The sequence below is a fragment of the Dasypus novemcinctus genome, chromosome 29 (assembly GCF_030445035.2).
Source record: "Dasypus novemcinctus isolate mDasNov1 chromosome 29, mDasNov1.1.hap2, whole genome shotgun sequence".
In the NCBI taxonomy this organism is placed as follows: domain Eukaryota; kingdom Metazoa; phylum Chordata; class Mammalia; order Cingulata; family Dasypodidae; genus Dasypus; species Dasypus novemcinctus.
This window is the reverse complement of record NC_080701.1, coordinates 24,292,534-24,364,622: the sequence shown is the minus strand read 5'-3', so window position 1 is coordinate 24,364,622 and position 72,089 is coordinate 24,292,534. Positions and strand designations below refer to the sequence as shown.

General features: G+C 39.1%; 1 protein-coding gene and 1 long non-coding RNA gene across 2 annotated transcripts; one reads left to right on the top strand and one right to left on the bottom strand.

Annotated features, from left to right (window-relative positions):
* Nucleotides 1-28,968: 28,968 nt before the first annotated feature.
* Nucleotides 28,969-30,796, bottom strand: TCIM (transcriptional and immune response regulator). Its single transcript, XM_004468692.5, has one exon. The coding sequence runs from the start codon at nucleotides 30,722-30,724 to the stop codon at nucleotides 30,404-30,406; it is 321 nt and encodes a 106-aa protein (XP_004468749.1). The 5' UTR covers nucleotides 30,725-30,796; the 3' UTR covers nucleotides 28,969-30,403.
* A 9,366-nt stretch (nucleotides 30,797-40,162) lies between these two features.
* Nucleotides 40,163-44,980, top strand: LOC131276519 (uncharacterized). The gene is made up of 3 exons (XR_009183987.1): nucleotides 40,163-40,409; nucleotides 43,731-43,780; nucleotides 44,762-44,980. It is a non-coding gene; the product is annotated as an uncharacterized lncRNA (long non-coding RNA).
* Nucleotides 44,981-72,089: the final 27,109 nt, after the last annotated feature.

The window sequence follows — 72,089 nt, the reverse complement described above, 5'->3', positions numbered from 1 at the left end:
TTTTAACCTGATTTGTATTCTTATAAAATCTTGTAATATCGTTATCTTGAGTAATATTTCATAATGATACAACTTAGTCTTTTTGTTTAACTCATTGTAATTGGTAATTGGTGAGAATTTAAATTTGGAGACTCCATGTTTTTCAGTTCTAGGAAATTTTCTTGAATGATTTCTTTGATAGATTTTCTCCACTTTCTTTATGGAACTCCTATTGATTAGATAATGGACATCCTGGGACAATTTTCTAATTTTTTCCATTTTTCTGTCCTATTTTTTTTTTCCTATGTGTTTACTGGTTTTCTGAGAAATTTCCTCAACATTTTTCTCTAATCCTTCCATCCGATTCTCTCATTTTCACTATCAGATATTTTATTTTCAAAAACTCTTACCTATTCTTTTATAGTTCACTTTCACTTAGCATCCTGTTTTATTTCATGGCCTTAGGTGTAGACAGAAAGGATTCACTGCAGTGTTGATCTAGCTGAGGTGTCCACCATGCTTCATATGGTGGCAATCACAGTTCTCTGACCCATTCTCAGCAGTAAAACGTCAAAGGTAGTAAGGGTAGAAGAGATAAAGTCCCAGGAGCAAAATTCATTAAAAGATCAATTTATAGAGACAGATCTGCCAGGATGACAAGAGAATTGAGGTATGTTGGCTAGGGAAGTCTTTCCCAGTATTGTTATTCTTAGAACTGTTATCACTACATTTGATAAGCATGGAATTTTTGAGCAAATAGTTGCATAGCATGAAATAACAATACTTCTATTTACCCATGAAAATGTTAAAATATGCCCTTACTTTCTATTCCTTTATTTTCTCTAGTAACGTAGACTTCTTTCTTGCTCTACCTTCTGGCTTGAATGCAGCCAACCTGAAAACATATACATCAGGGTGACACCTCAGCTCTGTTAGATCAGATTCCTTAGGCATGTTTCCCCAGCAGCTCTTTGTCTCTTTCAGGCATGTCTCTGTGATACATACCATACATAAAATAAAAAATCTCTGAAATAAATGCTAAGACTTGTCTCCATCTAAAGCCTTTGTCAGACACAAGAGTTTTTAACTGAAAGCCATGGCTCCATGGGATTGTTCTCTTTTCTGTAGAGCTCTGAAACTGCTTGGCTCAGAGCTACCACTCGGATTGACTTTACTGTCAGACAGATGGATTTTCACCCCAGTTCTCCTAGGATGAGTGACCTTGGCTCAGTTATTTAACTTCTGTGAGCCTGAGTTTATTCATCAGTAATATGGGAACAATAAGCACCAATATGGTAGAAAAGAGGTGGATTCCGAAAAAGAAATGCTGACGTCCTTCCCTTTTCAATGGCATTTTGGATGAGTGCTTTCGGATGAGGTCTGAAACCTTAAATACACTGATAATACATCTCCGGCTACCTGCCCATGATAACTTCCTTCCGGTAGATCACTTGTTCATAATTAATCCTATCCTCAGGGTGTGGCTTTTCCTTAAATTCACTCCTGACAGTGATATTTCCTGATGTTCGTGTCTTATCCTTTTCCTGACTGTGTCTTCCTGACCTTGTCCATCCTGAGAGGCAGCTGTGGTGGAAGGGAAACAGCTCAGGGATTTGGATATTGCCATGGCCCTCTCATCTACTAACGGAGTAACCTTGGAAGTATCAGAGTGGACTTCTTGGACCTTCGAATTAAAATAGATTCCTCCTGTTACATTTTCACTTAGTACTTTTTATTCGTTTTACTTTTCTATATATTCTATGATTACTATATACATTTCATAAGTATTATGCATATTATGTGATTTGTTGCTTAATGCCTGCATGCTCCGATGAGCTCTAAGCTCCAAGTCCATCTTCTTCACACTATGTCACAGCCAACCTGTGTAGTTTCCTCTAGTAGAGCCTCAAACATATGTGTTTAATGAATGAATAACTAAAGGAATAATATGTAGATAAAATCACCTGCCCTTTCTTCCTCATAAGGTAATTATACAGGTTAAATGACATAAAGTATATGAAAATGCTAAGTTATTGTGTAAAATTATATTATCTTATTTTTGTTAACCTATACCTCTCTGCATTTGTTGACAAAAATTATTTGGTCTATAACACTGCTACACAAAGTTGGCTCAAAAACCACCTTGGAATTTGTTAAAAATGTGAACTTATACGCCTTCCCCAATAACCTACTAAATCAGAAGCTGTGAAGGTAAAATCTGGAATGTGCTTTAATAGGTCCTCTTGGAGGTGATTCTGATGCATGCTAAAGTTTAAAAAGTACTATCCTACAGGGGACTCTAAAGAAAAAGTTTTAGGATTGTATAAACTAGCCCTACAATTTAGCTTTCAAATGATCTTCTTGTTTGCTTAAACAACTCTTTTAAATCCCAGCTTCCTCTGATCTTTTAATTCTCCGAAAGGCCATATTACCTGGAAAGACTTCCCTGGTCACCCACTCTTTTTTCCTTTTATTTTTAAAGATTTAGATTACATAAATGTTACATGAAAATTATATAGGGGATTCCCATATGCCCCATCCCCACATACATACCCTTTCTCCCATTAACAGCATCCTTCATTAATGTGGCACATTTGTTACAACTGGTGAACACATATTGAAGCATTGCTACTAAGCCTGGTCTATAGTTTACATTATGGTTTACACTTGACACTGCACAATTTTATAGGTTGTGACAAAATGTATAACATTTGTATCTGTCACTGCAACATCATGCCGGACAATTCCAACATCCCCCATAATGTCCCCAAAATGTCCCATATTATACCTATTCTTCCCTCTCTCTTCCCTCAAAACCTCTGGTGTCAGGTCACCCACACTGAACTTTAGTATCTGGTTTATTAACTTCATAGAACACATTTATATTTACTTTATTATTTTTGGCCTGATAGCTTGTTTTTTTGTCAGCCTTCTCAACACAGAGAAGTTTTCCACAAGAACGAATGGAGTCTGTCTTGACCAACAGCTGTACCCCCAGTTTCTATCACAGTTTCTGGTATATAAGGGAGCTCAATAAGTATGTATTAACTTGATTAATGTCCTCAGCAATGAATTTATAGGTAAAGAGGGTCTATGGATTGAGGAGGTACGGAATTCATATTGAGGGTCATGGTTTGGCTCATCTTAAAATTCCTGCCTGCTTCCATGTTCCTGAGAATCAATGTACATTTGATGGGTTCATAAGTTCTCTATATTTCTGGTTTAATGTGTTAGTTTTCCTTTTTCCTTTATTAAAGAGGTTGCAATTTTGTCCAATGGTCTGGTCTGAATGACACCCTTACCCTGTTGGCAGTATAATTCAATCATTTTTACAATAATTTTGTTTTTTGTTGACATAGCGTTTTCTGTAGAAACGTAGTAATCTGAGGGTAAATTATTTTGGGCAAATATTGCTTTGAGTCCTTGATAAAATGGTATTATTTACTTTCTTCAGTCAATCCAAGCAGAGTTCAGGCCAGCAGAGTCTCTTTTTAAACATATAATAACCTCTCCTAGGAAAGAAATATTGCATAATAAATACCCATTTATTCTTACTCAGGTGAGAAATGAGGTTTCAGACTGCAGTGAGAAGTGAGTTGGCTTTTGCCGCTTCCTTCGCTGGGAATTGGGGAGGAATCTGAGCATTCCAGACAACCAGGGAAGATACCAACCTTCTAGTTCCAATGATTCACTTTTTTCCAGTCTGAGTTGATTATTATCTTAAAAGAATTAGGCTCTAAATATTCATTTCCTTCCGTCCTTCCTTCCTTCCGTCCTTCCTTCCTTCCTTCCTTCCTTCCTTCCTTCCTTCCTTCCTTCCTTCCTCCCTCCCTCCCTCCCTCCCTCCCTCCCTCCCTCCCTCCCTTCCTTCCTTCCTTCCTTCCTTCCTTCCTTCCTTCCTTCCTTCCTTCCTTCTTTCCTCCCTTCCTCCCTTCCTCCCTTCCTCCCTTCCTCCCTTCCTCCCTTCCTTCCTTCCTTCTTTCCCTCTAGGAGCAGGAAGGAGTGGGTGGGAGCAGGTGGGAGCATGAGGGAGCGTCCACATTGGTGGATAAATATATGTATCTGCCACATCAATTACAACAAATGTACCACCCTAATGAAAGATGTTGTTAATGGGGGAAAGTGTGAGAAGGGGAGGGGATGGTGTTTGGGGAATTCCCTATATTCTCCATGTAACATGGATGTAATAAATAAAAAATTTATTTTAAAAAGTTTCTGCCACTTGATTACAGACACTATAATATAACATGTATACAGGTGTGTACATATATATAGGTATTATAGGATTTGCAATATTGCCAAAAACCAGGGCCATGCTTTTTAATGTAAGAATATTCTAGTTAGGAAGAACAAAAAGCGTTTTCTAGTAAAACTGGTGATAGTTTCTCCCAAGAAGGAAACCACCTTTAGGGTCCTGGCTAAGCGCCACACATTTGTACCTGTAGGTGACCTGGGGAGTGATATCCTGACTCCCAGAACCAGACTATTTCCCCTCTTAGACCCAGGCTGGCTCCCAACATGCCACGTAGGTACTTCTTTGTCTTTCATCTTAGCTACAGACGTCGCCTCCCCACCCTCAGCTGGCTCCCTCCCCTCTTTTTGGCTATCACCCCTTATTCCAGTCTTCGTGGTTCTATTCTTCTCCTGGATGAGCTGTGATGTGCTCAAATCTCTTCAGGCAGTGCCTGCCCCAAGACCTTTTGGAGTAAAAGTTTTAGCTTGTGCTCTCTACAAGGAAAAGCAACAGGGCATATAAAAAGAATATAACAAGCGTGGAGAAGTCAGCACATGGCTTGGCGGTCCTGGAAAGTGTAGAAATCCTGATCTGCAGCTATAATTCTTAAATGGGAGCTGAGATCAGACCTGGAATACTGCTTTCTGTCTTTATTCCTGATGCTAGAGCTCTTCAAAGTTAGCGTTTTCATTTTTTTTCCTGCCATGCATTTGAGCTTCTTCCTCCCAGAAAGCTGCAATGGCCTGCTAAGGGAGAAACCCGAAGGCTTTGCCCTAATGTGCAAATCACATTTCTGACAACCTTCAGACTGGGCAACACTTATCTTCATACCATTCTGCCCCATAGAGAAATGATCCTCCTGGGTGCTCCTGACATACTCCAGGAAATTTGGGTTAGCATCTCAATCTTACAAGAAATGCAACGGCAAGGACGGAAGCTGTGCCAATTTAAGTCAAAGCCAATTATCTAAAGGAGGATTGATTTGAACCAGGACCATCATGTTGCACAACTTCAGAGGGACCATCAAGACACAGTCTCTGTGAAGGGCACCTGAGAAGTTGGGAAGTGTACAGCCTGCAAAGTATAGGTGCTGGCTGAGATTGGACCTTCATATCTTACCATTACCATTACACTGCAGGGATGTTCACTAAGGAAAATGACAAGAATGAGCAACATTTTCTTTTTAAATTCTGCAGAAATAGAGAAATTCAAATTACTTTGGAGTAGAGAAACTCATTTCACTTTGAAGCAGAGAAATTAATTTTACTTTGAAGTAGAGAAATTAACTTTACTAAAAATTAGTCACTTTTAAAGTTCTAGCCACTTCCAATGAGATCATTGAAGCTCTTTGTTTCCTGCCCTTTTGGCTGACATTTTTATCACAGAAAAAATATAGGTTTATGTCCACAGCATTTTTTGAAACATGTAGTAAAATGGTATAAATAATGAACTAAATATTGGGAACCCTTCTCACTCTGATTTTTAGTAGAAAACAAATTGCCACCTCTCTGGACTTTAATTTTCTAAATTGCAAAATGAGTTAAATATCTCTAATATAGGCCTTAAACTATATTTTTTGATAAATGTATATAAATATTTTTGTTTGCCTTATCTAAGAATTTTTGTCCCTCTATACTGTAGTCTTGTCTTGAAATATTAAATTCATATTTAGGAATTGAAAACAGTACGTCGAAGTTATCTTCACTATCGAATGTTTCTCTTTCTAAATTCAGTCAACAAGAAGTGTCTTTCAACACAGATGTTTTAGATATTAAAACATTCCAGCGATTTCTTCCCACAGAACTTTGTGGATTTCTTCAGAAATAAGAAAGTTAGCATCCCCAAACTTCTGAAACATGATGCACTGTCCTTCATGAATTCAACAAATACTTACTGAGTACCTACCTTGTGCCCTGATAGGTAACATGATAGTGAACAAACTAGACACACAGTCACTGTCCTCCTGATATGTACAGTCTAGTGAAGTATTATTGGATTTTATCTAGGTTCTTGATTTATGCTGCAGAATGAATTTCAAGAGCACTTCGAGTGAGTTGGGCCAGTAATTCATTCAGGTAGGGAGAGAAGAGAAATGAGAAAATAACAGATCAGGGGTCCCAGGTAGAGAGGAAGGGGTTGAAAAATGATAAAGCAGGCTGATTTACAGGTTACAATTTCCCTTTATAGATTATGAATCTCCAGGTTTACTTGCATAGCCACATGGCAGAGGAAAAATGGTCAGAGCGATGCACAGAGGGCAGAATGGGTCCACAGGTGAGAGAGTGCACAGAGAGAGAGAGCATTCAGGGCTCTCCGTCTGCTTTTTAAACCATTAATTATTCCACCCCTTTGCTGATGGCAGGGGAGGGGTTCCAGCTGTTTGCTATTTTGATTAAAAGATTACCCCACCCATCAATCTCCCAGTGAGGACCTAATGATAAAGTCCTTGGGGAATATTCGGGGCTTTTCCTGGCTTCCAGAGGAAGTCTTTGTTCTGGATGGCAGGATCTTGAGGGTGGGGGTCTTCCAGCAGCTGTCTTGGGGGTTACTGATGTTCACACGGACTCTCTGCCAGGTTCCAGATCTGTCTATTGATTCCCTATCTTATTAGTCTGCTTCAGAAGAGCCAGACATTTAAGAAGAAGCCATACAAATGAACATTTCATTACACAGTGTGATGGACATCATATGTCTAACAGTGGGATTTAATTTAGATTAGGACAGTGAGGGAGATTTCTCTGAGAAAATAAATTAATTTGCAACCTGAATGATAAGTAGGTGCTGTGATCTTCTAGTTAAGATTGAGAATTCAATTTTGGATATAAGTCTGAGGATTCTTTTCCTGAGGTGTAGAAATATAATTGTCCAATATGCAGCTTCATATACCAGCTGGGAGCTTGGAAGAAAGTCTGGGATGAAAATTACTGTCAACCCCACAATAATTAAAAAAGCAAATAGACCATCACCAGAGTGCTACTTTTTAATTTTATTGGTGAGGGAACTGAGGATCTGAGAAGTTAAAAATCCCTTGAAGTTATGCAACTCTGAGAACGAGCATCTGGATATCCATGCTCTTTAGCATTGCATCAGAGCATGCACTTTGGAGTAAAACAAGTCTGGGTTCACAATCCATAGCTGATGTGGACTTGCTGTATGATCTAAAGCAAGTTACTCAACTGCGTGTTAGACTAATCCTTTTTAGACAAATGCTGTTGTTTGTCTAGTCCACGTTGAACATACATCCTTCCATTTCTCCCTTGCGATGGAATTCCATTTTGCTCACGCACCTGGGGTAGAAATGTAGGAATACCTCTTCCCAAAGGGGAGAAACAGACCTTCTTCTGTGAAACATGATCTTATTTAGATTTGACTGCAAAAATTTGGCAGCTATCTGTGTGATCATGAAAGGAACTAGCCTCAGGTAGGCTTAAAGGAAGATGAATAGAACCCGGATTCTTGATGCATCTTTGAGCAATTAACACTGAAGTTATCCTACCTCCGGACTATTATGCTCGATGGCAATCGTTTGTTGTTTAAGCCATTTGGGAGGGGCAATTCTGTTTCTCTGTGGAAAGCAGCCAACTAAATTATATACTTTGATGTTTAATTCCCTGCTTTATTGAACAAAGATCATTATAACTATATCATAGAGTGGCAACAAAATGTTAACAAGATAATGTTTATAAACTATATAACATGGCGTCTGGCATATGGTAGAGTTCCATACATGATAGTATCATCCTAAATCAGGTGGCCTTCCAGACCAGTTAGGAGAGTAACAAGTTGTTCAACTGGAAATCACATTCGAGGTGTCAAGATATAATAGATATGATATCCTTAAGCAAACTACAGACCAAGATGCAAAATTTCAAAGGTTTTAGTTGAAAAAAAAAACTCTCTAACTCTTAAATCCCTTGCTACATCTATAGTGTAAAAGCCTTGAGGAACAAATGTTTAGGAGTATTTCCCTAGAGAGCAGGGTTCTATGAATCTCCTCCCACCCTCTCCCCAACACTCATACACTTAAACGTGCCAGGTGGGAAGAAGTTCCCCCCACCATTTCAAGTCAAGAGAGAAACTTCACGATAAATGGACAGAGGATTTACTATGTGTGGCCTTCAGCATACAGCAGAGTGGAGAGAGGGATGATCTTGACTAGTCTGAGAACTGTAAAGGGTGAAATAAGGATTGGCTGCCTGCTGCTAACAGATGATGATGTGAAGAGAGGCTGCACTGGGTTTGTGGGTTTTTTTTGGGGGGGTGGGGGGTGGGCAAAGGATACATAAGTATTTCCAGTGAACAAGATGTGGGCCATACATCAAATGGAGTATCTGGGACTTTCCTAAATGGCCACTAGAATGGGCTATCTGGTTTCGGCTGAAAGAAGCTGAAGTATTGCTGCATTCTTAGAGGCTAAGGAAGGAGAAAGTGACATGCCCGAAAGAGTAAATCACACACTTCAAAAGAATTAGGAGAGAGAGTGTCTAAAAAATCATACAAAAGCAGCCATGAAAGTAGGAGGCAGTTTAAACACCTGCCAGTTCCAGGGAGAACTTCCCAGCTCTCCTCGTATCTTCTCTCACCAGTGCAGTGTATCAGTGGATTAATAAAATCCTTACAGTGGAGGAAAGGCTTTCCTTGAATGAAGATCAAAGCTTTCACTTATACGTGGGATTGGCGTTCTAAGTACTAAACTGAGACTGTGTTTTGTGACATAAAAAGGCGCTAAGTCTTTTGATTTCCGGAAACCTAACCAAGTTTTGATCTAAGAATTTAGAAAGAACTACTACAATGTAGAGGCATAAATGAAACAGAAAAACCAAACGTGAAGCTGCTAATTGTTTACACCACACGAGTTCAGGTAGTTTCATGTACCAATTACACAATTTCTTATTTTATACTCACTGGGTGCTCTGCACTAATAAAAGTGTTTCAGCTATGCAGAAGATCAGACCCAATCACCATGTCACTAAATTGCATATTCTAGGGACTGATTCTTACCTGTCATTGGATCCATGATAACAGTGGACACGACCCCATCCCTAAGGACCTTGCAAACTATTGCTGGAGATGGGAATGGCCGCCATGGAATAATTAGAAGACCTAAGTTCTAGTCAAAGCTTTACTACTGAAAAGTGGTGAAATATGGAGATTTACCTAACTTTCAGCTCCCTTCTGGGGGAGGGAATATGCTGGAAAAGCCACGTGGTACTCTCAGGTTTAAAATTATATGATTCTGTAGCAGCATTGTTTATTATAGCCCTACTTTGGAAAGAACCCGGATGCCGGACAACTGATGAATGAGTAAATAAAATGGGATATATCCATACATTGGAATACTATTCAGCACTAAAAAGAAATGAAGTATCTATACATGCTACAATACAGAAAGCTCTTGAAAACAGCATACTAAGAGAAAAACCAGTCACATAAGGCCAAGTATTGTATGATCCATTTATATGAAATATCCAGAATAAGCAAATCTACAGACACTGAAAGATGAGGACTGGGGGATGAGCATATGGGTATGAGTTTTTTTTTTGGAGGGTTGATGAAAATATTCTAAAATTAATCTTGATGATGTTAGCACAACTCTGAATATACTGAAAGCCATTTAATTTGCATTTTAAATCAATGAATCATATGATATGTGAATTATAGCACAATAAAGCTGTTATTTTTTAAATTCTGTGATTCTAATGTATAAATTAGAGGGGAAAGAGGACACTGGGTGTTAAATAATGTAGTAATAGCTCAGAGAATGGGAACATGACAAAATCATTGTCTAACAACACTGCATTGATTACAAAAGAGGGTAACTGTTAACATTTTTAATGGTTGCATTTCTGTACTCTGGATTTGGGTATAATTTATCAGAGAATGAAAGAAAAAAACTTCAAGACTAGCAGACTCATTTCTCCTTTTAACTTTTAAGTTCTGTTGGTTAAACTGCTCTCAATTATCATAATGGTGTATGGGTGGATGAATTATTAAAATGTACAGGTAATGCTAAACTAAATTTTGGCAAATAACTTAAGTTTCATTTCCTATTAACCAGAAAGAAAAAAGACTTGCAATGTATTGAGCTCCTACTCGGTATTAAGCCCTGTACCTTATAAAAGGTAGAATTATCCCAATTTCACAGAGAAAATCTTGCTACTTAGGAAAGATGAACCATTTGAACCAAGGCCACACAACTCAGACTCAGCAGATTTTTGGATTTAAATCTAAGCCATTGAACTTTACAAAGAAAATAAAATCCTAAACATGACCTTAGTCTCAAGTACTTCTGTCTTCATATCCACAGTGGCTCTAATGGCTTGTCAGATTCAGTATAAACTTCCCAGCCTACTGTTAGAAACTTTGCCAAATCTTTTCTTATCTCTCATGACTTCAACCGTAAATTCTCCAACCCTCTCAATCCATGATGGTTGTATTAGTCAGCCAAAGGGGTGCCGATGCAAAGTACCAGAAATCTGTTGGCTTTCATAAAGGGTATTTGGGGTAAAAGCTTACAGTTACAAGGCCTATAAAGTCTAACTCAAGGTTGGTTTTTTCACCAAAGTCAGTTGTCATGTATTGAAGCAAGATGATTTCTGCTGGATTTTCAGCCTTCCCCTCTGGACTTCTTCCTCTTGAGGCTCCGTGGGCCCAGCTTCTTCCCAACCTCAGCTGTAGGCTGGCATGGGGCTTGTCTCTCAGGGCTTCCTGCATCAGTCCCAGCGCTCATCCCAAGGTCACCTGTAAACTATCAGACAATTGGCTCATCTCTCCCTAGGGCCCCAGGATCAAAAACGACTGAGCTCTTTCTTCCCGTGTGTCTTCCTGAGTGTCTGTTTATATTGGTCCACCAATGAGGTGGAGACGCAACCTGAGTCATGCCTTACTGATGGGGTTGAATCAAAAGCCCTAAATTGAACTTAATTAGAGGCCTCCCACTGAATTTAATACTATCAAAGGATATCAAACCCAGAGGAATAGATTAGGTTACACACATAATCTTTCTCTTTTTGGGATTCACAAAAATAATATCAAACTGCCACAGTGGTTTTGTTACTGTTTTTCAACTAAAATATATGTTTTTTTACGTAAGCTTTACCATTCCTTAGTGGAAGGTCCCGGCTTGATCTTAAGTCAATATGCTGACCTGTCTGAAAATATTTGCTAAATAGCTACATGATGAGGAAGGCTTTCAGGAACTAATCTTCATGAATCTTGGAACTGGAAGAGAGGGGAGACCTAGCATATGAATCTGACACAATGTTCTGGCCCATAGACTGGTGTTGAGAACTCCGAAGAGGCTACAGTGACAAATGCTGTAAATAGCTCTTCTCGAGAAGGCACAAGACACAGGGCCCAAGCAGTTTCCTTCAGTGCCCAGGTGATATATTGCAGGATACAGAATTAAAACCCCACAAGACCTTCTGGACCTCAGCAATGTGGTTTTACCCAAAAAGGCCGGCATCTGAAACACCTGGAGGGAACTCTCTGGCAAGGAAATGAGCACGAGTATTCTCACGCAGAATTCCATCCCCCGCAGGGATGAGAGAGAGCCACTATGTGACCTCACAGGCAGCCAACACCAAACCAGAGAGTATTGTAACCAGATTTTGTCTAGGTTCTTGATTATGCTGCTGCAATAAATTTCAAGAGCATGTCACGTTAGTTAGACCAGTAATTTATTAAGGTAGGGAGGGAAGAGAAATGGGAGAAAATAACAGATCATGGGACCCAGGTAGAGAGAAAGGGGCTGAAAAGGGATAAAGCAGGCTGACTACAATTTCCCATTATAGATTATAAATGCCCAGGTTTTACTTGCATATTGATTCATGTGAGGGGACACGGTGAGAGGAGGGCACAGAAGGCAGGAACAGGGGTCCAAAGGCAAGAGAGAAAGAGAGCTCAGCCTTTGCACTTGCTTTTTAAACCATTAATTATTTCACCCCTTTGCTAAAGGCAGGGGAGGAGTCCTGCTGTTTGCTATTTTGGTTGATTACCCCACCCATCTATCCCCCAGGAGGGCCCAATAATAAGGCCCCTGGACAGTATGTGGGGCTTCTCCTGGTTTCCGGAGGAAATCTTGTTCTGAATTGGATTTCTCACAAGAGTCTTGCAGCAGCCATCTGGGGGTATTGATGTCCATGTGGACTTCTCGCCAGGTTCCAGATCCATCTGATTCCCCATCTGACTAGCCTGCTTCAGTGTGACTTGATAGACCTGAGAAGACTAAGGTGAGCACAAGTAACATCACTTGTTACTTCACAGAAATATTGGGATGAGATATTGCAAGAGGCTAAGGTCCTATAATGTGAGAGGGTGCAAGTCAGTCAAGTTGAGTTTGTTATCTTTAATGTGACTCAGTAGCATATGTGGGCTATAGAAGACAAGGGAAATTTGATTTATATTTGATTTCTATCCACTCCATCAAATGTATCTGTCTCTCTTCTCCACATTTACCTCTTTTCCATTTTGTGTTTTCCTTTGCCTCCCTTGTGCAGTTTCTAAAAGATAAGTTGTACATTCACTGGGATTACTAGCCATATATGATGTTACTGTGCCTTTCTATCTGTCAGAATGCCCTGTTTCAGGATTATCTACTCCAACCTTTTCTGTTACAGTTGCAACTCATAGAACTTATCACTTGCCTACATTAAGACTGACAGCTAAATCTAGGCATTCACTTCAATGGTTTTCAGACTCTCCTAAGTTTGAATCTCAGGGTTTTGTTGTTTTCTTTTTTCATTATTCCACATTGTCAGCCTATCGATTAATTATTCTTCCTTCCCATATGCAAATGCAGCACTACTGAGCAGCAAAATGTTAACAAAGCAGTTAGTCTAATGTACAAGGAAAGCTAATTAGCAGTTTTAAGCATTCACTATGTCTAAGGAACTTGCACATTTAACTTACATAGTCTTTATAATAACCTTATTGGATATTACTATTTTGTAAACGGATAAACTGAAATCCATAAAGGCACATTATCTCCACAAAATTAAGCATCTATTAAATGGCAGAAACAAGATATTAACCCAAGTATTTCTGATTCAAATTCCTTGCTAAAGAAGCCCCAAAGCATATCATCCGTCTTTAAATAACAAAGAGGCACCATGGACATAAAACTTTCTTCTCTGAGTTTCAAATATTTGTGAATATCATCAAAGGAGTTCAAGTGGCAAAAATCTGTCAAGCCTTTCTCTAAAATGCATATTTCCCTAAATAAACCCAGTGGTTCCTAAGATTTGGCTAGAGATTTTGCCAAGAGATTGGGATGAACCCAAAAATGACAGTGTGAAGAACTCTTAAATTTCTTTCACATGTTTACTGTTACTATGTTAGCGAGGGAACATCTTTCATCTAACAATCAGATAACCCAGGAAGTGATTTGGAACTCTTTTAAATATCTATAGTCTCCCCAGGGCGGAACATAAGTGCATGGCTATTATTTTTATTCATGTGAAAAGACCAGTGTGGACTCCAGGCGGTATTGCATTCTCCAGCTTCCAGTTTGAACAGGGCAGGAAGTTGCTAAAGATTAACAAATAAGCAAACGTCTCTGCTGTATAAACTATGGATAAGTCTGAGGCTAACTTCGGTAAGTCTGAACCCTTGGGCTTTGCTGTGTGGTTTCCATAACAACGAATGACAGAACATGAGGCAGGCAGGCATGACTCATGCAAAATGTTTCCGTCTGGGTCTCTGAGGCCAAATATGGTCATTGGCAGAACTTAAAAGAATAAAGTCATCTCGGCCTTACTGATCTCATTCAAAGGGTAAACTATTCCTCCACAAAACGCAGCTCTCTTCATGCGAGACCAAGGAGGCATCATCACTTATCCGTAGGGACCACGGAGGGGTCCCTGCTACTCACGCATGGCTACCCCCTCCTTAGGGCTCGCGGTCACACAGGGCATTTGGGAACGTCAGTGTGTACCTCTGGGTGTTTGGGCACGTCATTGCGTTACTGTTTGACCATCCTGTACGCGGTGACTGATTAAGATTAGAACCATGGGGGTGTGGGCAGCTGGCCAGGACGCTGTACCTGGTGACCACGCTGGGGCCACAGGGGCTCGGGCCGCTTACGGCAACTCATCCTTGTTAGGGTGGGAGTCTACACTGCTACCTGGGTCAGATTCACTTACAGTGGGGTCAGGAGGGCAGTGCGTGTCAGCAAGGTCACCTTCAAGGAAAATCTGAGGCTCACAAACAATGGTCCGTAAAGTACCTCGCCACCGCCCCCCCATCCTACCATAGTAACAAGTCGTTAAAGAGGCCACCTCTCCGGCTTCGTGCCCCTGACCCTTTTTTTTTCTGTATCCCAAGGACTCTGCACACAGTTCCTCTCTTCGACAGATCCTCTTCCCGATTTTGCTCTTCTAATCACCTCTTCCGTATTTTTTGTCTTTTCGGGGTCATTGATTCTCTCTCCTTTGTGCACGCTACTGTGAGGTCCCTCTCACTCTCTTCACTTCTGCGCTTGCCCTTTATCCTATCTACTTTCCACATCTGTGACTTCTCTTTGCCCCAAGAGTAAACCCCAGACTCCGGGGGCTCATCCTCTTGTAGCCATCCTGTCCCCTCCAGGCTGCCTGTCAGCTCAGGCCTTGGCACACGCAGCCCCTCTGTGTCTTCCTCTCATCCTTCATCTGGCTGAGAAGTCCCTTAGTTCTCATTTGAAATGTCCTTTCTTCGGTGAGGACCAGTGTAAAGGAGGTCTTGCCCTTCATTCTCTCTCATAGCACCCTGTACTTCAGAGCTACTATCAGGTTCTGCAGTTATGTACTCATTTATATTTGTGACTAATATTTACTTCCACATGCTCATCTGTAAGGTCCACAAATGTAAAGTCCACCAAATCTGTTTAGTCATTTTATATCCATGGCCTAACACAGTATCTGACAAACAGCAGGGACTGCATGCATATCTGCTAAATCAACGTTAGTTCCTCTTATTTAAACAGTGGAGGAGGTGGAGAAAAGTGGAGTGATTTCCAGGGCTAAGGGACGCCTTGTCCATAAGCAGAGACTAGAAAAGTACACCAGTCAGTAGTTCTCAACTCACAATGTTTGGAAACTTTTGAACCACACAGTAGGCTACTCAGCAGAGGTTTGTGATGCGAGCTCTTTATTACCTTATTATACACTTGTTCTAGCTAACTCTGGTCTTGAATCATCTCCTAATAGCTCTAGAGACTCCTTGGGCACAATAACAGATTCGCTTTGGGAAGGATCTCAGCGTTAATCAGGTTAGTTTGGCCCTTGGAATGCCACTCCTATGCTGCAGCAGAGACCGCTCAGACCCAGGGGCATTTCTCAGGGAAACCCTGGGATTTAGAATTGGTGAGTCAATTTGAAACTGACTCAGCATACCAACGAGAGGTTCTCTGAAAAATATTTTGCATGGTGACAAATTCCGCCCCCCCCCTTTCTTTTTAACTTCCATGGTAAAATGACAAACAGAAATTCATTTGGAAGAAATTTTAATCAGAATAAAATATGAAATTTGAAGTAATTGGACCAAGAAATATGGTTTTTTGCTCCAATGTCTTCAAATTTAGATCAGGATGAAAAGGGTGGCAGCAGGAGGAGTGGAAAATGATTGATAAGGCCATTTATTGAGGTATAAGCCTATGGAATAATGGGAATTCTCTCCATTACTCAGATAAAGAAAATGAAGCTAAGAGAGGTTACGTGACCTGCTCATTGTCACAGACCTACTGAGTGGCAGAGCCCCTGCTCATTCAGGAACTCGCGCTGAGTACTGGGCTCTCCAGGCTTCATCAACATCCCGGGTATAAGCAAAATGGTGGGAAATAATGCTGAAAGTTTTTCCTTTCTAAAACATTAAGTTGGAATAATTGGACTAAAACATGCCCTTTTCTTTATTGGATAACATGATCACATGTTTTAGTATAAGCCATATGAAGCTGGCATCTCTGTGAGTCAAAAGTAATCTCAGCTTGCATTTGTCTTTGAATTGTCTGTCTCTCCTGACTCCACAATGTTTAATCTCAATTTCTAGCACTGGGCACATTACTAAGTACATAGTAGAAACTCAGTAAATGGCCATTTGAACAAAGTAAAGCTGTATTACCTAAATACATACATTGTGCATGTTATGTTTTTTACACAAGACAGAAACTTTTAATAAAAGAGATGGTAACTTTCTAAAGGCGTCTTGGTCTGGAGGAAGGTATGTGGGCTTTGGAGTCAGGAGAACAACTCAGATTTCTGCCTCCAGTACTTACTATGTGAGACTTTGAGCAAGTTACCTAGCCATTCAGATCCTGAGTTTCCTCATTTGTAAATAGGAATGATAACAGATACCTGCAAGGATTACTGTGAGGATTCTGTGAGAGTGCGTTGGTAGTGAGCCCATTCTATGGGAGATAGCAAATGGTATTCCTGATTTATACTCCTACTATTTGGTGGGAAAACAAGGAGTCCTGAAGTTTGTTGTTTGCAACACTGGCTTCAGCTAAGCCAAGCTGATTCAAATGTTTAACAGGCAATGAGAATTTTTGAATTATTTCAAAAATTATAATTCATAAAAAGCTATAAGATGAAGCACTATTTCTGAACTATGATTTTATATTAATTCCTTAATTTATTAATACAGCATAGTGATATCAACACGGTCACAGAAGCAAAACTTCTAGTTGTTTTTTGGTTGGAGAGCTATTTCTGTAATAAGAAATTCTATTTTAATACTGTGAAATGGTAAACTTCCTGTGTTCTAAGTTCATTAACATTGCCCTGCCCTGTGAGGATGATAATGGTCAGTAAAACAGAGTTATTTTGGTACAAAGTAAGGCTGCAAAATATTCCTCATCAGCGAAATTGAAGGGAGAAGAAAGGAAAAAGCTTTTATGTTTGCAATTAAGTGGTCTCTTTTGATATTTAATAGTAAAAAAACAAAGGCTTTTGTTGATCTAAAACAACAATTTGGGTTAGGACAAAAAGAATTCACATGGAAAAATGCCTTAGATTCCTCCCCCCTCCCCCGCCTCTGGTATGTATGAAAACTACTTGGTGAAAAAAAGTATTTAATGTTCATTTACTAGGAGGAAGATTTTCAGATTGTTTTATTCTTTCTTTTCTGGAGCAGAAATGCTCACAACATGGTTTCTTTGTTTATTCTGTTTGTTTTTTACTTTATTCCTGCAAAATGAAAGTCTTACCATGGCTTTAGTCACTTTTTTCCCAAGGGTTACAACTGTGGCTATTCACAAAATAATTAATTCTCCATTCATTTAGTATTAGACAAATATTTGTTGGTTATTGATTACGTGCAAGGTACAGATTTAAGCTCTGAGGCCCAGTGACCTACAAGACAAAATGCATATTGTTTTCATCAAGCTTATCTTCTAAGTGATTTCTCCACCCTGATAATCAGAATGTATATTTTAATATACTTCGGGGTGAGGCAGAACTAAAATAATCTGGTTTTTCCAGGTGTTCTGCTCTGGCCTGTCTACATTGAATAGGGGACACTCACACACACACACAATACACAAGCGCACATTTATTCCAAATGCAATGATATTTTAAGTTCAATTAAAATGCCACTGAGCAAATGTTTTCTAAGGCAAACTCTGTAACAGAAAACATTCTGGGATTTGGATGAATTACACCAAGTCCTTCTCTCGAGGATACTACTATTTACTGGGGAAACAGAGTGGGAGCAAATTATCTTCCAGCGACTGCAGAGAAAAGAAGCACTGATGCCCAATCATGAAGTTTAGGAGACTCTTCGTGGGTGAGACATTTGACAGGCCATAGAAAATCCAGAGGATCTGAAAGGGTGTTTCAAAGAGAAAACGGAAATTTTGCCACTCTAACCTTGGCCCACCAACCTGCAGCATCTGCATCACCTGGGAGCTAGATGGACATACAAAATCTCAGGCCTATGGCAGACCTCCTGAATGACGGCCTGCATTCTAACAAGATGCTTTGGTGATGTGGATGCCTGTTAACCTGAGAAGCACTGGGCTACACACAGAGGAAAAGTGTGAGGTCTGTTTGAAGCACAGTAACCTGGTCACCATGGCTGGGGCAGAAAGTACGAGGGTATGGTGTAAATAATTGACAGGCTGCACAGGCAGAGAAAGAAAAGGTTGCAGAGGCATTAGAGAAGTCATTTTTACTCATACTGGGATGAGAGTAAATGCATTCATTACCTTCCCTGGGCAGAATTAAATATTTCTGGTTCTATTATTACTACCACATGAATTTTTCTTTTGTTGTATTTGCTGCCTTGTGTTACAATTTTTTTCATCTACATCTCTGCCCTCCTGCTTGTCTCTGCTAATATTTTAAAGCAGAACCTATTCCTCTCTGCATCTCCTGAACCAGATACTTAATAAATGATTGAACTCAACTCTCTAAGGTGCAGCTATGCTGTCATTAAGAATGAGACCATGGTCTAACCCCTAGTTACTTGTAGTCCAATATTGTGGGCTAGATGAGGCTGTCAATCATTTATTTAATCGCTTAGGCACCAACTACCAACTAAATGCCAGGTGGCTTTCTTCCTTTCCTGGCTTATGAGCATCTTTCCCTTCCACTGCCTTTCAGCATCCTCAGTCTACTGGTCCATCTTCACTCTGATCAAAGCCAGTGATTAATGATAATGCTATCAACCTTGCATATTAAGCACCTTCTCAACAGAAGTTCCACTCCCATCGACATGTAAAAGTTCACTAGTAATTAATGGTAGTTCATGACAGTACCACTTGAGTGGCACAGACAATCCTACCCATGTTTGGAAATGACTTAGTGGCTCAGAAAATCTTCCTGAGACATGAGTTCTATCTCAGGACAGAGAAAGTGTGGGATTTACATATGCAGCAAGAAGAGAGAGGGCATTTTAAGAAGATAGAATGAGTGAAAGTGTAGAAAGAGGAATGAATGCTTATAGCAGGTTGCTGGTAATAATGACTCAAGGCTGTAATAGATGCTGAGTAAGTTTTTGATTGACAGAGTTGGGGTTAAGGAGAAGGGGTAGATAAATTTAGAGACACCAGATCAAAAAGGATGTTTGATGCTGGGTTAAGGATGTTGAATTTAATGCTGTAGGCAATGAGTAAACTTTGAAAGTTTTGCAGGAAAGTTATGTGTGGTAGAGTGGCATTTTAGGAAGGAAAATCTGGCTGCAATGTCAAGTACAGATTGAAGGGCAAGAGCTAGAGGAGAGCTATATCAAAGACAGATTATTCTAGTGGAAAGTGATAGAGGCCTGGGTAGAGTGATTGTGTCGCTAGGGGAAAATGACTGCTTTGGGGTAGTATGTTGAGAGCCAGTGAATCACCAAGTCCTGGTATGGCCTTGCTTTAAAATCCAACCACTCTCTTCCTCTCCACACCTTTCTGCTCTAATCTGGGCAACTACTAGAACCACCTAAAAGGTGAGGATTTATATGCTAATGATGCTCTCCGGGTCTATTCCACAAAATACTGCCAGATTGACAATTTAAAACCTAAAATCATATTCTTCATTCTCCAGTTTCAAATGCTTCAACCACTTCTATTTCTACCATAACAAATAAAGACTCTGTACCCTGGTCCAAGTGATTCAGCCTGGCCCACATCTCCATTTCCAACACATGCTATCCTTATCCCAATATAGAATCTCGTCATCAACTAGCCCCACTCTTGGGAATGCTCTTTTTTCTATCCTTTGGAAAACTTTTATTTATATATTAATTATGAATTGGAATCTCTTTTAATATCCCTTTTGCCCCCTTGAAAGCATTTATTACCTTTCAAAATTCTTAATTTGTTTGTCTCTCCCCTGAACTCTTCCACATGAGGACTGGTACCCTGGGTACTTCCAAGAATAGTCATTCAAGAAGAAATAGAGATCCATGGGAACTCCCAGTCACAGTTTAGGGCTGAAGTGTCAGCAATATTCCAAAGGTCCCTAAAAACGACTAGGAAATTGAATGATGCCAACATTTCAAGACAGGGGAATACATTTACGTTTTATGACTAAAATTCATGCCATATTTTATAACAAAGGAATAAGTTCAGGAATTAGACGGGACCTAATCTCATTTAGCCCCAGCTCCTTATGTCTCAGTAGAGGCTGACACTCAGTAAGTTAAGTGACTTTCCCCATATCACGAATCAGAGCCAGGGCTGGAACCAGTCTCCTGACTCCCACTGTCTCCTGGAGCCTCTTAGACATTGACCACAGAGTGGAAAATACAAACTGCTGAGCTTAAGAGTCACAGATAGACCAGGGTTGAAATCTCATTCTATGAGGTTGATGGCACCAATGTAAATGGTGGGAATCTTCTTTTGTACTTCCCTACGTTCTTAAGAAGTTAGGCATTGAAAAAGTTGGTGAACCCCCCAGAGTCTCAGTTTCCTCATCTATGTAAAGGGGATAACATTTCTTGCTCGGCAGAGTTGTTGAAAAGTCTAAGTGAGATTATTCAGCATCCTACACAGTGCCTGACACTATTTAGGCACTGACAAAATATTATTTCACTTTCCTTCCACGGTCAATGAGTAGCACGACACTGGGCACATGTTAGCTGCTGAACCAGTGGCTGGTACTTTGGCTTTCTTTGATGACAGGATCTAAACTCTCTTAGGTTTAGTTTCTTTCTCCTCCTGGTAATTTTCTGTCCAGTTTAGGGTGGGTTCTAACAAAAGTTCAGAGGAACAACAGAAACAGATGGCCTTCCTGACGTGTGTGCCAAAAGGATTCCTTCTGTGTCTTAGGTGTGGCGTCTCCACCCATCACACAGCTTGGAGGCTCAAGGGCAGATACTCAACATTGTACTTGTCCCTTCCTGAGCACTCCCTGGTGCCGACTCCAAGTCTGACAAGGAAAATGTGCTGTGATCATCACATAGGGCTCCGCAGCTGCTCCAAGTTGGAGTCTATTGTCAAGATTCTCTTGGTAACAAACAGAGGAAAAGGCCTATCAAAGCATTTCCTGCCCGCAGGAGCCATATGCTTCCATTAATTCTTTTCCCTGAGTCAGTCTGTCTCCCTCAGGCTAAAGCCTCTCAATGTCCAGTATCGCAGAGAACAGAACAGACATTTTTAGCAGTTAATTTTACACCCTTTCCAAACAGTGTGGCTTCTTAATAAAAAGACCTGCTCTGATATTGAGTGATATGTTTACATTTCTATATGCTATATGGAACCTGGTTCTAAAATAATGTGGTAGGGAAGATAAGATTTTTCAGAATTCTGCTTACACCCTTAAACATTGCTTTGGCACCCTGATTGGTATGTGGGAAAAATAATAAAGTTAATATTCTTGTTGCATCATCAAAAAATTACAGAAAAGAAAATGTGTAAAATTTACAACTAATGGAAAAAATTAGCCATCCACGAGAATAAGTAAAAAAGTATTTCTAGATGTGTTACTGAAGCTTTGTGAGCCTAAGTAATGAGATTCTCTGAGGTCAGGGAAGCAGGCCTGGAACCTGACTATCATTAATAAGGTAAAATGTAATTACTCATACTTTATCCTGTTCCAGAAAGGATAATGTCACAAAGAAGATGGATACCAAGCACGGTATCTTCAAAGAAGGAAGACAGAAAGGTAGAATTTGACAAATGTTTTCTCCAGCACTTTCAGGAAGGGAGTGGGCACCCCTGAGTTCTAATATGGTCAACTGCAGAAAAGAGGAGGAGAATCGAGATGCCCCAGCCACCAACCTGCCAATTATCAAGCATGTGAGTGCAGCCCTCCTCAGTCATCCAGCCAGTTGACCTGCCAGCGGGCCAAGGAGGCCTGAGAAAACCCAGCAGAGAACAGCCCAGTTGGCCCAGGCCTACTGAGTCACAGAAACATGAGCTAAATAGAATGGGTGCCATTTTAAACCACTAAACTCTGGGGTCATTTGCTATGCAACAACAGCTAAATGTTGCAGTGCTCACTAATATAAGGTCTTTGCTGCAGGTCAAGTTCAAGCTTTACCAAAGCCAGAGTAGAATTGTTCCTAAGACTCTACACTTCCCTTCGCTTTTGTTTATAATTTGTCCTGCTTGGCAGTTGAAATTTCCCCATAAATGATTGATTGGTGGCCCTTATCTACATTGCAGTCTGAGAGTTGGGTTAGGTTGAGTGAGTCTTTCTAGTCTCTCAAACTTGGTGCCCAGAACATGGAATTTCCAGTCTTTCTTAGCTGTCATGCAGGCTTGAATGAAATGCCTCCAGAATGTCCCTGCCCTGCCTAGCAACAATCTCTGTCTCCTTTGTCTGGAATTATTACAGACCTGTCAACAGCAGCACTGAACTTTTAAAATTGGAAGAGGAACATGTTCCACCAGTTTCAAGATAAATAAGAAAAAGCTAGTAAGAAATAAAGGTCCACTGAAATAGATGTTAAGTCTATTCAATGGAATAGAGGATTCTGGTCTTGACATCTTTCGAGGATGATTCAGAATCCATATGCTGGAGTGCATAATCATTAAAGAATCACATGCCCTTTGATACTTTAAGACAGGTGAGGAGGTAGAGATTTCCTCAAATTCCAAATGTGGATGGATTAAAAAGTCAACACTAATTCATGTCCACCCAATGTAATCACAATCAATTTAAAGTTAGAAACCAGACACTCCGTTTGTTATTTTGCCTACACACTTACTCCACTCTTGTCTGGCTGATTTGTTTTAGTCAATTGATTCCATTAAATGATGTCAAATATCATATGAATACGGTCTCAATTGTTGTGTGGTATGCATTTTAGTTTTGTTTTTTCCCAATTGAAATCAGACAAAAGCTGGTGGCATTTGGTTCCTAAAAATGTGTTGCAAGGCTTTAGTCTACAAAGGTTCCCACACTTCTCAAGCACAGATTATGGAGCTCCCTAAACCTGTTCCATTCATTCTGAGATTCTTACTATATAAGGTACGATAAATAGAATGACTTTGGTGACCAGCACAGACCTTTTCCTAGTTTTATATTCCTTGGATATTTTAACGCTTGCTCCCTCCCTTCTTCAGACTCACCCGAATGAAATGCCAGAGCTGTGATAAGGTATAATATGACTCTAAAGCTGGAAGGAGAATAGAAGAAAACAATACTTTTCAGTCTTTGATTCATATCCTTAGATAGCAAAACTATGTCAAAAGAACAACAGAACTAGAGAGTATCAGCAAAATCAGCTCACAGCTGTTCAGAAGACAAATTCACTTCCACTGAACACTTCGAAGCCTTTCATATATAATGAAAAGCAAACGAAGCGCTAGTGGCAGAGATGCACTATGGCAGAGCACGGGTCTTTCAGTATGATCACGGCTCAGGCCATGGGTCAGTATTTAACACTAATGGGCCGCTGTTGACTGAGCATCTTTGAGATGCTGAGGAGACCAAGGGGATGCTGATGATCACGTGCTGATTTCAGAGATTAGGAAGATGGTACATCAAACAAATCTGCTTGTTAAGTAAATGTGTGTATTTGTATTCAACAAACACTAAGTACTCATCCCATGTGAGTCCTGTGCTAGGAGCTGTGTGATATTGACCCTTCAGCAAAGCAGCATCTTGTCCTCGGAGATTTTACCTTTATAGGTACCTTACTTCTGAGCATTTTCACAAACTTTACCTTATGTTATGTTTACAACAATCAAGAGAAATAAATATGGAAGGACTATTACCCCTGTTGCTATGGATGAATAAAGCAAGGCTGAGAGGGAGTAAACAATTTGCTCAGGATTTACACGTAACTGGAATCCAGGTCTTCTTTTGCATCATCCTCATGTCTACTCGTCTCTCTACTGCCCACTGTGCTACAGGTCACACTCTCAGGCTATCTAACAGCCAAGGCCAGTGCCAGCAGTTATTTGCTCCTTTCCCAATTCAGATGTCCCCTTATCCTGTGTCTATCTTCCTGTTCTGTTTATTCTTCCCTGGAAATTAAAACCACATTATCTCAGAGAAGGATACTGGTTGTTCGGACAAAAGTGCTTAAGTGCTAGGACACTAAGCTCTGTAAGTGGCTGCTAGTGATGAGTGTTCAACCTTCCAGGAGTATTTCCTTTTTTAAAGAGTACCTTTAAAAGACTAATTTGCCTAGACTAAAAAACGAATCTCTAGGATAGCAGGCATGGGTAAATACATTGGGGGGGCGGGGTGGTAGAGAGCTTTCCATTATTTTTTAGAACTTATTTTAATTTCTAAGACTATATACCTTAAGGGAGTTTAAATAACAATGAGATCATTGTGGGTTGGTTTGGCCCAGGTAAGATATTTTAGAACAGAGGAATGGTAGCCTGTGGATCAGAGAGCATAGGAGGACAGCATTCCAGATAAGGTGCTCATCAAACCTTGGGTCAGCAGTCAGTTTAGTCTGAAATGTATTCAGTTCTGCAACATGCCTTGGGGGGACATGGATGAGTTAAAATGAGCCACGATGGGAAGCAGACATGGCTCAACTGATTGAGGGTTCGTCTACCATATGGAGGGTCCAGGGTTCGATCCCCTGGGCCTCCTGACCCATGTGGTAAGCTGGTCCATGTGCAGTGCTGCTGTCCACAAGGAGGGCCATGCCACACATGGGCACCCCCTCGGCGGGGTGCCCCATGTGGAAGGAGTGACCCCTGTAAGGATAGCCACCCCACGTGAAAAAGAGCAGCCTGCTCAGGAGTGGCGCTGCACACATGGAGAGCTGACACAGCAAGATGATGCAACAAAAAAGAGATGCAGTTGACTGATGTCACCTGATAGTACAGCAGGTGCAGAAGAACACACCGTGAATGGACACGGACAGCAGACAACTGAGGGGAAGGGGAGAGAAATAAATAAAATAAACTTAAAAAAAAAAAAAAAGAGCCATGTCTTCCCACTTGCACACAATACTGCTTTATAGAGCAGTAATCCAGGTCAGCGGGTCCCCAGTCTGACTGAGCAGCAAAATTACCTGAAGAATGATTTTAAAACTGGGAGAGCAGATCCCCAGTCCCAGAGATTCTGAAGCATTAAATCCAGGGGACCTGGCTTTGGAAGGTTTACCAGGAGATTTTGTTAACATGCAGGTTTGGAAACAACTGCACACCCCAGTATTCAGTAGGGGAAGATGCTACAGAAAAATAGCGCTTCAAAAACTGTGGTTGCAGTGGATCTCTGCAATTAGCCAGATTCTCCACCATTTTTCAGATAAAATCTGATCACAAATAATAAACATGTCCAAGTTGCAAGAGAATAAGAAGAGACAGTAATAGGAATTGAAAGCTTTTCTTCTGGTTAAACATATATTAGAACAGATTAATGCCAGAACCAAAATTCTATAGGAGGAAGAGTCTGAGCAGAGTAATGGAAGCATTAATCTATACATACTGCAATTACTAAAATTCCAAAGTAATTATATTCTCCTGAGAATTACCTCTCCTCTTTCGGGGATCATTTTAATGAGTGACAGACAAATGTCATAAAATGTCATATAATCAAATCCTTTTTTGGTCTTATATTAAGAAGTGTTATCAACAAGAGATTCAACTGTAACATTAGAAATGCTTCCCAGTATTTGATTTTTTTTTAAGATTTATATTTTATTTTTTTCTCTCTCCTTCTCCCCTCCCCATTGTCTGCTCTCTGTGTCCATTTGCTGTGTGTTCTTCTGTGTCCATTTGCATTCTCAGTGGCACCAGGAATCTGTGTCTCTTTTTGTTGTGTCATCTTGCTGTGTCAGCTCTCTGTGTGTGTGTGGCTCCACTCCTGGGTGGGCTGTGCTTTTTTTACACGGGTGGCTTTCCTTGCAGGATGCACTCCTTGCACGTGGGACTCCTCTATGCGGGGGTCACACCTGCGTGGCATGGCACTCCTTGCATGCATCAGCACTGTGTGTGAGCCAGCCCACCACATGGGCCCGGAGGCCCTGGGTTTGAACCCTGGACCTCCTATATGGTAGGTGGATGCTTTATCAGTTGAGCCACATCTGCTTCCCAGTATTTGATATTCTTGATAGTTAACTTGGGAACATTCTGAAGTTGCCTACAACTGGGTCAAATCCCCAGAAAGTCTGGGACTAGGAAGCTATATTTTCAAAACTCCACAGGGGATTGTGATTCTCACCAATAATGGAGACTGATTTGGTGAATCTGACATAGCAGGGTTGGGAATGTGAGTCTGAACAGCTGGCTCTGGCATGGGCACCAACTAGTCATCACGGAGGCAGGTTATTTAGAAAACCCAAATGGACCCACAGAAAGTTATTTCATTCCCATTGTGCCTTCAGCAACCATTGCTAATGATTAACTTTTTAATTAGACTTTTGTTTTATTTAAGAGGAACTCCTATTATGTATGAAATATCAATTGAGCTAGGAAAAAAACCTGTCATGGAAGATGGTACATTATTACTTCCCATTTTCATAGAATATGAGACCTGCAAGGAATCACAGATATCATCCAGTCAGAACATTTTTTTTCCTACAGAGCAAGTTGCCTAAGGTAGAGTTGGAGAAAACCCCACAACTCCAGACTAATTCCTGTGTTGTTTGTTCAACACTGTGCTACTGCCCACAGGCAAGGGAACAAGGGCTAGCAGAAGGAAACTGCTGTTCTCCTGGTAGGACTGTGTATCTGGTGTGTGTGTATGTGTGTGTGCGGGGGGGCGGGGAAGGGGAGGGGAAGAGGAAGAAGGGGAGGGGAAGAGGGAGAAGGGGAGGGAAAGAGGGAGAAGGGGAGAGGGCGGTGGGGAAGATGGATACAACAAAAAGTTTTCTTACTATTCATACATTTTTTATAAACCACTTCTAAATCTTGTGAGACTGGATGTTTATTTCCAGAATCCTGTAAGATAGATTTGCCAGTACATAGCAGAACCAAATCCACTATGTCAGTGTGTATATTTTTAAATCAGCACGTATTTGCATGTGTCTGGGATAATCACATAAAATATCTAGAAAGTCTGCAGAAGAGTTACTCAAGTGAAGAGCAAATAGAAGGCTTTGTAGACATTTGTTCATAATACTTATAAAATCATGGGAATTATTATTAATACAATCCAAGGTTTCTGGTTTCCCTCAATGAGCAAACTGACTCACCAAGCCTTGATTGACAACTGGAAAAGAACAAACGTGTTCAATTGTTCCAGAGTGCTAATCCGTGTGTTATTATTTTAACTGAAAGCTTGAGATGCTGCATCAAAGAAACTCTTGAATCAATTAAATTTATTATATTTTCCCACATGGTACAAGTGTCACATAAACAAATAGACACTTCTCAGATAAAGATGATTTCTCAGAGGCCATGTCTTCCTGTCTTTCTGATGAACTGGCATAAAGGAAGACAGAAAAGCTCAGTCTTATCCAGTGGCCAAGAATGGAGGCTCCAGGGTCAACCTTCCTGCATTTCATTCTTGGACTCATTAGCTGTGTGTTTTCGGACAAGTTACTTCATCTTTCTGTGCTTCAGTTTCATTACTGTATATATGTACTTATACACATACACACAGCCTCTTAGTATAATTTACTGGATTTAATACAGATAAAGAATTTAGAAAATGGTGAATAGTGAATAATCAATGAAAGTTAGCTCTTGTTATAATCTTACTGATACAAATATTTTTAAAGAGCTATTTTGCTTTTCCTGCTTTTATTTCCTTTATTGCACTGAGATATCTTGAGATTTATTTGGCCTTCAGTGTTCCTTAGAAGGAATTCTGAAGAGAACTAGTCTTCTCTGTTCTGATGATCTCATATGAAATAATAAAAGTATCCTGAGCCTAAAGTCCTCCTTGTGCAATCACTTTGATTCCACCTTGTGTCCTCCATGAAGGGGATAAAGATCAAGTTCAGGCAATATTCTACTGGAAGAGTCATCAGGCCCCACTTGTTTGCAGAATAAATTACAATCGCTTTTTAATTTGTTTCCCATGTCCTGGTCTTAAAATCATAAACTAATAGCAACATTCTACAGGAAAACTAGTTTCATATGTGCTAATGTGAAGAGAGGATGGGATAGGTATTTTACCGTATTGATAACCAGAAGCAGAGTATAATAAACTCCACCCTTGAACTCTGTTCACCATCCAAGATGTGCCTGAAGACTCTGAATAGAAACTAACTTAAAAATTCTTATTGGAAGCATGGAAGTTAATTGGTATTCTGGAGAAGCAAGTTACTACATTTCCTTCCCACGCAGTTTATTATTAAGGTCTTTTGGGGATTCTAAAGGGATAGAGAAAATGTGTCACTGGCAGCCTCTGCTACAGGAGAGAAACTTCTTCCTGGCACATGCAGAGATTAGCAGGGAAATCATAAGCAAACTCAGTTCTCAAGACTGGGGAAACAGTGTCAAGGAGCTGAGGACCTCTCTACAAACTTCACCTCCATGAGGCCAAGGTCCCATCACCAGCTGAAGCTCCCAATTGTCAAAACCCTTCTTTTTTCTCAGCTCTTTTCCATCTCACCAGTGTTTTTGCAAATGTCATGAAAATTATAAACTCTCATCCAAGAAAAATGCACACATACACACACACAAACAGAATTCTGCATATAGTTACATGGATGCTGTCAGGCAAAGAACTGATTTTACTGGAATGATTTATCCTGTCTTTAATAGAACTGTTGGTTAGTATTTGAAAACAAATTTTTCCACTTAATTTCCTTTTTAAAAATTGATTATTTAAAATCTTGATGTATACCCCTCTCAAAAGATTTTAGATAGTTCACTTTTATTATTTGACTATGATCAGCTGTTCCAAAAAACCTTTGCAAGTGTTTCTGAAATGATAATATCTGGGAAATTTTTATTTCCTCCTGTTAGGAAACTGCAGCAGGCATTAATGTATGCTCCTTAGAGATATTTTATTATATAATTTATGAGGAAATAGGCAAAGAGACTATAATATTATTCCCATATTGGTTTATACTAAACAAACATTGATAACCCAGCGATCTTAGTCATAATTCAGAGTCTTACCCCAACATGTATTATTTTGGGATAAATAAATATTTACCTAGTAACACTATATGCTAGGTCTGAAATGAGATTTCTACAAATGCAGACAGCTGCTATAGTCACACAGGACAAATTTCGAAAATCCAGGGAGAAAGGACTTTTGAAACTCATGCTAAATGCAGATATAAACAACAGTATTGATGAGCCAGGCTCTGAATTTCTATGTCTGTATCTTATATTTTAAAGTTGAGACAGAAACTTCCTGGATATTTGATATAAGAACTTGCTTTAAAATAGTTTAGCAATGAAAGTAAAGCAACTTTAAAATCACCTTCTATTCTTAAAGTCAAACCACAGAAAAGTTTATAATATACTGTGCTTTCTTATTTTCCCTTTAATATCAAGCATCACAGACCAAGAAAAGCTTGGTTTATAATAATTTATTACAGTTGCATATCACTTTCCAGGTATAATAAATTATAGAAACCATAACATTTTTATAAACTATATAGTGGATAATACTTACTTCCTAATGCTTAATGCAGTAACTCTAAGAAATCTAATTAGATTACATTTCAGCATTAGTCAGAAGATAAAAAACATTGTAAAATTTTTTCACAGTACTCAGGATTTATGAAAGACCCCATTATTTTTCGCTTTTGTGCAACCGTTTGAAATGTATAAAACCCTTTACAAACTAGAAGGTGACATACAGTTTTTTTCTGAGCTGCTGAAAGTATTGCAGTTCCTTGAATCTGTGCTTTTGGCAGGCATTGTAATAAATGCAAATAAATAATCAATGACTGATCTATAAAACTCTGCACCAATAACAACCATTGAGGCCTGGCAACATTTGGAACATTCAAATAAAAAATTTCAGTAAACAATTTGAGCACGGTATTCTTTCTCCTCGCCCTCTCTCTCCCTCCTCCCTCCCCCTACCCAGTTTGGTTTAAAAAAATAAAAAATAAAAGTTCATGTTGCATTTAAGTCCGAGGGGCCTGATAAAGTGACCCTGGATGCATTTCTTCTCAAGCCAGCTGTTATCTTCAGTTCTCACTACATCTGTCCATCTCTTCTTCACTTGACACTAAGCATCAGTCCTTTCCTGCAGGGAGAGTTCTCAGTCCTTGCTGAAAGCCTTTTTCTCCACAGCACAGTGAAGAAATTGGTTTGAGTCACTACAGCCAGTTCTGTTCCTTTCCAGGCTCCGGAGTCCTGACAGAAGAGGAGCTTGCAAGGCAGCAACAAAATGCAGTTTGGATCTCACAAACTCACTTTTGGTCTCTCCAAGTCCATTCGCCTTGTCCGTTCTCTGGTCCTCAGTGGACTTTAATGGAGTATTTCCGCAGTTTCAGGAATTGGAGGAGCTTGTCTTTTGTCCTCTTCTTCAGGGCCATCAGGGCACGTGTTTTCTCCTCCAAATCTTGATCTATGGCGAAAATGATCTTAGCTCTCTCCTCTGCCTTCTTGTCTCCTGAGTTCTTGAAGAGCCTTTGTAGCGACTCTTGATCTATGTTTTCGAAGATGTTGCCCACCGCTTTCTTACGAGAGGCTGTGTCGAAGTGATAGCCGTGGATGGACGGGCTGACTCTCAGCGACGTGGACATGATGCTGGATTGGTGGCCTGGCTTTGCTTTCATCGATGTGGGAGCTTCCGGAATTCAGCGCCTGGGTTCTCGGGAGAGTCTGTAGCAAAAATCATTCCCGGACGGCTATTTAAAGTGTGAACAAAAGCTCCGGGCTCAGATTACACTGGTGACATCAGAGTGATCTCAAGGAAGAATAATCACAAACAGTTTTAACAGTTGAGCTGCCAATATCCTGCGCTTGTGCAAAATGTTTGTAAAAGCTGTTCTCGGTATGCAGGGACAGGAGTGTGGAGGATTTCTCTTGACCGCCTCTGTGGCAACAGGGACTCCAGCCATTCTATGCAGAATACCTGAAACCAGGAGAGTGCAAGAAATCTAAGACACAAACAAGGGGATTTGGGCTTTCAAAATCTTTCCAAACAGCAATCGAAGCAAGGGTTTCTGTTAACCACAGGAAAGTTTTTTAATTCTCAGTGAAGTTATTAAAGTGCATTCCAACCAGGGCGCAACCCACAGCAGTGCCCTTTGATCATCTCTTTCCAAGGGCTTGAGAACTACTGAGAGAAACCTCCCAGTCAAGGATGACAATTTGGAGTGTGACTGATTATTGAACGGAGTTTTACCTGCAAAAAAACAAGGATTTTTCAGAGACTGCGTATAAGTGCTAGTCCAATATCAGTGAATTAAATTGTTAAATATAAGAGTAATAATAATAATAACAATAGACAATATCTCCTTGGGCTTGTGTACATATCTAACAATAGATAATCAGGAAAGTGGGGAGGAAAATTTAATCAGGTGTTTTATCTGCACGGCGTATGAAATGGGGTTGACATCTCTAAAAATTATATCTTTTGGCATCAGACAGATATCAGCACAGTGTTCTATCAGCCAGTGCCTTGGCTAAGTGTAAACTTTAAAGGGCCCCAGAGGCTTTTTACAGACCTCACGCCTGGTCCACTTTCTTGGACTCCAAGAAAATAGGGCTGGTTTTAGTTTTCCTCTGATCTGTTCAAATCAGGTCTGGAAAACGCACAAAAAGAGATGGTGTCGGGTCCATACCTCTCTAGAAAATTGAGTCAGAGGATGCCTATGTATTCATTCATTCATTTAATCACTCACTCATCTAGTCAATCAATATTTACTAAGGGTTCACTATGAGCCAGCCCTTTGTAGGCATTGATTTACAACAGTAAACCAAACCAAACCAAAACCAACACAGCAGCCTCCCACACACTACTTATTGTGTAGCGCTTGCACACCACTAGGGAAACAGATGATACAAAAGTGTATATTTAAAATAGAAATAATGTCAGAAAGTAATAAATACCATGGAGAAAAATGAAGCAGAATTGCACAGGAGTAGAAGAGGGCTGAAATATTCATAGAGCTCTGTCAGGCTTCTTCTCTTAAAATGGCATTGTGCAAAGACCTGAAGAAGGTAGGTGGGGGGATAAGCTGGGTATGTATCTGAAGGAACAGTGTTCCAGGCAGAAGGAACAGCAAGTACAGATGCCTGAAGACAAGAGTACACCATGAGTGTGTGAAGAGCAGCCAGGGGACCCATGTGATTGGAGCAGAAGGAACAGGAAAAAAATGGGAGGGAATGAGGTCCAGGTAAGAAGGCAGTGGGAAGGGGGAGAGGAACTGGTTGTGCATAACCTGATAGACTGTTTCCACTGTGGTGGCTTGAGTTTTGTCCCCCACATTTAGACACGTCCTAGGTCTTCATCTGCGTAAACAGAATTTCTTGAGGATGTTATTTTGGGTAAGATGGGTTGGGTCTTACCCCTGACTACTGGAGTCCTTTAGGAGCAGAAGAAATTCCCAAATAGTAAGAGAAAGCCATGGGGAAGAGCTGGAAGTCAAAGGCCAATGGAACACAGACAAGGAGAGAACAGAGCCATGTGTTGGAAAAGCCAAGGATTCCAAATACTGCCATCCAGCCAGAACGCTGCCCATGCCAGAAGGAAGTAAGCCCTCTAGCCTCCGAGCCCAAAAATTCCCATTGTTAAAGCCAACCCATGGTGTCGTGGTTGTCGTAGCAGCCTGAGTGCTTGAGGCATCCTTGTTGGTGGCTCCTCTTCTGTAAGATAGGACTCACTGTGAGTTTCATGCAGAGAAATGACACAATTTTACTTATAATTTTAAAAGATAACTGTCACTTCTTAATGGAGAATATATTTTAAGTAGGCAGAGTTGGGGGTGGGGGTTAGAGAGGCTGTGGATTGAGCAGAAAGACTAGTTAAGGGGCTTTCAAAATAATCCAGGCAAGAGGTGATGAAACCTCTACTAAGAAAGTTGTTCTGTTGGGTGTACTTTGAAGATAAAGCCAAAAATTCTAAAGGATCAGATGTGAAGAATGACAGAGAAAGAGAAGCCCAGGTCAAAGTCTTTCTAAAGGATGCTTCCTAAAGACAATCCCCTGTGTTCATTCTGCTCCCCAGGCTTGGCACCCGTTGTTCCTTCCGGTTCTGCCTACAGCTATAGATTCAGTGACATATGTAGAACACCTTTGTGGCAGTCCATCTCCATTGCTAAAAAAAATTAGTTGTTATCGTAACAAGAGTCTTCATTACATGCCAAGAACAGTGTCAAGCAGTTTACATAACCCATGTTAAATACTGTTATCTTCAGGCTTCATCAAACTTCTCAAGCCATGCTCTTTCCTGAGGTTTGTGGTTTTTATTGTCACCTATTCATTGATTTCTCCAGCTTTTTTTATCCCTAACCTTAACCTATCCTCTGAGGTATAGACTCTTTTGTCTAAATGTCTAATCAGTACAATGCAAATATGGAATACATATCTGTATTAGTCAGCCAAAGGAGTGCTGATGCAATATACCAGAAACTGGTTGGTTTTTATAAAGGGTATTTATTTGGGGTAGGAGCGTACAGATATCAGGCCAAAAGCATAAGTTACTTCCCTCACTAAAGTCTATTTTCACGTTGGAGCGAGATGGCTGCCAACGTCTGTAAGAGTTCAGGTTTCCTGGATTCCTCTCTTCCAGGGTCTTGCTTCTCTCTGGCTTCAGGGTACCTTTCTTCCTAGGGCTTGCTTCTTCCTGGGCTCAGAGTTCCTCTCTTCCTAGAGCTTGCTTCTCTGTCCTCTGTGAGCTTACTTCCCGGGGCTCCAGCTTAAAGCTTCAGCATCAAACTCCAACATCGAAAATCCCCAACTCTGTCCTTTGCCAGGAATTTTATCTGAGTCCCCACCCACCAAAGGATGAGGACTAAATGCCTTAATGATATGACCCAATCAAAGCCCCAATCATAACTCAATCATACCCAGGTACAGACCAGATTACAAACATAATCCAATATCTATTTTTGGAATTCATAACCATAACAAACTGCTACAATATCCATTCAGTTATGAAAGTCAGAAACCAGGTCATGATCCTTGATATCTCCCTCTCCTTCATCCTCTCCATATAATCTATCGCCAGGTTCTATTGATTCTGTCTATAATCTATTTCTCAAATCTGTTCATTTTCTCTCCATCTTCATTGCCACAGAGTTAGGCTAAGGCTCCCTGTGGTGGCTGACCCAGGTGCTCAGCTGTCAGCCCCTTCGAGGATCGGCACCACGCAAGCAGGCTGCTTCCCCAACAGTGCACCCCCTTTCTGGTGCAGCCCACGGCCAATGACTGAGCCACACAGCAGTGTAAAGGCCTGCTCCCTCACTCCAACTCTGAGTGGTCATCTACACTGCAGAGCATCCTGGAGGATGGCTGAGGTCTCCTTCTGCCTAATCCTGTTTTCTTTCTTTCCCATCTGCAGGTGTTGCTCCCGAGAGCATGCGTAATAAACCACTTGTCTGCTCTTCCCCATCTCGGAGTTTGCTCCCCCTGGAGCTAACTCCATGACACCCTATCGTCTCTCATCTGGACGAGGATCAAACCTCTTTCCTGGTATTCTTGCATCCACTCTTGTCCTCCATTCCCTACCCCGCAGCCAGGGTAATATTTTGTAATATGCAATCAGATCAGGAGACACTTGCCGTTACTCTTAAGATGAACCCCTAAGTCTTTGCATGGATGTTTCTTAGCACAACCTGCTCTGGTCCCTGAGTATCTCTGCAGCATCACTCTTCCCCTTCTGTCTATGTCTCTCAGTTCCTTGAATGCACCATGCTCATTCTTCCTGTGGTCTTTGTACTTGGTTTTCTTCTTCCTGGAATGTTAGTCTCGACTTTATACCCCAGCTAGATAATTCCTATTTATTCGTCAAATTTCAACTAGAAGACACTTGCTCAGGCAGGACTTGCCTGATCCTTCCAGACTAGATCAGGTCCCCTTGTCAGTGCCCTTTACTCTTAGTAGCACTTATTTCTATTTGCAATATACTTTCATTTAAAATATATCTCCACCAAGAGTAGGGATCACGTCTACCATGAGGACTAAATTGAGGACCTTGAGATGAGGAGATTATTTTAGATTGTCCAGGTGAGACCAATATAATTGTGAGGGTCCTTTTAATAGGGAGGCAGGAGATCACATAGAGGGATGAGGATGCTATACTACTGGTTTTGAAGATGGAGGAAGGGGGAATAAGCCAAGGAATATAGGTGACCTCTAGAAACTGAAAAAGGCAAGCAAACAGATTCTCTATTACAGCCTCTAAAGAATGCAACCTTGCAGGCTCATTTTAGATTTCTGACTTCCAGAACTATAAGATAATAATTTTGTGCAGTTTTCAGCCACTAAGACTGGAGCACTTTGTTACAGCAGCAACAGGAAACTAATACGCTCTCCAAATATTTAATCTCTGATAAGAGAACTTCAACCCAGGGCTGTTTGACTCCAAAGTTCCTGATCTTACATGATTTCTGCATTTGCTTTCAAATCAGCTGCAAGCTCTGTCTCTTCAAAAAATCAGAATAATGCTTTTACATTACATTGAACAGATCCCCTTAAGTACTGTCTGAAAGAATTCAGACGAATTTGAGAGACTAACGAGTTTGAAATTGTTAAAGGACAACCTATCCACAGAGAAACAATGTCCATTTCTGTTACCCAGAAACCTTAAGGTTATGATTTGCTCTTACTCATTACCAAAGGTAACTCTATAAATGCTGGAAAGGCATTTTACAGCTGTCATCCTGTTCTTTCTCTTTTCTGTATAAACATTTTCAATGAATGGGGTAGATAATGAGATCTGAAAAATCACTGGCGAGGAATCACAAACAAAAGTATGTGGGTAGGACATTGCCATATGGGCACCTTATAGAATTTTGCTTTCTGCAGTAAAGATGGGAGATATTGAAGGTTTTTTACAAGAAGTTTCTATGTCTGTGTATTTTCTTTTAGCACCAGTCTTTCATTATTTATTCTTCCTCATACTAAGGGATCAAATGCCTCTTTATCAGTTTTAAATGTGCTTGGTTAGGTGAATGTCTTATGAAAACAAAGGAAAAGAAGAAAATTAACATTTATTAAGTGACTAGTAAATCTAGTTTTCAACACATAATATCTAATTTACCTTACACAACAATACTAGAGGTAGATATTGTTACCTTCCATTTCCAAACCAGTAAAGGAGTTATGCTCAGAGTCTAAATAATCTGCCCAAGGTAAGGGATGGAACTAGAATTTATTTCCAGATTTTCTTTTTCCAAAATCTCTTCTGGGAAGGTTTTTGTGACTCTTTGCTGGGTTACTTGCCTTTCTGTTTGTATCACCTATACTTTATATTTATCTTTTTAGATTAAAAATGATGACTTTTAAAATTTATATTTTTAGTGTTTGGTATCATATCTGGAATATAATATGCCTCCCATGATTATTTATGAAATAATTACCTAAGTAAGAGAAAGACAGTAAACACATAGAATTTACTTCAATGCTGCCTTTGGCTACTGCGCTCTCTCCCTTGCAATTTTCTGAGTACGAATAGGGTATAAAAGCTCTATTCAAATATTTGTACTCCAAACTTCAGTTGAATTATCCCTGGATCTCTTTGCTTTAACAACAAAAATTTGCTTAGTCCATTAATAGACAAACATAAAAAAAAATATATGAAGAAAATTGTTTTCAGTGCTAGGCATGAAAAGTATTTTGTGAGCTGAAGGAGGATAGAGTTGAGACTTCGTTTGGATTCATTAGGTCATGAAAAGCATTTCTGAAGAAGTGACTTTTAGGCTGAGACTTGAAGCAAATGTGAAAAATGGTCGAGGGAAGACCCTAGCAAGGAGTTCTGGAGGCAGAAAGGAAATCTTACGGAAAGGTCGTGAGGTCGTAACTAGCTGAAGGGTAGAACAGTCAGGAAGTCAGCACCACCGGGAAACAGAAACGAAAGAGGAGAGGAGTAGATGATGATGCCAGATGATGCAGATCATTGAAGGCCAAGTTAAGGTTTTAAAGTTTTATCTTAAGTGCAACAGGCAGTCTTTAAAAGGTTGTAAACATGGAAGAGGAGCTGTTGTTTTTTGGTGTGTTCTTTTTATTTTGTTTTTACTCTGTCTGCAGGAACATCAAAGATCACAACTAAAGAGAACCATTGTGCTTCATAGAAAAAATAGGCTATTCTAAATGTATTTTACAAAAAGAATCAATGGGACTTGGTGTCGAATGGGATAAGATATGGGGACAATAAGGAGGAGGAAGGGTGACTCCCTTAGGTTTTAGTCTTGGGTCATTTGATTGGGAAGGATAAGATGGGGAAGATAAAGGTGAAGAGGATTAGGGGAAGAAATCAAGAGTTCAGTTATGCACATGGTAAGTCTGAAATTCCTGGAAAGTAGACAAGAAGACAGTTGCATATATGACTTCAGAGCTCTGAAATGGAAATTTATTTTTTTTAATTTCTCAGTAATAATTCTCAAGGAATCAACACTGGTCACCACTTTTTTTTACCATACTAATAAATAAATCCAAAATCCAGAACAATGCCTGGTACAAAGTGAACTTTAAGTAAATGGTTGTAGTATTACTTCACATAAGAAAATTATCAAAGCCCAGAGAAAACTCAGTAACACCCATAGATCAAACAGCGGTTAGTGGTCATTTTGTTTCTATTCATCTGATGTTGAAATCTCTCCATTTTTCTGCACTAGATGACTGAAAACCATAATCATTCTCTTCAGGGACTGTTTTGGGAAGTTTTTTTATTATTGTGCATGTTTTCATATAAAGCATATTCTAGTTTTCCATCCCTCCTATAGTTGTTGTTAATCTCTTTTACTAATTCATTTGAAAACATGCTTTGCTTTCAGTAAATTTTATTGAATATATTTTCCATTTTTAACTAGTGCTGGTGAGAAAATTTGTTGGTTTTATTTAGAAACTTTGATTGTGACATTTATTTTTGTTCATAGAGAGGAACTGGTTATAAATTCTGAAGCAACGCAAACTTTGAAAAAAATGAGGAAATGTGTTTTGAAAGCCTTCATTCAAAATATGGGGGGAAATCCCCAACTTTATTGAGAAGAATTACAGCCAAGGCCACTTTTTAAAAAGCATTTCTTTTTAAATGATGGTTTTGCTTGGGAAATGAAACAGCTGTCTTTGCTTAAGCCATCAGTCTATATTTGAAATGTTTCCTAAAAAAGGAACTGAAGATAAGCTGTTCCTTTTTTAAAATTTTAATTAGTTCTTCAGATTCAGATATTGAGCCCTTGTTATTTATAGCTTCTTTAAAACGAAAACAGTTGTGAACATAAACTAGCATATTTTTCTCAGGAAGTGGACATGAGATATTTATATGTATTTATAGTAGCATGTGTGTTTCTATAATCTATGACGAAAGTCAAAATAATTCTTTATGAACCATCTCCTCCCACTCCTGACTCCCACCCACTCAATGTGTGCTTCTGACTGAGAGTTGTGACGTTGACCTATTTCAAACATTCTCAAAGTGGGGCTTCTTGCAGCTTGAGAACTTCTTGCATGTTCCTCCCAGACTTTGTAAGTAGTACTGCAAATAATATCCCTGGCCACTCTGAAAGCATCTCCTCTGTGTGTGTGTGTGTGTATTTTTTCCCCCTAACTATACTACAGTCACATCTGGGTCCCTTCTCTACAGACTTGCCTAATTCTATCTGACTTTTCAAGAACTCTATGCAGCCCACACTTGTGAAGGGCATAGAGGAATCAGAAGAAGCTAAAGGAAAGCATCTGGTCAACTTAGATTCTCAAAACTACAGAAGGACATCTGAAGCCCTGGAATGCTTTATGAGGTGAAATACGCACTCAGCAGGGACAACACATTTCAGTTTACATGTTTGAAAGGCTACCATATGGGAGAAAAATTAGGTTTGTCTAAAAGTGTGTAGGGGTAGAATTAAGGTCAATAATTCCCAGGGACAGATTTTGACTGAGAACAATTAAAGGCAGTTTTTTAACAAGAGAATAGCCTCCTACAGTATTCAATGGGACCATTCAAGTACAATCAGGAAGGTGGTATACTGTGGAAGCATGCAAATATTGGGAGTAGACCAGTGTAAGGATTTTTGCCCATGACATGTAGCCTGTGTAACTGTGACATGCACACATACAAGTGTACAATTTTGTTATAGTCATTATATATATGGACATATGTATGCACATATATCCGTAACTAATGCACATATGTAACTAATCAATATTATAACTGAAACACGAATTTCAAAAAAGAAATACTTTAACTACTTCTATGCATTGTTATTTTTTCCATTGTATTGTATTCCCTTCTCTCATTAAAAAAAAAAAAGGCTAGTCACAATCCCCTAAGCTGATTTCACAACTCACCAATGGGTCACAACTTGCTGATTTCACAACTCACCAATGGCTCATAACTTGCAGTCTGAGAATCAATGGACTAGATGGTTTTAGTAATTCTTCCAACACTGAACATTAGGAAATTGCGTCTTTTTTTTCAATAAGCTTTTAAGTAATGAGATGCTGTCGCTGCCACTTTTGTTTTTAACAGTTGTGTCTAAGACCCTCGATGTGGGCTCAATTGGAACGGCAATCCAGGACTGCCACCATCAATATGATCATTTTTGGAACTTTTAAAAAAAAAGTCTCTAGAATTAGATGCAGAACCACATAAAAAAAGTATGGTTTGAGACCATGCAGACACTCATTCATTCATTCCTTTGATCATTTATTCATTCATTCAAGGAAAAGTATCGGCTGCCTCCCATGCTGTGTCCTAAAGATACGGTATATATTTACAGTCCTATTTGCCCCTCCTCCAAACATCCCAACGTGTTCCCCGTTCCATTCATTGAGGGATAATGACCTAGAAGCTGGGAGACCATGCTAGGAAGAAGGGAACAAGGATTCAGGGAAATGATAACGTTGGACATGAAGTGGAAGTTACGAACAACAATGGCAAAGTAGATCCAAACAGACTCTCAAGACCTCTGCAGCCACGTGTTTGAAAATGTGTGAGGTGGAAAAGTGACCCTCAGTTAACTTGTGACATGTTGATTCATGGATTTGAAAGTCCCTAAAATGCCAGGCCAGTTGCATCACTGCTATACAAACTGAATATGTCTCTTTAGAAAAGCACTCCCCCCATTTTTCTACAGAAGCTATTCACACCCACGCTTTTTAAATGGCCAGTGGGAATGAGGACTATGCAGAAAGAAAAGGAAAATATCCTTTACCATATTCACTCAGAGATCATCGCTCTAAGAAGTTCTTTTGAATTTTATGTCTCAGATGCAGAATAACTCGATGATAGTTCCTGGAACTTAGTCTGTTTTTATCTTCTACATTGATGACTTGGTCCCTGATCATTGAAAAACGGTGAGTACTGACTGAACTCTGTAGAGTCTTCCGACCTCCATTTATTTTCCAATACATTTTATTTTTAAAACGTCTCTAACAGCAACATGCTACTTCTCTTTTGTCCTTTTCTCTTCAAGGTGTAGTATTCTACACATACTCTCAAATATTGGTAATTGTTATTTCTAGTTAATTTTTTCTAAGTCTTACTGTATATCAAATAATTCCTCCAGTTTTAAAAAATGAATTCCCCTGAAAGGTTGGCAGAGCCATGTTGTCTGTTTTATCATGTAGATTTTATTACAAGAATAGTACTGCCGTACCTATTTAACAGATCAGATTCAGGAAAGTGAGGCAATTTTCTGAGGGGCACAAGCCATTTTTTGGTGCCTAAGCAAGAATTAAAACAACACAGTGGCTGATCTCCCGCAGAAGTGGGTAGTGGACAAGTTTGTCTTCGGTGTCCCAGCTTCTGTTTCCTCCTCCTCTCCAGGTGACAGATGCCTTCCCTTCTACTCAAACCAACTCTCCATTAAGATAGAGAATCAGCACTTTACACTTTAAAGCAAATAATACATGTCTGTGGTGCCATTGGGAGGCGGTACTGGCACTGAAGCCTTATTTCTCGCTTATCACACGGTTCAAGCATCAGCCACACTTCCTGGAGGTAACGAGAGCACACAGCCAGCTCTGTTCAGAATCAGAATTTCTACTCAGTTGCTTCACCACTGAGGCTTACTGAATGTAATACTAACTAAGAGCAGTTATCAATGAACTGCAAAGTGTACGAGGAGGGCCTGCTAAATGTCTAGAATTGTGCTTACCTCTGTGTTTGACTTTTGGAAAAAATGGTCACACCACCACTGTGAGTTAAGCTCAGTTGACCTATGGCTGATCCTCTACCTCCAACTCCCAGCTCATTTCCAACATTCTGTTTGTCTAACCTTAAAGGAACCTTAGAACGCAAAGTTCCCTGACTTTGCTCTGGTCCAATCGGGTTCCATGTCCCCAGAGTGTACTGTACTTCTTGGCATGCCTGTTCATCCCCAGCTCTTAAACCAGAAGGAAGTAGGGAAATACAGCCAGAAACTTCACCAAGAGCAGCTGTGAGGTTAAGCAGCTCACTGACCTTTGCGTTTCTCTCCGAGTCCCAAATCCCTGGGGTTGCAGAAAGGTTCAGGCTGTGCAAAAACGGAATCGGGCTGTTTTGGCATCCTCACCTTCCTTCCTCTTTGTACTCCTAGCAGGAAGTCACTGATATAAGATGACACTGGGGAAAAAAAAGGATTGACAGAATGTTGCCTAAATCTCAAGCTTAGTTTCTAGTTTTCTTTGTGCCTAGAAGCCAGTAAAACTGTGAAAGACCATCTATTGACTAGGGATTCGGGGAATTGACTTGTCCACTGGGTTCCTCACATTAAAACCAAATACAGTGAACAGAGAGTTTGAGTGTTTTAGAGCTGAGAAGGGCTGGAGAGTCTTTTAGAAATGGCATGTAGGGTAAGGTTCCATATGATGTGCTGGGAAGCCTAATTCAGGCTCTCTCTGGGAGTTTGCAATTGTTTCTAGGTGACTGTAGCAGAAGTCAAAAAAGTTGTTTTCCAAAAACTCTCAGAATAAGGGACAAGGAGAAGTCTCACTATTCCTCTCCTGCCTCCGGATTCGACCATGAGTTCATTTTAGGGAGGCAATTTGGAATTTCTTTTAACTGTATTCCTGCTTCCCTGGCATTGCTCACCTCTTACCACTTGCTTTTATTTTTTTTATTTTGTTGTTGTTTTCTCTTTTTTTGTTGTTGTTGCGTCATCTTGCTGCGTCAATTCTCTATGTGTGCAGCGTCACTCCTGGGTAGGCTGCACTTTTCGCATGGGGCGGCCCTTCTTGAGGGCTCACTCCTTGCATGTGGGGTTCCCCTACACGGGGGACACCCCTGTGTGGCACAGCACTTCTTGCGTGCAACAGCACTGCATGTGGGCCAGGGGTCACGAGGCCCTGGGTTTGAACCCTGGACTCCCATGTGGTAGGGGGACGCTCTGTCACTTGCTTCTCACTTGCTTTTATTTTGATGATAGCAATGTAAGAGGGGGAATTGGTTTCTTACTTAGAAAAATGCTGGAGAAAAGTTAATAATCTGGAAAGTGGCAACTCAGCATTAGATAGCTGGTTACTATAAATAACCAGTACTCTGGCTAGCAAGGTTCTAAGTCCGGTTGGGGAAGGGAGGAAGGAAAGTAAAGTTGTAGTCCTCTTACATACATTTTATAGGTTCTTCCTTGAGTCCTGTAAGATAAGTAGTAAGGTATTTGTGGAAAGTGAGGTCTAGCTAATAAATGAATGCATAGGATCACATCTTTTTTCATTTGGATCCACTAGAATCCCAAACCAGAGTCTTTTCACCAAAGTGCTACATCTACCTTCCAGTTGTTGCCTCTTTCCAGGCTTTTGTCTCTCGCTCTTCCCACTGCCCACATTTTTGCCTCACGATGTGCTTTATCCACATTACCATATTGCATGTATTAACTAAAATAATCCTCACAGCAACCCATTTAACTCATCAGGAAACCAAGGCTTAGGGAAGTTAAGTATGACACAGAGCCTTAAGGAGCTAAGATGGACTGGGGTATCCCAGCTCTGTGTGACTTTTAGTCCCACTTTTTTCCATACTGTATGAAATTTTTGAAAGAGGATTTTATGCATGTTAGACTTTCAGCTTTGTTAATTCCAAGAGAACAGAAAAAGGAGAACTCTATTTTGGAAGGAGCCTTGTAAATGGAACTGAAAAGGAAGAAGTGTCAGGAATTATATGAAAAGTGTAACTGAGTTTAGAGAAATGGAAAAATACATTTAAAAATATTTTTCAAGTGCTTACTGTGTATCATGCCACCATTTTCTCTGTTGAAGAATTTTATAGTCATGGGGGAGAAAGACCCAGAAAAAGGAATTCCAATTGGATCTCCACCCCATTTCCCCTTCCCCTACCATCTGCCCACAAATTTATTGCTTTTTAAGTCTATCTTTTCTTAGTTAATGGTAGCAATATCCACCCAGGTGTTCCCATTGCCTTCCATGTTGTTTTCTCTGTCTTTTTCTCAGTTTACATTCAATTTGGCAGATTCTAATGGATCTGCTTCCCAGAATACATGCCACCCACTCTACTGCATTCTAAGATACCTTCATTTTCCACTTGTGTTACCACAAAATTTCTTCACTACCCTTCAACATAGCGCCCAGGATGTTTAGTGTTTCATTTAAAGCATAGATCTCATCTTTTCCCTATATAATATCCTCCAATAGCTAGGCATTGAATAGGCTGTAATCCTAATTTCTTGTGTTGGCTGACAGATCCTTCAGAGATTTGGCCCCACTCATCTATAAAGCCTTTGCCTCTCTGGGTAAGTGAATCTGAGTTTGGTTTCTGCTAGAATGACTGCAGTGGTGTATGCTTTAATTCATCATGGGTCTGCTTAATTAAGTTTGAACTGATGTCACTTTCTGTTTCCTAAGTGTAAAGCATCTCAGCTGTGTTAAGGATCGAGGTTGAGTTCTAATGTGGAAAAGTAAGTTTGTCACAGGGGACAAAGCCCAAGCTTCAGGAATCAAAGTTCTTTGATTTTCAGCACAGTGTGCTACATAAGTGTGGGTAACTAGCCCTAATTTTCTGAGCATGACATATCATTGCTTATTATGTCATTTGATATTTTTAAAAATTACCACAAAAGTAATGGAAGATAAAGAAAAATTAGAAAATGTGAAAAATATAAGGCAGAAGATATAAATCAGTCACAATTTCATGAGCCTCAAATAACACCTGTTAATATTTTTGTGTATTTTGTTTCAAGTGGTTTTGTGTGCATATATATATATAAATCTATGTACAGAAATATGGTTGTGTTTATCACAAAACTGAGAGCATATGGTATACAATATACAGTTTTGTAAATATACATTCTTTGTAAATTTTTTGTGCATATGTCTTGAAATGGCTGCCTTACATTTCATTACACTATAAATTTAAAAGTATACTATCATTGAACATCTAGGTTATTATTAGTTTACAAATTATGCTTAAGTGAATATTATTGAACATAAATCTTTGCATTCAGTTCTAATTATCTCCTTGAGAAGAAATTCATATAAGTGGAATTGTAGAATCAAAGTATGTGAACATTTTTTTTTAATTTAAACAAAGCACTTTTAAATTTATACATATTTTTATTTTTAAAGAAGATTTAGATTACATAAATGTTACATCAAAAATATAGGGGAGGAAAACGGATGTGGCTCAACCAGTTGGGCTCCCATCTACCATATGGGAGGCCCTGGGTTCACTTCCTGGAGCCTCCTGGTGAAGGCAGGCTCCCCTGCGCCCACAGAGAGCTGGCAGTCCTGCGCCGGTGGAGAGCTGACGGCCTGTGCCCATGGAGAGCTGGCGCAGCAAGATGACACAACAAAGGGAGGCAAGCAGACACAGAATAACACACAGTGAATGGACACAGAACCAAAAGCAAGCAAGCAGCAAGCAGGGGAATAAATAAATAAAATAAATCTTTAAAAAATATGTATGTGTATGTGTATATATATATATAGGGGATTCCCACATGTGAATACTTTTAAAGATTTTGCTACAAACTGCATAATTTTCACCCAGAAAGTTTGAACCAATGCATATTCCTTCCAAAATTATTTTTATACTTGTCTACACATACAACATGCACACAAACATCTACCTAATTTCTAGCTAAATGGAAATAGAATTCCAGTGCTTTCATATCCATTTTTGAGTGTTATTAATTTCAAATTTTTCTATTTATATACCCTTGCTTTTCTTTTAGAGTGTTAATATTTCTCTTACAGATTCATACTCTATTTAATATATGTATTAAATATACTGACTCGACAAACATTTTGCAAATAATTTTATCCTGTTTTTTGTATAATTTCACTCTTACACTCTTATGTACAATTTATTTTAAAGTCTATAGTCAAGTTTTGTCAATCATTTCATTTACATTTTCTTCAATTAGTATGTTGGAATGAATATCCTCACTATGAAAATGACTCAATAAATTTCTATTGCATACCTACCATGTGGCTGTCCCTAGGTCTTGTGTTGCAAAAATGATGAGCGATAAAGTCCCTGCCCTCCTTGAGTTTACAATTTAATGGTGATAGAGTCACAATAGAAAACCTAAGCAGTCAACTAAATAAGTATTAATAAGTTGCTCTCACATAGTGATAAAATAGGACAATGGAAAATGGAGTGCTTGTGCGTGTACAGAGGTACGTGGTGAGACTTCCCATCAAGGAAAGACTTGAGGAATAGGACATTGGAAATGAAATCAAATGATGAGAGGGAGGCAATCCCAGACAGAGCTGGAGTAGCATGGTAGCTAATGCAGAAAGTAATGGCAAAGCCATAACAGGACCTCATCCTATGGTGCTTTATAGATTATGGTGAGGAATTTGGATTGATGACTGAAAAATACCTTTAAAATGTGGAGGGTTTTAAGTGGGAAAGTGATATGATCATTCTGCTGGTCAGAATGGTTTGGAAGTGAGCCTCAAGAGAAGCAAAGAGACAAGACAGGAGACTTTTAATAGCCTACCTGACAGAGTATGCTAGATTCATCTAGGGTTGTAGTCACAGATGTTATTTTATTGTTTCATTTATTATACTTAACTCTACAGTTCTCTGAAAATACCTTCTTTTATTAACATTTACTTCATCTTGAAGTAAAAGATTGAGTTCTCATTTATTTTATTGATCTTATCTTTTTCTTTGACTTGTTATATTACTTATCATATGCTATAGATCTCTTTTGCTCTATCTTTGACTTGTTATATTACTTATCATATGCTATAGATCTCTCTTTTGCTCTTTCTTCCACTCTCCCTTTCCAGCTCTCATGCTCTCTTGACCTGTACCTCTTTTCCTTTGCTAGTAGCTGAATTTTAATTATTATAGCTTTAAAATATATTTTAATTCTGGTAAATTCTTCTATGATTACTCAATTTTCCAAATTTTTCTTGGCCAATCTTACTCCTTTTATTTCTTTCAGATGATCCTTAGAATGTGTCCTCGAATTTCCTCTGTTACCAACACATTTGTGTGCACACACACATACAAATCCATGATATTTTGATTGGCAATGCATTAAAACTATTTTCTAAATGCCATAGACCTGAGGGAAACTCGGTTCAGCTAGGTGGTTTTCCCTTAAAGTCTCTCAGAAGGTTGCAGCAAATGTCAGTTAGTGAGCTGTTGTCATCTAAAAATTCCATTGACTTGAACATCCAAGATGAAACTTCCCATGAGTAGATAAGCATGCTGGTTGTAGGCTGGAAATTTAACTGGGGCTTTTGACCCAAGGTCTTCCGTTGGGCTTTTCACACCATGATAACTGAGTTGCAAGAAGGAGTATGCCAAGAGCAAATAAGTGTTCCAAGAGATTCAGGCTAAAGAAGTCAGGCTTCTTCTGAACTAATGTCATCAATTCTAGAACGTCACTGCTGCCACACTCTATTTGTCAAGTGAGTCATTAAGTTTAGAAGGTCAGAATGGAGCCAGGGAATGGGAATTAGACTCCACTTTTTTACAGAGGAATAACAAAATAATATTCCACAAGATCATGTGGGATGAAGGACATTGTTGCAGCTCTTTCTGGAAAATACAATATATTATGGTCCACTCTCTGGTTGCAAAAATTTATGTCCTTCCCAGATGCAAAGTGCACTTACTCCTCTTCCAGGCCCCCTAACATTTAATCCCATTATAATATCTTCTCAAAGTCTTCATCCAAATTAGGTACAAACACAGAAGAAGTATCTTGAGTTCAGTTCCTCAAGAACATTGCCTCTCAATCTGAAAGCCTATAAAAAGTTATCTGCCCCTCCACACACACCAAACATACAATGTTAATATGGAAATAGAATATTTGGAATACAGTCTCATTTCAAAAAAGAAGGAAAAGGGAGACTTACAGCAGGCCTCAGTCCACAGCAGCTCTGAAATCCAACTATGCACATAACATCAGTTTCTTGGGTATGAATTTTTGTGAATATTAGCTCTATCTCTGGCCTCTAAGTACTGCACTATGAGGCATACTTACCTTTTCATGAGAAATGGATCATTTTTTTGCCATTGAATAGCTTTCTTAACCTAATTCCTGTTAGACTTTAATGGCCTAAAAGTCACTTTTTGCCTCTATCCCTTTAAGTAAACATTGCTTCTTCTAATGCAATAGAGTAAAATATTTCGTGGATTTCTTACAAATCTTATTAGGGTTTATTCCATAGACAAAACAAAATCCACATCTGCAGATATTAGGCTTGGGCTGACAGGATGCTGTGTGACAGTTCCTTAATATCCTTAGACACTTTTCTGTCTAGTTAAAATAGTTCATGAGACATGTCCTTATATTATTCTGAAGTTTTGGCAAAGGGTCTTACAGTCACACTTCTGATTTATTCTTTACCCTGAAATTATTTCTTATTGTTAGAGTCTCTTATCATCATGAGAAGCTGGAATTAAGAACCAGTTTTATTTTCAAATCCTTCAAAGTCTGGCTTCTTTAAATTTCTTTCAGATTCTGCTTAAAAGCATAATTATTTTATTTTAGCTCATCTTTCTCTATTAATACCATATCATATGTGGCTAAAGGAAAATGTCACTTTTTAACTTTTACCTGGAAATCTCCTTAACCAAATTTTCCAATTCATTAGGTGTATTTTCTAATATCCACATTAGAACAGACTGTAGTGGTGTCAGAGCTTCTGCCACCACATAATATTTATTTCCAGCTTCCAAACACAATTTTTCTCAACATCCTTTAAGCCTTAGTCTCTTCAAGGCCATTCCAGTTTTTATCTACCCCATTACAGTCTCAAAGACAATGCACCTGCTTGATAAAGCATTTAGAATACTAAGAGTAATATGGATTTATAACAGAGATTACACTTTAAACATTTGTGGGGGCTGGTGAAGAAATCTATGGCTGATGACTGCTTCTGCATCTGGGGGTGGGTATAAAATCCCTGTAGTTCAGCAGGACTGTTTTCATTTCCTAGCTGCTAAAACAAATACCATTTAATGGGTTGGGTTAACAATAAGAATTTAATGGCTTATTGTTTCAGTGGCTAGAAGGCTTTTTTCCTCTTGAGAAATGATATCATCTGGCTAATTTTCCATCACACGGCAATTCACATGGTGGGCTTTCCTTCTTTATTTTCTGAGTTTCAATGTCTTCTGGCTTCGGGCTGTTCCTGGTGGCTTCTCTCTCTACCTAACTTTTGCCCTGTTTATGAAGAACTCCAGTTGTTGGAATTAAATCCCAACCTGATTAATGAGGCCATACTGACGTATCTTTTTTTTTAAGATTTATTTATTTATTTCCCCCTTTCCCCTTCTTCCATCCTGCTGTTTTTGCTGTCTGTGTTGTCTTCTCTTCTCATTTTCTCTCCTCTAGGATTCACCGGGAGTCAATCCTGGAGACCCCTGATATGGAGAGAGGTTCCCTGTCAATTGTGCCACCTCAGTTCCTGGTTTCTGCTGTGCTTCACTTTGACTTTCCCCTTGTCTCTCTTTTGATGTGTCATCATCTTGCTGTGTGACTCACTTGCGTGGACACTGGCTCACTGTATGGGCACTCGTGTGGCACTGGCTCACCATGTGGGCACGCTTTCTCTTATTCCTTTTCACCAGGAGGTCCCAGGGATCGAACCCGGGTCCTCCCGTACGGTAAGTGGAAGCTCTGTCACTTGAGCCACATCCACTTCCCTGAAATATCATCTTGAAGAGATTTTATTTACAATGGGTCCACAGCCACTAGAATGCGTACTAAAACCAAGAATATGCCCAGACTGGTACACAATTCAATTCACATCAAGTACCAAGAGTCAGGAAGAAAAACTTGCAATGCAGCAGCAGAGAATTAGGACAAAGTTGAAACTGCGGGGGCAAATTAGAACCCATAATGGTTAACTTTAATCTGTATTTCTCACTGCCTCTCCAACTTGACTATGAAGGTGATCTGTAATCAAAGCTGGTGTCCTTTGCCCAGAGCTGCACTCACACCTTGTCCAAGAAAATATACAGTGAGAGATTCAGGAGCTAGAGAAGCTGCAAACACTGCTGTCCCATATCAACAAAAGTAAATTAGTAGTTCAGAGATAAAATGTGTGAATTGCAGTGGCATCTGACACTCTATATCAACCTTTAGAATGTAATGACTGCTGTGATCACTTCCACCTTCCAATTAAGACAGCTAGAGGGGAAGTTGATTGTGCATCAAGCAGAGGGCTGTGGGAGGCAGCCCACATTGATTTAAATCTGATTTCTGAGAATCATACACTTTTTATTAAGGTACCAAACTTTATGAGGAAATAGAATCTCTTGATGTAATTGTTTGCTCTCCATTAATAAGAAAATGGAGGGATTTGTATTTTGTTGATTTTCAACTTTTGCTTTAGCTGCAGGAAGCTCAGAGTTAAATTGTGACATTCAGTTTTGCTAAATATCCTTGGTCAGTATTTCTGACTTAATAACTACTTCCCTTTCACTATTGTTCTTTTTTTTTTTTAAATTTTGATCATTATTTTAATTATCTAATATTTACTTTTTACAGGCCATCTCAAATAACTTCTGGAAGTAGGTTGAGTGTAAATCTAATGTTTTATTGTGGTAGTTGCACAACAGCTGAAAAGGCTTTTTTTTTTTTTCCTTTCTTCTTTTTCTCCCTATCCCTGTCAAGTAGAATCTTTTGTTTCCCTTTATCTCTGTTTCTTTTTTTTCTTCACCTTTTATGCAAACCTGAGTTGGGAAGGAAATGTTGGATTAAATTCAGGAGCTGTTGTCTGATTTTCTAGGGGAGCAAGGGTTATGGACTCATTTTCTTCCAATGGAATTTTATATACAACGAGGAAGACAAGAGAAAATTCCAGAAAAAGTATGAATCTTCCAATGAGCATCATAAACCAGAGGCTTCAGTTTTGCCCACTTGTATTACAATTATTCTTTATCCTATACAAGCAAAAGTTAATTATATAAAGCAAAAACAATAAGAAAAAAATATGACGAATTTTAGAAGGTCATTGAGAATTAATAATTTGATACTTCCCACAATTTCAGAGTCATGTCTCTGAATTCCCAACAGAGCAATTCATGACAAGATAAATTGCTAGGGACCTTAAGTAAATTACAGAATTTTACCATTCTTAGAAAGTAAGCTGACACTTGTGACAATGTTAAATGTGTTCACAAGACAACATGAAATACTCCCAATTCAAGCTAAAGTAAACGTCAACCTCCAACCCATACACAAAGTCTTTTTAAACTATCTCCTTATTTAGAACATTCTAGTACAAGTCATAGACACAGAAGGATGTGGATACAGACTTACACAGAAACACACAAAAAAACACAAACACATGCATAAACACACACCCCTTCTCTTTTGTCATTTTCAGGCAGCACTACTTAGAAGCATCTTGTTTTGTCTAGCCATGAAGTAATAATACAAAGGTTTTTTTGATTTAAAAAAAAACAAACTTCCTTATCCCTCTAGGATACTATTCAGCTAGATCCTAACTTTTAGTCCCTGTAGTGCCTAATGGAAGTAGGTAAATGTTCTTGGAATAAATTAATAGTATTGACTAGAAATCATATTAAATGGACAGAACATAGGGTGGGTTTGTACTGTGTGTGTGCGTCTTTGTGTGTGATACAGGGAGAGGAGAGGAAAGGAGGGAGGAAAGGAAAGTGTGAGGGGGGAAGGAAGGATGGAGGGAGAGAGCATGAGAGTAAATATTTAGAGTATGGTTGCCAGCTTCAAAGAACACCCCATAAAGAACTATGGGAGGTTCTTGGCCCCCAGAGTGCCTCTGTGCATGCCATCAGATAGCAATTCATTTTTCTCAGAAAAGAAGCTCCATGCAAATAATGACTGCAAAACTGATGTTATGAATAAGATACAGGACCCACCTTCTAAAAATAGAGCACAAAATTATATACTCTTGCATCTTCTTCTCCTCTTTCCCCTTACTCTTCCACTTCTTTTCCTGCTGCTTCTTCTCCCCCCATGACCCCATAAGAAGGATTATTAGAAAATCAATCTGTCTTATTTTCTTTCTCCACTCTTTCTATAGCAGAGAATGGTGATCTCTTGAGTACAGCAACATTGATATTTAGACCACAAAGGCACAAAATCAGGAACAACCAAAGTCAAAATAGCCTAGTTTGATGGTGGAGAGAAGGAATCACTGTATGAGCCAACTAGAACAGAATAAATTATGCATTAATGGGCAAATTGAAACCTTAAACCTTAAACTTAATCCAGTTAACTGCTCCACACTTATAGCCAGGCCTATTATTCATCATCGTGGGTTTAAGAGAAAGGAAAAATAAATATTTTCTAGTAAATGTTTCCCAGGAAATGTTTGCTAGGTGCAACTCCTTGTCATAGTAATGAGAATTCTGAATAAAATGCCTATTTCACTCATGATCTAATGGCCTAAAAAGGAGAATATAAAAGAGTGACTTGACAACTGAAAACAGGAATGACTGAAGTCTTTTAAGGAAAGTCAAGTCACTACTATTTTATTGAGGGTCCCTGGGCTATTGTAAAAGATTACAAACCTTATCTGGAAGAGAGATAATGATTATCTAACTGGGCTACATATTTATCTCCATGGTACCTGGATCTTTTTTTTTTTTTTTTTTTTTAAAATAAGATCAAAGAACCCAAAGACATGCAACTGTCCCTAGACAAACAGCTTGAAGACTCCTAGTAAGTTACGCTTTACTTAAAAGAACTCTTATATTCAGACCAAGCGTTTTGGTCCCAAGCTTTGCCGAAAATCCCAAATAATGCAGTAGAAACAAAGAAAATAAGATAATGTAGAAGCAACTCTGTAGAACAGATATTTTTACAACCATTTTACACTGACGTTTTTGTTGTTTCAATGATTGTTAAAAAGTGTTGTATAAGTGAAGGATTATTGCAAAAATTAAAAATAGAACTCTATGATGTTGAATACATGACAGTTGTTATTACTTTGCCCCCAGCTGTGAGTCAAGTGATAATTCATGAGGAAACATAGGACCTACTGAGAAAACATTATCTGGATAGGCTTCTGGCCAGGAATCGGCTTTGCAGTGGCCTTCATCAGAGTAGAGACTGTTACCTACCAAATCTCTCTTCTCCTTTTACTTTCCCACAGAGTCTGGCTAAAACACTACATTCCTCTAGCACCGTGTGGTCATGGGACTGAGCTCTAGCCAATTAGACCTAAGTGGAAGTTACTGGGTGGAACTTTCAGCAAAGCTCTTTGAAGGGGACTAAAATGGCTGGCATATTGTCCTTCACTTAAAAAAATAATAATAATAACTTTTATATTTTAGAGCAGCTTTGGTTTACAGAAAATTTCATAGGAAATACAGAGAGTTCCCTTACACCCCTACTCCCTCCACCCTGCTCCGCACCCTATTATTAACACTTTACATCAATGTAGCACGTTTATTATAATTGGTATATTATTATTAACTAAAGTCCATTGTTTACATTGGAGTTCACGGTATGTGCTGTACAGTATGTATGCAGTTTGACAAACGCATGTCATGAATCCTCCATTACAGCATCATACTGAAAAGTTTCACTGCCCTGAAAACGCCTTGTACTCCCACCCCTGACTCCCACCCCAAACCTGTAGTCATAACTGACCTTTTTACTGTGTCTATAGTTTTGCTCTTTCCAGAATGTCACATGTTTGGAATTATATAGTACATAGACTTGCCCGATTGGCTTCTTTCACTTAGTAAGATGCGGGCACCTTTACTTTTCCCTTTCATGTTGGTCCTTGGAGCCATTTTGAGAGCATGAGGACAAAGTTCACACCCTACGTATGGAGGAACAGAAAGTTGAAGGGAGACCGACTCCCTAGTGAAACTGTGAAGTTGCCACATCAGTTTTGAATTTCTACCTCTAGAGAGAAAAAACAATAAGTTGTTTGAGTGTTTGGGTTTTGGGTTTCTGTTATTTACAGCCAAATCCAATTCCTAATGGGCAGACCCAGGGAAGTCACCCAAAACTGGAACACAGAGTATCTACTACGTCCTTACATGGAATATACTCAAGACTTTCAACCTATCCTAGTGTAGAAGCCTGATATTATTTATGAATTCCAAAAAGAAACACAGATCATGTTTGCAAACTGGTCAGTTCCTCTGGCATGATAACCCTTTGATTATATTAGATTCAGCTGAGACATTGGATTAAATTATATTACGATTAGGGCTCTGATGCAACCACGCCATTAGAGTGCGACTCAGCATCAAGTCTCTGGCCAGGAATCAGCTTTGCAGTGGCCTTCATCAGAGTAGAGACTGTTACCTACCAAACAGATAAAACAGACACTCACACAGAAGTAAACACATGGAAAAAAAGAACACACAGAAGCAGATACGCAGGAAGAGAGAACGCTCCATAGTCATGGTCCTGGAAGAGAGATGAGCCTGATAGTCTACAGCTGACCTTGTGGAGAGACCAGAGAGTGACAAGCCTTATATCAGCCTACAGCGGAGGTCAGAAGAAGCTTGGACCATGGAACTTTAAGAGGAAGGAGGAAGGCTGAGCCCTTGCAGAGATTGTCCGCCATTTTGCCTCAACCGTGACAACAGACTTTGGGTGAGAAAGTACCACTTACAGTACCTTGAGTTGGGCTCTTTAAGGCCTGGTAACTGTAAGCTTCAAATAAATACCCTTTATAAAAGCCAACAGAGTTCTGGTACTTTGCATCTGCACCCCTCTGGCTGACCAACACACCTAGGAAGGAAAAGTGACATGTTATAATGCAGAACAAAAGTGACATTGTGGGACTTGGTTCTGACTTGTGTTTCTGTAATCATTGCTGGCTGGCATGAGTCAATAGAAATATGAAGTTTTGCTTATTGCTTCTTTCATCCTTAAAATAGGACAATTCATGATGAAAACACATATACTTCTCCTAAAGAAATGAATTTCCAGTTTTTAAGGTCATATATTTGTTTCTGGATGACCTTGTCTAAATTATCTTTCATACACAGATACTTGAGTAAATCAGAGCATGGTATCTGATAACATTCAGATCATTTATGGTAATGAATTACATCTCTCTTTGGAGCTGATCATCAGTTCTTCCAGGTATTATTTTGATTTTGTATATCCTTATCTTCTGAAATGCTGGCCTGAGCTAAAACTTTTTGCCATAACAGTTGGGTGACAGCAGACCTCCGCCAGTTACTGAAAAGAATAGAGCAGGCTTCCTGTTTAATACTTGAGTGTGAAGAGGGCAGGGGGCGAGGCAGCAGCGATCCTACATATGAAAATGTGGCACAAGCTTTACTAAAAAAGGATAGCGATGAAAGGTCACTAAGAGGCTTTGTGTCCATCTATTGTCTGATGCAGGCGACGCTGACTCACTGTGCTGACGACGAAGGGAAATCCTGCATTTCCCTCTCTGGGGTTTTTGGTTTAATCTTACTTAAGAGAGGCAGCCACGTTATTGTTCTGCTGGAGCCTTAGTGCCACTAGTCCAGACACACTAGTACCAAGTTTCAGGTGGCCTCTATAAATCATGTCATTGGAACCTTGGACGTGACTGTGTCCTTGACACTCTGTAGCATTGTGTCTGCACACATGTGACCATCTTTCGACTGACCAGGAGCAATCTGGCCAGGTCCTTATGGGAACGTCCTCCCCTGTTTATCTATCAGTCTCTACCTGATACTTCATCTCAGCTTCCATCATAACAGGATAACTTAGTCAGTTGTCACTTATTTGTAATATCATGTAACCAAGCCTATTCTAATCAATTTACAGGGAAGAAAAACAAACAAAAGTTTAAGACATGGCGTCTGCCTAAAATGGATGACAAGAATAAGGAAAAACTTGAGAACAATATAGCCTAGCATTTACATACTTCACCAGCCATATAACTTCAAGTGAAGACTATTAAGTCTTCAGAGTATGAAGCTGTCAGGGAAGAATTCAGTGAGAAGATGATGAGTAGCTCAAGGAGTTAAATGTCATGTAGGTTCTAGGTTGGGAGGGGAAATGTGAAACAGCAATTCCCTGGAAAGAAACAGGATGTGAAAAAAATTGGAATCAAAACCTCATACCTATTGACAGGGAATAGTAAATGAAAAACATGTCTGAAAATAAAAGAACTAGTAGCATTTTAACTAGCTTAGGTTAGGCTACATTATGATAGGTATTTGAGCTCTAGCCACTCGGAAACAGAGAACCTTTAGAGATGGTCAGGGACCTATCTTCTCAACATCTTTTAAAATAACTTTGTGGGAGAGACTTGTGGCAAGTGTCCATTAATTATTAATATAATGCTTGCAATACAAATGAATAATTACATTAAAATTTAACATAAAGATGTTTACAATTACTTAGAAGACTGAGTTAACTTACCTTAAAGAATCCATTTATGAGCAATTAAGATGCTATGTCCAGATTAAATAATGACAAAACTGGTAGGAACAAAATAAATTATTTCTTTCAATCCTGATATTACTGATAAAGAACTGCCTTTTGACTATTCACTATATAGAATTTTCCCTGTAATCTTCACTAGCGCATGCTGGCATAGACAGTCTGATGCAGGTCATACAATTTAATTTCTTTTATACCATTCCATCATTTAGACTTAAGGTAGACTTTTTACCTTGTTGTTCTGAATTAGTGTGTTTTTAACAGTCATAGTAAGCAAACCCTGGTTTTATATAGTCATGGCTGTTCTTAGTTGGTAAAGCAGTACCTACAAGGATATCATTTAGAGGGTCGTTGCAATAAACTGTTGCTCATGTGCATTGTATGGAAATTGTTTTCCAGTTCAGCTGTTCCAAACAAGAGTTTGCAGTTGGCAAGTAATTTGTCAGGTTGTTTAGAGGAAGAAAAGAGTGTTCAGTTATTTGATAACTTTGAGTTCATTTTATTCAAGTTACAGCTTCTCTCCCTTGACCTTCCCACACACATTATTTTTTAAAATTTATTTTTAAAACATACATAGATTACACAAAATGTTATATTAAAAACATATAGGAGTTTCCCATATGCCCCACTGCCCTCACCCCCTACTTTTCCCACATCAACAACTTCTTTTTTTGGTGTGGTACAGTCATTGTGTTTGATGAATACATTTTGGAGCACTGCTGCACAGCATGGAAAGTTGTGAGCCAATGCCACACGGGCAAAATCTATGATAAGGTGGAAGTGAGTAGTTGGACAGTGAAGGGATATGACAGAGATATAGGGATACTATTGGGTTGGGCAGTACAAGCACATTATTTTTGTTTAGCATGTTATTGACTATTTCTTCAGGTGGGCTGAACTAGCCTTTAAATCTTATAGAAGTTGCTGGATGTAATGTTTTTTATATGATCTGGGTTAGTTCCCATACTGCCGCTCTTGGGTGATATCTGACTCTCATCTGTCATTTTTAGAGAAATCTAATATTACAGAATCTTCCAATATCCTCCTTTTGGGTCCAGTGGACACTACTCAGAACTTCCAGAACTCCTGATGTGCACAGTGATGGTCAGCAGGTTTGACTGCAATAATTTTCTTTTTATTACTATAGGAAGCATCTTCATTCAAGGACTTTAAAGTTAAAACTCAGCCAAATCGCTGGATATAAGTTCTCTCAACTTGGAAAAGAAATGGTGGTTCCATTCTTACTTTAGAAAAATGTTTTGGTTGTAGGTGACCTTTTAGTTTCCAAGTTTTCAATTTGCATGCTCTTTATCATTTGCATGTAATTTGTGTATTAAAAGGTCCTGTCCTCACATTAAAGTAAGTTTTAAAATTAAAAGGTTTTATAGTTTTTAAGTGTCTCTTGCTGGTGATTTGAATTGCCAAGGCTAAAATAGATTATTACTGAAAATGATCTATTCTTCTATTCCAACATTTTCAATATCCTTTTGTATCCCCTTGAATTAGAGGAACAATTTTTATGCTGTATTTTCTGACCTCCAGGATTACCTCAACCTCTGAACACATATAGCATTTACTGTCTCTGAAACAGGCCTTGGAATTTAATAGATTCTTCTTTGCATCCTTCTTAGACTTGATGTGTTTTTTTTCTTTAACCAATAACTTGCATATTTTCAAAGACTATGTCTTCAACTTTAGCAGTTCTACAGAGCTTGGTATAAGAGTGAGCACATGGTGAGCCCCTTTAAATTAGTATAGTCCCTCATGGTTTTCTAAGCACTTTTACAGAATGATATAAATTTTAAGAGCAGAGGTCTGGGAATTACAAAGATTCTGGTTATATATCCATCTTTATCACTTTCTAACTAGGGAATATTGGCAAATAACTATCTTTCCAAGCCCCGGATCCTTGTCTATAATGGGGAAGCATGATAGGGCCTCTACCAACAGCTCTATTGTTGTAGGGATTAATTTAAATGAAAAACATATTTAATAGCGCTTGGTACATAGTGTTCAATAAATTTAGCTACTTTTATTAATGTCATTACGTCCTTGAGTCCTTGAGCTTTTAAAGATGAGGAAAGAGTATAGATATGGGGGTCCATCCAGTTTAAGATGAATCTTCTAAGACTGTTTGGGAAACCAAATATTTTGAGCAAATACAGAATGATGCTAGATGCTTCATACATTTTCAGTCTCCGGATTTACAAGCAAGAGAGTAAAGGGCTAAAATATTTCTGTAAATTAAATCAAATAAAAACATGTGCTTGAATTCTGTACTTATCGTGTATAACAACTATTAAAACGTATGTTTGTGAAAAAGCTGTTTAATTCTCATTTTTTGGAAGAATAGAGGCAGAAGATAAGCCAGTAGTCCTCCAAAATACAAGACACAGGTGTTTGGCATATGCTGTTTACAGCCATTATTATTGCCTGGTGACAGCCAAGGAAAATAAATTCCTTTCAAAATGCCTCTGATTTCTGCCGTGGGGGTGTGAGCTTGATTTACCTCCTATTCCTCCCAGAGAAGCAATACCAGAATTTTAAAGATTACATTAGCACTTTTATACCTTTGTAACAGTGGGTTAGGTGATGGCTTTGCATCCTATTAAACAAAAATAAAGATATTTTTAGAAGTGCTTGGCTACAATTACAATGCGTAAGGAGTCTTGTGGTTCCTTATCTACTCTATCTGGATGCCAACTCAGCAAAAGAGCAACAAAAGGACTTGCTTCACCATCAGAGTGAATGGGAGGAAGATTGATTTAACAGGATTTGAGAAGAGACTTCACGAGAACATCTCTTTTGGCTTTCTTCCTTCAGACAATGAAACAATTCAATCCCATTTTATATCTGGGACAACTAAGACCAAGAACATTTGATCAAGGCTCTTAATAAATTGGTCTTGTTTAAATAAGAATACTAGGAAATTTTAAACTCCAAAGTCCATGAGTCTAACACACTTCTCAGTAATCCATCTACTTCTGATGAAGGTATGCTGATGGCAACTACTAAGAAACTACTAGGAAAACCGGACTTCCCCCCCAAAAGAAATTGTTGTTTCAGGCATTCCATTTTAGCTAGTTCACATCACATTTAAGTAAGGAATTAGCATGATTTATTTAGATTATTATCTTAGTATTTTAGGAGGGCCTGTTCCCTCTGTGGTACAGGAAACTCTTTGTTAGTTACGTGCTGGTATATTAAACCTTTGAAGGGGACTGTTTGGTTACCATGCAACTCCAGAAGAAACTGTTTTCTTCTATTGTTTCTTACAGAAAAGACCTTAGACAAGGGTTGGATCTAATCTAAGGACAGAGACAGAGGCAATCAGGTTCAAAGCCACCAGAACTTTTCTACTTCTTGATAAAGGGGAAAATGAGGTGAATTCCAGCCTTAAGCAACATACTTGATTGCCTCTGTGGTGTAAATATAGAACCCATAAAAGGTCCCATTATTTGGTTAAGACTTGGTTTTCCCAGAATTCTCCCCTAACATTGAACAGTTCATGAGGTCCATTTGTAACCAAGGTGTTTGTAAAGCTCAGGACTTTATATAGGACACCTATAGGACAGACACATTATTAATGTCTTTCATGTATAAAGACATCTTAGACAATAACAAGGAAAAAGATCAACTCCCCACAGATAAGTGGGTAAATGATAAGTAACAGGCAAGTTACAAAAGGATAAAAATGCAAATGGCCAATACACATTTTGGAAAAGTGTTCAGCTTCACTAGCAATCAAAGAAATGTGATAGAAAAAAATATTTAGCCAAGTTTATTCACCAATTTGACAAGTATGTAAAAATAACATAATCTCCATTTGATGAACTATTCAGTCCTTCTTACCTTATTGCAATAATTGGAGAGCAATTTGATAATAATTATGTCATCTCAAAAAAGTTTTGTATTTTTTGTAACAGAAATTCCACTTTAGAGAATTTCACTTTATATGAGATATACAAAAATACTTCTGAAAATGAGTGTTCTTTATGTCAGAATTTGGAAACATTGTAAGTTCCTAATTATAAAGCAGTTGTTAAATCATAGGCAATTTTTATGATGGGATAATATATCGTGATTAAAATCATATCCTCAAGGTATTATTAGTAAGTTCATGATATATGATGTGAAAATTGACAGATTTCATAAAAGAAGTATAATTCCTATTTTGTTATAAAAGATGATTTGCGTGGAAAGCTACCGGAAGCATAACCCAAAATTTTAATACCAGGTTTCTACAAGGTTTGGATATATATTGGAATTTATATGTTTCTTTAGTTTTCTATTTTCTGTGTGGAATATGAATTACTTTTAGAGTCAGAGAAGACAATAAATATTATTTCCCCAAAAGAAAAGAGTATGGAGTAGACTGATCTTTTATAGCTCAGTTACTAGAATGAAAGAACCTATTAACACATTGCCACCCATTAAGAAGCTCATGGGGATTTGCTTTGCCTATGAGCTAGTCTCACATGGCATAGTTCAAACTAAAGAGAGTGAGGAAATATATGTTTTAACAGGATGTGGAGTCTAAAATTTGGGGAAGCAGCAGAGCCTAACTAGAGGAAGACATAAACTGTTAGGGCTGGCTAGGAGTAGCAGAAGAGAGATCTTTTCCATTGCTCCTACCAAACTCTGAGCACAGAGCTTTCACAGGTGTAGTCTGGTGCCTCATTTCTCCACTCTCTAAAACAAGACCAACATAATAAATACATTTTACAAAGCAACCCAGTTCACATAAGTACAGATGCATGCACACAACCACACACACACACAAATGAAACAAAAGTTTCAAACACACAAAAATTTACCACACTTTCTATTCCTCTCTATCTCATGACAAAACCTAGTTTTAATAGTCACAGCACATTGCATTGTAAAGGGAGCTCAAAATATCAGCAACACAAAAGAATAAAAATAAGCATTAGAGGGGAAGCCCATATGGCTCAAATGATAGAGCATCCGCCTACCATATGGAAGGGCTTGGGTTCGATCCCTGGGGCCTCTTGGTGCAAAAAAGAAGAGAAAGCATGCCCGTGCAGCAAGCCAGTACCTGCACAAACCAGCGCCTGCGTGGTGAGCGTGAGGGCCAGCCTGGTGAGACAGTGCATGTGTGAGTCACAGAGCAAGATGATGATGCAATGAAAGAGAGACAAAGTTGAAGCGCAGCAGAGACCAGGAACTGAGGAGGCGCAATTGACAGGGAACTTGTTTCCACATCAGGAGTTTCCAGAATCGAATCCCGGTGACTCCTAGAGGAGAGAAAATGAGAAAAGAAGACAACACAAACAGCAAAAACAGCAGGGTGGGAGGAGGGGAAGGGAGGGGGGGAGAAAGAAGGAAGACCCAGAATCTCCAAATTGGGGTAGCTCATTGAGTTAAGTGAAGAAAATGTTTGAACTTATATTCATATTTACTTTTTATTTCAATGTTTATTTATGTGTCTGTTTTATAGTATATATATCAGACATATGCATTTATTTATTTTTAAATTTTTTAAGATTTTTTTTATTTATTTCTCTCCCCTTCTCTCCCCATAGTGTCTCTCTGTGTCCATTCACTACATGTTCTTCTGTGTCCACTTGCATTCTTGTCATGCAGCACCGGGAAACTGTGTCACTTGTTTTGTTGCAACAGCTCTCCACGTGTGCAGTGCCACTCCTGGGTGGGGTTGCGCTTTTTTCTCCTTGTGGGGACTGCTCCTTGTGCATGGGGCTCCGCTATAGGGGACATCCCTGCGTGGCATTGCACTCCTTGAGCACAGCAGCACTGCACATGGGCCAGCTCCACACGGGTCAGGAGGTCCTGAGTATCAAACCCCGGACCCTCCATATGGTAAGCGGATGCTCTATCAGTTGAGCCACAACCACTTCCCAAGATATATGCATTTAATTTACAAATAAACCTGCAAACAAACATATAGAAGTGTACTCAATTTTTTTTTTTTTCTCAGTAGGACTCTGTGACCAAAAAGTTTGGAGAACATAGGAATGGATTTTATTTTCAAAAAGAGTGGAGAGAAGAAGGGATTACTGGGGAGTATGTAGTTAGGAAATTTCTGAAGAAATTAATATTATTTGATTTGAGCTTTGAGCTATGGGTTATAGTTAGCCAGACATATGTGCAAATATATCATGTAGAAGTTTGGTACTCAGAGGATCAGGCCGAAGGACAATGGAAGAGAGATCTTGGAGGATCCAGAGAGAGATGAGAATCAACTCTTGAGTTGATTTAAGACAACAGGAAACAGGGGTGGAAAGATAGGGACTGGGTTTCCCTTAACTTTAAAGACACTATGGCCAAGGCACTACGGGTAGTTCCTACCACTTTTACTGATGTCTTTGGGGCTGGGGTGGATGCATTCCATTTCCCCCTCCAGTTTTCTCCACTCTTCTCTACCTGCTTAATGACCCAGAAAGTTGATCTGCAGAAAGAATGAGTGGGTTCCCCTGCCCCTTGTCTTCCCTTCGGATTCTTCATTGCTGTGAAGATGAGAGGAAAGGAGAAGAGTGAGTTTGGAATTTTGATTGTCATCGGTTTCTCCCTGCCAAACTCCCATGGTACCTGTGTCTTTTGCAAAAGGTCACAGGTCATTTCAAGCAGCACAGTGCTCTTGAGTTTTGGGTTCCCAAAACGACTCCATTCTCTAACCCTACAGACCTGGGTGGTAAGATTTCAACTCCATTGCCAGCCCTAGAATAGTAAGTTATTATGTATTAGTTTCCCTAAATTATACTCAGAATTTTGTGAGAAAAATAATTTCCTTATTAACGCTCCTCAAATCACCCAATTTGAGTTTGCCATATATATTTTCTGCCACAATCTGAAGAGATACAGGTGGAAAACAGGTAAGATTAGATTTCTAGAAGTCAGAATGTGGAGATACTGTGTTCTGAGTACTTGGAGATCAAGCCAGTACAGGAAAAGAAGAGAAATGGCCATTTCTAAAATGAAGGGAGCTGGGGAGGAACGGCACCCTGACATCTCACATCCCAGCCCCAGAAGAGAACTAGCTGGTGATACTCTATGAGACAAGTTAACTAGAAAAAATTATGCAAGATTGATCAGATTGTGGTGCTTCACTTTGTTAAATATCCTTTCCTGACCTCATAAATCAAGTTGTGAGCCAAGAATATAATATTTTTAATAAGTAATTTTTATTGTCTGAAAAGAATCTGTAATCATGTCAGGCAAGTTTAAATTTCAATGAGTGTAAAATCAAAATTAATGCACAACTTGTAAAATACCTGAAAATATTTAGCTTTTAAATATTGCCATATTTTTATCAATTTGGCTTTACTAAAGCAAAAATAAATTCCAATTCATCTCAGTTATCACATCAGTGTAGAATGCTTACAAGAACCTAAGAAGAATGAAGTCTGGCTTTATATCTGGTTTCTAACAGAAAGTTCACCAGCACATGTGTGTATAAAATCCCCTTGACACTGACCTAGCAATGGAGAATAGTTTCAGGGATAAAAGCAGAAAAGTATTTATCATACTCATTCTCTGCTGAGGCTATAAATGAGTAGAGACATTATTATTAAACTCCTTTGAATTGGATTTTTTTCCCCAACAATTCACATTTACTGCTGCTAGTTTCATTTTTAAAGTTAACGTGAATTCAGATGTGAGGAAGGAAATGCTTTATTCATATGAAATTCTGTGGTGATTTATACATGAATGCTTCAGGCAAAAAGTAAGATGAAAGCACTTTATTCCCCATTTAGAATTTTTTTCCCACAGTTCCTAAATGAAGTTCCTTCTCACTGTGGTTATTGAGTTTAAAGCTACTTAAAGCCCTGAAACAAAAAATCACTGGAGAGGTGCTCTCCACATGGACTCGGTTCCATCCTACTGAAGAAATTTCTGAGGGAGAAGGTCAACCAAGATGACTAGAAAAAAGTGCACATAGTCTATAGTCTGACTTAATTTCTCTGGGGGGATAATAGTTAAAAGGTTGGATCAATTTTACAAGGTTGGATTTTGGCGACTTTAAAAATTATTCAATAGACAGTAATGTTTATAATTTTTCACTTAACTATAGGAAGTCGTTATAGGTTCTTGAGAAATGGAATAATCCAATACATAAAGTATTCCAAGAGAATTCATCTGACATCAGTGTGGCAGTTGAAACATGAGCAGAAAGGCCTAACTTTAGGAATAATCCATAGCTGGGGCATAAGAAAAAAGATGGACAGAGAGATGAGCTTGAATGATAATTTCCAAGAAAGAGAAAGACTTTGGTGGAGAGATGGACATAAAAGAAGGAGATGGAAGAATAAAATATCATTTCAAATCTTCTAGCCTTCAAGATTGAGAAGATGGTAGACAAAACAAGAAGACTGGGAAAGTGTTTGTAATTTGCATATAGATTGCGGTAAGAATGACCAGTTTGTTTGAACATGTTGAGTCCGAGATGATGATGGAACATCTAATTAGATGTATTTGGTAGGTAGGGTAAATAGTATGGAAGTCAACTAAGCAAAAGTATTTATAATAGCTAATTAACCAGAGGAATTAGAACAAGAGAGAAGAGCAGAGGGGATAAGAAGGACTTTTAATGAAAGAGAAAAAAATGAGCAGTTAAAGCAGAACAAAGGAAGAGCAAGAAAAGTAGAGAAACAGGGTATTTTAATGCTATGAAAACAGAGATAAAAGAGTTTTTAAAAGTAGATGGATATCAGGGTCAAAACTTCTAGGAATATCAGGGATCATGGACGTTGACTTCCCAGATAAAGCACTGCCATGTCCTAAGATGCCATCAGGAGCCTCGTAAGGGGCCCCATGTTGTAATCTGATTTTTGTTTTTATGTTGTGACTTGAAATGATGAACTTCAAATATTAGCTTATATTAATCAGGGGAAGAAAGAAGAAAGGATAATATCCTCTCTATACTCCCTTTAATTGTAAAAGCAGTCTCATGAACTCCTTCTCACTGGTCAGAAACAGCCTCTGCAGAGCCTACTTACTTCCTGTTCAAAGTGCGAGAACAGACTGGAACCAGATGTGTTCTGACCTTCTGAAAAACCTACACAGGAGCCAGGAGGCCATAGCATACTGTTTAAATAGAGCCCACGTGTGGCTAACGTAGGCCCTCATTTTCCATGATGCACCTAAGAAGCTTGGGTCCAGCCAGCTGCAAAAGCCCCAGGCTAGGATTTTACAAAGAACAAGTTCCCTGAGAGGAAGGCCTGAGCCCCAGACAGTAAGTCACTGAGGGTTCATTCTCCTACACTGGGGCGCTTCACCCCAAACCTTAAGCCATCTAGGGGAAATCTAACATAGAATTTTGATTCTTTTCAATTTTCTCCTAGTGAAAGAAGAAACGGAAATGGGTCCCTGAAAGGTCAACTTTCTGAAACTGGAAAAGACAAACAAAATAATGTTGTAGGTTTTTTTGTTTTGTTTAGTTTGCGTTTTGTTTTGTTTTTAGCATGATTCAAGCAACAGACTCCTGCTACTTCCCTTGTGGCTCATCCAGTGTCTCAGTCAGTTGGGAATTTTAAAAAATTCAGCTTTGATATTTTTCTTAATTTCTTTCCATTGCTTCCTGTAGACCACCCGGAAATTTTTGTCTTTTATTTTCTGCCTCATACACATGCAATGCACACACACACGTACCCAAACCACAATTTCTCTCTCTCATCTTAAAGGACTTAGGTGATAATTTTATTCAAGTTTCAATTCACCAAATATGTGCTGAGTACCAAATATGCACCAAGCTGTCATTTTATTTTATTTTGAAAATAGCCATATTTCAATGAAATGAAAACAGACCCCCCCAAAAAGAAAGTAAAAAATATAAAGAAGAAAAAAATCAGAAAGATTTCAATTCCTACCATCCAAACATGACCCAATATTAACCATTGCTTAGTTATCCCTTCATTCATATTTATAGAGATGGATATTTATGTTTATAATTTTGCTAAAGGGAATCAAATATATTTTTTATAAGCAGCTTCTTTCAATCAATATGTAACAAAATTGTTCCTAGTCTAAAATGTAGCCCTATATCATCATTTTCAATAGTTGGGTCACATTTCATGATAAAGATATACTGTGATTCCCTTAACTATCTCCCACTGATGGTCATCTAAGTTACAGATTTCGTTTTGTTTTCTATTTGAAACACAAGAAACTAACTTAAACTTATATGGTTTTTCATATTTTTCCCAAGCACATCCTGTCTTTTGGTAAGTCAAAAATCCTCTGTGCAATACCCAGAATTTTCCAGTTCCCATCTTTGAGGATATTTCAACAAGTCAGGACAGATCTGTGATGAACTGCTATACAGGGTTCACACATCCAAAGTATGGTTAAATAAAGCAATCTCTGTGGTTCCTTCCAAAGTGAAGAAGTCAATGAATTAAGGAAACCACTTGAAAGATTCTTAAACTGTGTACCTGGGCTTAACTATGCAACTGCCTTTCAAGTAATTATTTTTCTGGGCTGCTGAACAGTTTCTAAGATTACTCCATGTAAGATTAGGTACAAAAGGGTTCCATTGACTACCTCCCCACACACCCGAATTTGAATACACCCCCCAAAAAAAATTCAGGCTGAGGACTGTCTAGAAAAAAAAGAAAGAAAGATAGACTCCTTGATGCTTTCTCTTCCCACCCCTGTGTAACTTGGGAAGGCTTGAGGGTGATCTTCGAATATAAGACGAGCTGTGATGGAAGTGACTTTTTTGAAGCTCACTGCTCCAAGCAAATGAATTAAGATCAAAGGATAGAAGTTACATGGAGGCAGATTATGACCCAATACACAGAAGGGTGCATTTTTTAAAGCAAAACAGTTTATTTCTTTATTGCATAAAAGTCCAGGTAGTCAGTCTAGGGTGAGTATCGATGCCACCATCATCAGGGAGCCTGGGATCCTTGGCAGTGGCTTCTGCCTGGTGGTCCAGGATGACTGCTCTGACTCCATTCATCAGGCCCTCTTTCTAGCCAGCAGGAATGGATAAAGACGAGAAGAGAATGCCCCTCCCTTCAACATGCTTTCCAGAAGTTGCACGCATCACTTCCACTTTCATCCCATTGGCCAGAAATTGATCACATGCCTACACTTAACTACAAGGGAGGCTGGGAGGCAGTCCTTATTCTCATGATCATATGCTCAATTGAAATTGTTTTTATAGGAAACAAGGGAGAATGGATATTAGGAAGCAACTGGCAGGCCTGCTCACACCCATACTGTCAGCTCTGCCTGGCAGGTCCCTGCCCTTTCTTCTGTATGTCTCTCAAGATTTTATTCCATTTCCAAAGACCATGCTTAATAGTATTTCCTCCCTAAAGCCTCTATGGGCATTGGTAGCGCTATCCTAATTGTAATTTAGAATACAATAGAATGCATGCATTCTAAGTGTACAGTTCAAGGCATTTTGACCAATATGCATAAACAACATCAAAATGAAGATACAGAACAGTTTTTCTCATCTCGTAAACTTCTTTTGTGACTCTTTGCAGTCATTCATTCACAAGCACCACTTAGCTCCAGGCAACCACTGTTCTGCTTTCTGCTACTCTAGATTCATTTACCTTTCTGGAGTTTCATATTTCACTTAGCATTATGTTTTTAGGTTGATCCATGTTGCTGCATGCATTAGTAGTTGGCTCATTTTTATTGCTGAGTAGTATTCCATTGTATAGATATTCCTTATTTTGTTTATCCATTCACCAGTTGATGGGCATTTAGGTTATTTCCACCTTTTGGCTATTGTGAATAATGCTTCTATGGACATTTATGTACAAATCATTGTGTAGACAAATATTTTCATTTCTCTTGTTTATACCCCAGATTATAATTCCTAGGTTATATGGTAACTCTACATTTTTAGGAACTGCACAGATGTTTTCCATACAAGCTTCCTCATTTTGCATTCCTACCAACAATGTATAACAGTCCAGTTTCTCCATAGCCTTGTCAACATTTGCTATTTTCCATCTTTTTTTAGTAAAGCCGTCCTAGTGGGTGTGAAGTGATATAGCATTGTAGTTTTGATTTGCATTTCCCTAATTACTAGTGATTTTGAGCATCTTTTTTATGTGCTTATTGATCATTTAGATATCTTCTTTGGAGAGATGTCTTTTAAAACTATTTGCCCATTTTTAAGTTGTTATGTCTTTATTGTTGAGTTGTGGAAAGTGCATTTTAAAACAGTTATGTTAAAAGAGATAATAAAATGTTAAAATGTGTTGAACGTTTTGAGCACAGTACATTAAAGCAAATACCATTATTATAATGTAATTATGAGAGGAATTGGGTGGTGAATTATGTGGTTAATTCCTAGGTCTACCCATGTTTGTACTGAAGCTGGAAGACTAATTTTCAAAAATTACAAGACATTGTGATCTTAGGTAGAAGTATAAGCAAGCTAATCCTATATGTGTTTCTGTCCTACAAATTTCTAAGTCTTCCAAGTGGGAGATAATATTGACTTGCACTTTAACCTCACCACCTCCTCCATACACTCTCCATCCCCAAAGGATATCTGAACTTTAATAAAGGACTTTTGAAAATCTAAATTTTGGGCAGGTGAGTGGACTGAAATACTTGTGGTAGAGGACAGATTTCAGGGTCCCTATTTAAACCTCACTTTTTTCTAATGACTATTTTTAAGTTCCCAACTCAGGTGTGATGGGTCTAACACTGAGGACACAAACACACATCCAGAGTTTCAGTCCGTAAAATTTGTTGGGTTTGGAGGTCACCAGGTAGATGAGAGCAAATAGCAATAGGAAGAATCAAGCACTTTCTACTATTCTATTCTATCCCCAATTATAAATTACCAACAGATAGAATATGCTAGGCATCAAGACACAGGTAAATAAAGGTTGTCAATCACAATCACGGAAGAGGGGGACAAGATAGACACCCTGATTTTAATAGTGATTTCTTCACAATAGCCCAATAACAGCCATCCTTCCAAGAATGGGCCCCTGCTCAGCTGCTGGGAACCCAGCAGGCATGCATGCACAGAGTCTTGACTGTGGTCTTCTTAGCCTAGTTCTGTAGGTAAATTAATGGGAAATAGTATTATCTGGCCAAACGGAAATAGACTTCATTGTTGAGGAGAGGAGATTTGTACTTAGAAATCTGCTGTCTCCCAAGTTAGAAACTTTCTGAAGAAAACCTTTGACCTCAAATAAGGAGCAAAATGGAAGTACTTTCCCAGTAGTCTCTTTGTCACCCACTATTGACTTCTGAGCCATTCTTGGTAGAATATGCTGAGATCAAAGTAAAATAATGTGTGTGCAAGTGCTTCCAGAAGGACAAGACTGTCCCTGCTTAGCAATGAGAGCTATGGTGCTCATCCTCTTTATTATAAAATGTTCCTGGGTTTGGGGAAAAGCTTAGGACAGGGAAGCGTCCCAGAAAAACAGGAAGAGTTTTCATTTGCCAAGAGCCTTTATGGAGTTTTTTTTTGAAGTATGCCATACCCAGAAATAATGTATGATTTCTTTCTTTTCAAAATACCTGCAATGGTTTCTTGTAGCTTAAGGCTGTTGCTTTCCAGTTGGCGTACTCTTACCTCACAGGGTATTCTACTCTAAGTAAGGGGTACTCAAAGCTCTAAGCTAAAGCATCTTCCTGCAGCTTCAATGTACTGGAAGTTTTGATTTAAAAAAATCATTATTGTTGTATCAAAAACAAATATTATGGAGTAGACATTCATATACATTATTTTACTTTATTTTGTTAAGGCGTCCATATCCATGGTTAAGATAAAACTTCAGACATTTCTCCTTTGACCTTTACAGTCAAAGTGAGAGAAGGAATGCTCAAATATTCTTACCAGCCTTAGGGACACTTTGGTGGGAAAGTTTGAGAGCTGTTAACCTAAGAATAGAGTACAAACCCCCGTCCTGGTATCCAAAAGCCTTCATACTGTGGCCTCAATACTCCTCTTCAAACTTTCCATTCCCCTTCTATCCGGCGTCTGAACTCCAGCTGGCATGCCCACCCCCTCATTCGCCCGCAGGCCTCATTTGCCTCCATCGGATCCCCTCCCAGGATGCTTCCTCCACCTCTACTTCTCCCCCAGATGATTTCCAAAGGTCACCTCAGGTAAACCCTTCCGTAGCCCCCAGTCCCTGAGGGATTTTTCTCTCCTTTCTGCCACATGGAAGATTCCTTTCATGTCATTGGCCACTAGTGGCAAAATAATGTTGCTTGGTTAAAAAGAATACAGATTCAGATGTGAACAATACTTGTCTTCCCAGCTTGGAAAGAATGTCCTAGAAAGGAGGACTTTTATTATTCTTCATAACTCATAAATCAGAACTTCAATAACTAACAGACTGCAAAAGGTAGAAAGCATTTTAGAGATCATAGACTCTGACTTTCTCCGTTTACAGGGGAGAAAATAGAGAACGGAGGCAGAAAATTGTTCACAGGATGAATGAATGAGTGCAAGAATGAGAAAACATGGAGAAGTTGAAATGGTGTTTCTTTGGCGCTTTTTCCTCTTAGTTCTGATGGAGATGAATTTTTACATAAAGCTCACAGAATTTGAGAGGGAGAAAGATTTTCGCTTTAGTCTGCAGCACACAGATTAGGTCAGAAACACTGAAGTCCCAGCTGATGCAAAGGATTGTTTCACTCAGGCCCCTGGGGATCTGTGATGTTGACGGGGAAGAGGTCTGGTATTTCCTGAGAGCAGATGGAACAGCATTTTGTTGTGATTTCCCTCATCTATGCCAGCACTAGTGTGGCCTTCATTTCTAGCATGAGTTTATTTTTGGATTTCTACCTCTTCACATGTAAAACCTTAAAACCCACATGAAGTCTCTGAAGATGCCTTTATGTTCTCAACCATACTTACATCACCACTGAATTTGTCTGTCCAGGTGTGTCTCACCTACTTTGTTTAGTGTCATGACATTTGCGGGGTTGGTGGAAGGTGAGAGTTGAAAGAAATTTAAATGATAGGGATAGGAGAGGAGACGTGTGGCTATTAATACATAACTTGTGAGGGCAGATGATAGTCATCCCTCATTCTCTTTAGAAGAGTAATAGAAAATATCTATATTATTATTAGCAATGGTCTATGTGCTTTATTAACTCATTTAATCCTCAGAACAGCCCTGTGAAATTGGTACCATAATCAGACACTGCAGGGGGCAGAGCAGAAAGGTTATAACTCATTGCAGTAGGTCACCTCAAGAGGATTTCCAGGCAGTTGAGATCCAGAGTCTGTACTTCCAACCACCTCACCTACTGCTTCTCAAAGGAGATGTCTAATTTAGAATTAAAATTAATTTAGACGTGAGTTAAGGTATAAGAGGGGTTCAAGTCAGTGAAATTTCAAGTGGTGGATTAATTCCATCACTGATTTAAATTATTTCTGGGAACTGGGTTGGTCACATATACACACATAACTGTAGAGAACTTGTAGAGAAACAGTGCAGCTAAAATAAAAATATCACTTAGTTGAAATAATTAACCAAACCAAAATTCAAATACTCCTTCCCTGGCCTTGGCAATAAGAATAAATGCAAGGAATATTGCCAAAAGACAGTCATCAAAAACCTGTGACTGACCGGAAATTAAAGTTGAAGATAGAGAAATGGAAAATGACTCTAATATTTATAGCCAGAGAAATAGAGATAATGAAAGTGTCAGTGAAAGAAATGAGGAGTGAAGTGTAATGGAAAAGTGAGGTCTTTGATGGCAGGTACTATGACAAATTCCTCTTTGTACCCCCAGTGACTGGCATATAATAAATTCTCAATAAATGCTGAATAAGTGAATGAATGAATGAGCTTGAGATTTTCAGTTTTTGGAAAGATGAATCATTTTTAGAGGAAGGTGATGAACTCAGTTTTGTAAAATGACTTTGAAGCAAGCATGGTTATATCCTATAAGCAACTGGAAGTTTAGGATTGTAGCATGAAGAGGACCAAACTGGAAACAGTGATTTGAAAACTTAGAGTGAATGAAGCCATGAGACACTGTGTTCTGCATAGCAACTTGCTACAAATAGGAAAAAATAATTATGAACAAACATGGGAGTTTCTCAGATAAGATTTTGGGAGTGGCCGAATCCAGGTGGGTCCAGGAAATACTAAAGAGAATGGTGCTAAGTCATTACAAGAATCACAATCCAAACAGCACCTATCAAGGAGCTATCACCACCACTGAGTGGATTTTAGGACAATTACTGAGTTGAGTTGCGCCATTTTATAACTCCAGCAAAGACTTGTGGCAAACTGAG

Bases quoted from the DNA above. Each gene is read 5' to 3' on its own strand.
- TCIM (XM_004468692.5), bottom strand. From the start codon at position 30,724: ATGAAAGCAAAGCCAGGCCACCAATCCAGCATCATGTCCACGTCGCTG.